The 72,089-nt window shown below is 37.2% G+C and overlaps 1 protein-coding gene across 1 annotated transcript; it reads left to right on the forward strand.

Annotated features, from left to right (window-relative positions):
- The first annotated feature begins 2,549 nt into the window (after nt 1-2,549).
- Nucleotides 2,550-59,600, forward strand: zfpm2b (zinc finger protein, FOG family member 2b). The gene is made up of 8 exons (XM_067412081.1): nt 2,550-2,787; nt 17,246-17,401; nt 21,198-21,299; nt 32,757-32,881; nt 39,979-40,075; nt 55,065-55,271; nt 55,910-56,134; nt 56,619-59,600. The coding sequence occupies exons 1-8, from the start codon at nt 2,748-2,750 to the stop codon at nt 58,940-58,942; spliced, it is 3,276 nt and encodes a 1,091-aa protein (XP_067268182.1). The 5' UTR covers nt 2,550-2,747; the 3' UTR covers nt 58,943-59,600.
- The last annotated feature ends 12,489 nt before the right edge of the window (nt 59,601-72,089 follow it).

The following is a 72,089-nucleotide window of genomic DNA, read 5'->3' on the forward strand; positions in this document are numbered from 1 at the left end:
CTCCAAAGAAACAAAACTTCCTACAGAGTGACAGGAACCTATTCAAAGAACCACTGAAGAAGTTTTATTTTTAGGAATTAAAGGTTAAGTGGTTGTGATTTATTGTAAGAGTGCAGCATGCACTTTCACCCATTCTGTATCTTCTTTTCCATAGAGGTCATTCTGTCCTCTGTGTTTTATAGACTGTCTTTCCCCCGCCATCATTTTACAGCACAGTTATTTACATCGCCCTCTCGGTTGAGCAAGATACGAGCATAATTGCATGTTAGTTTTTAATTATAAAAAAGTAAGGCGATGGGCTGTAAGGTAGCATCACATTGTTCCCGTCTTATCCGTGCTCTGTGATCGTGTGAGGCTGTCTCCTGTGCTAAGTGATGATAAGCCTGCTTTCTATGCTCGCTCATAATTAATCCATCTCTGGCGCGCCCCCGCCCTTATCGCGCTCGTTCCCGCGTCTCAATGGAACTGGAATTCTCCATTGATATCTCTCATAAAAAGAGAGTTGCAAATCCTTTAGTTGAGCCTTAGATTGAAGACATGATTCCCTTTGCACTAAATCTCAGCATCTATACCCTGAAAATACAAGGAGGAATTTCAGGCTGTTGTATATAAGTGCACTTGACATAACTGAATGTAATTTTTTGGACACCTAATTACATGCCAATTGTAATTGAATGAAAATATATGATAGTTAAATTTTAGATTAAACACAATTTGCTGTACTTTAGAGTGTTTTTTTGACCCACTTAGGTAGAACTTTAGTACATCTTTATGTTATTTCATAATTACTTCTATTATCTTTGAAATACTGACTGATTTATGGTAAACTAAAATATACTTTAATGTCATTTCCATTGAAACTTGTATATCAACTATTTAAAAATATTAAACTTTAAAAGTAATATTGAATAACTCACTACCGTTAAAATTATAATCACATACCTTTGATGTTGCATGCTTTAGTATGTTATACAAGACATCAAAATAAGTGTACACATTTAAAGCATGCCAAATGATTATTAAAATATAATGATTTAAAATATACTTTAGAGTAAAACTTTTAATTTGGCATTGTTACAAAGTGTGTACTTAAGTATGTTAAGAAACAGTCATGAAAGTGGAATCTTTAGTACACTTAAGGTGCCTTTTATTTCATTGTTATGTCATCAGTTTTTTTTTTTTTTTTTTGGTTGCACTTTATTTTACAGTGCCGTATTACATTGTTATTACTCAAATAAGTACTGAGTACTATTAAGTAACTACATGTACTTACTATAGAGTTACAGTTAGGGTTAGTTACTTGTAATAATGTATAATTTACTGTTATTACTAGTAAGTACATATAGTAACATGTAACTACGGCACTAAAATAAAGTGTTACCTTTTTTAAAAAAATACATACTTTTAAGATTTGAAGTACACACCATATGTACATTCATTACAATTAAGTGCACTTTTGCACAAGGATTATAAGCAGGTTTATATAGATTATAAGTCATATTCATTGACATTTCAACATTTTTTTGCCCATTTTGAATCAGCTCAGAAATTACGAAAATCAAAAGCATCTAAGTTCAGAAATACTGTCTAGGTAGGCAGCTTACTAGGCATATATTCAGAATGGAATACTTGCACACTGCTTATACTGTGCAGTAAACACTGTAAACAGCCTTCTGCTTTTTTGTGTGTGTGTGAAATGCATAATGCAAATGCAAATGAAACATTTCAAATAGTAGTGTGTATGCATGTTGAATTCAGCAAATGGCATCCAGCAATCATCTCGGAAATAAAAATGTGTCTTTCAAATTTTATGCAAAATAGCCTTATCTCTTTGTAATTCGATCAAGCGGTCAGTTAACAAGGAAAGCTAAAAATGGTGGTATTTCCAGTTCTTTCTCACACTGGGAAGGTAAACTTGAGCACATTGCATTGTGGGATATAGTGTTGCACAAAGTAAGCTTTGGCCCTGTCTCAAATGGTGCACTTGATGTCTATTTTGATGTCTTGCAGGACCAATGTCAGGTGTGGACTTAGAGGAGGACTTCACGGTGCCATTTGGGACGAGGCCTCTGTTGCATGCAGTACATTTTAGCAAAGTGCAGTAAATTATCCAGTCATAACATCCCATAAATTATCAAAATTTGCAAACCACGCAAAGTATGCATACTGTATACTGCAGAAATAGTAGCCTACACGGTTTTAAGACCTGTTCAGTGTAACCTTTTACATTGTGTTTTTCTAAAAAATGTCCAGCTAATTTGATAAACAAAACAATAAATAACCTATTGGCTGTACCACTTTTTTTACAAACAATCAAACAAAAACAAAACTCACAATAACCCAGAAAGTTACATTTACACCGTATTTAATTAAACCTCATACAAAACCATCCAGAGAGCAAAGAAAAAAAGAAAGAAAAAAGAAAAACGAGGATCTATTAAAATACTACAGCGCAGTGAATGTAACTTGGCTGTAGTGTGTGGAGTGTGTGAGTGCTGCTGCAGCTCTACGGCGCACCGCTGCGCTCAAACCTCCTGCAACAAAAGCACAACACGCGCTCATCTGCGCTGTCAGTGTGCGCTCGGATCACAACACAACTTAACCCTCTACACGACGACACCAGCTAACCCTGACTGGAATCAGACAGACACTGAAACACATCCGAGTCTTACAGACAGCGCGTTTATCTGTGTTTGGATGAATCGCGGTATCATTTTTTAATCTCGAGACCAGCGCGCGGAGCAGGAATGTCCCGGAGGAAACAGAGCAACCCAAAGCAATTCAAACGTGAGTTTGCCAACGCGGATATTCCTCATGCTTTTTTTTTCCTCAAAAGATGACAGTTGTTTATAGTAGTTTTAGTTCAGCTAAAGTTGATACACAAACGTTTCTTTAAACACATTTTAAATGCATCGATTTGTGATCGGAGCTATTGTGGATCAGAAATCAAAGGCTTGTTTTGTTTCATTGTATGAAATAACTGATATTCTTCTTTTATATTATATTGTAATAGAAATTATTATTTTTTTTTAATTTTGAGATCTTTGGAAAGTTAGGAACTCTTGATTTGTCTGAATGGCTGCATGCAATGTGCATTATTATTACCTTTAATACAGTTAAAATATACACTTGAAAATTACACTTATAATCTTGTCAGGAAGAAAAAAAGATTATTTTCTATTGTTTGAGAAATTAATGTAATGAAAAAAAAAAGTCTTTGGAGTGAAAATAGCGCAATCTGGAAGTTTTTAAAATTGCAACAACTCTTTTTGAACAAGGCAAACATTGCAAAATATACATCTTGGAACTACATTGGTTGACGCTTGGTGGCAATTCAATTTTTATTGAAGCAAACTTGAAATAACAAGGACAGGTCTCCAAAATATGTTATTTATTTTCAGTCTTGGCATACGGCACTGGAGTTTTTATAGTGCTGAGACTGTTTGCTTAACAGTCCAGGCATATCAGCCTTCATCATGTCTGTTTTCTGCTTTTCAAGGTCTGCATTATACAGAAGGCAGTTGTTGTGATATCTCAATCTGCAGACGTGTCCCACATATTTCTGAAGTGATTTGAAACACTAGCACAGAGCAGAGAGTTCTTGAAATGACTGTAGGCTAGAGAGCGCAGCAGCACCTGTAAGGAGCACAGCTTTACCAGCCACCTGCTCATAGCAAAGGACAAAGAGGTTGTTATGGGTAGAGATGCTCCTCTCTTTTTTTTGTTACATTTTGTTCCCAATTGAACGCACTTTGCCCCGTTATCTGAACCCTGGCGATTCACCCTGGATTTTCATATTTTGCCTATTCCATTCTCTGGTGTGCCCTCTGTGAAGCAGATAAAGCGAGAGCACTGAAAGAGCTCCATTAATTTGCCCTGATGACTGTGACGATAAGGGCAGATAATGGGTTAGATAAGCTGGGGAAGATATACCATCAGAGACCCCATTATTACCATTAGAATTCCAGGCCAGCAGTCTGTTCCAGCCTGATAATCCCTCCCCCATCCTCCACTTCGCATGATAAGACAAGGAATAGTCAGTCCGCACTCTCTTTATTAGCCCGCCTGGATATTCAGATAATATGGTGATAAATTATGTATTTTCTTTTCTCCCACTATTTTAGCCCTATTGAAGGATCTGTCTTTCTCCTTATGGAGAGATAAAAAGGGCATTTTGGGTCATCTTTTTTCTTTTCCCATGCAGCCCTCCCCCTCTGCTGGTGTTTAAGGTTTTATTGTAATAAGAGTTTGATGGTAAAGTGAGATTGGATGGCCAAGGTGTCTTGGTGGGAGAGTAGCCGTCAGTGCTATCAGATCAGCATCTCCAGCACAGGCTGGTACCAGCTGTTCATCTCAACCTCTATCACCTCCACGGCCAAACGCAGTGTAAATTTGTCCAAATTGTTGGTCAGCACATGCCGGGTGCGCCAAATAAATGACAGCGGATTAAAAAGCCTGAATGCGACGAGTCTTGGTTTGGTTTTCGTATACTAGCATATATATATATATATATATATATATTTTTTTTTTTTTTAAACTTGAGGGCATTCTTATTATCTATCAATGCTTATAACAGTAAATAACTGATTCTGCATGTTATCTTTGTATTTTGACAGCTAAACTGTAGATTTACAAATTGACAAAGTGCCTTGTCTCTAATGCAAGAGAAAAACGATTCACTCTTCATCTCTTTCATCTCCCATATTTAAATATTTTTAACTGAAATCCATATAATCAGGTCAGGCCATCATTAATACAAAATAAACTCCTTCAGAAAATGTGGCGGCTCCAAAAGTAAATGATTATGGTCATAATAAGACATACCTGTGGTTGCTTTGTTATGATACCAGTTTGAACATGAGGTGAACCGACTTCATACATCCAATAAAATCACCTTGATAGTAAAAAAGTAATTTCAGAAATGACTCAGATAAGTTAACTGAGAGTTAATAATTGATATTTTGAAATTTAATTCAGTGATATTGACATGGTGCTGGAATCGTAGCTGGAAATTACGTCACACCCGAGTTGATCGCGTTCCAGTAAACGGGTCAAAAAGCTAACATGGATGCATCCAGGCAGACCTTTGTTGTGCTTGCTCTTTTTGAATACAAACACATATTTTGCGCAGATAATGCCGAGTATCATGTACTCAAAAAGAGGTTGGACATTGTGTGCATCACTGAGTTTATTTAGACAAAGAGAAACAGAAGTGCTAATAAACAATAAAGTACTACTGTTTCAGTACGGTTGATGCACTGAGCAGCCATATTGGATTCTGAAGATTCTGGGGTTGTTGTGCTTCCCCTCGAGTTTCCAAGTCACAAATAGGACTTGAGGGGGCGTTCAAGTTAAAAGTTCCTACTGGGCACTAGGACTTTTCCACTTCCGAGGACAAATGGAACCATAAGTGTAACTTAAGTGTCCAAATGGCGCCACTGTACTGAATGTGTAACTCTTTCAATATGGTGTAACCACTAATGAAGTTTTATCACATAAGCTAGTCTCTCAGCTCTTGCAGCAGTGAACTGTCAAAGTATTCCTCTTTCTCTCATTGTTCATAACACTTCAATTATTTATTTGGTGGCTGTCATTGGTAGTTGTCGGCGCTAACTTTGTGCTGTCAAAATATGATAATTTATTTCATTATTATACCCTATCAAGGATGTCAGATTTGTTGCCTCTCCTTTATTCTTTTTTTAATCCGTTTTGATTAACTTCATCTGCCAACTGTCAGCGTGAGGCATCCCTCATTCGTGAGCTATCTCTCACAGATCAGTGCAATATGAAGAGAGGGCTTATTGCGTGCCAACTTTCTCCCCAGCATCTGTTCAGCACTAATGAGCTATGAAGTGCTGTGGCTCACTAGGCTGCAAAAGGAGGAGGGGAGATGGAGAGGACAGGACAGGAACGCCACGCGCCTGTCCCACCCTTCTCTAGGAACGCTGCGAGACATCCGAACAGTTTAGGAATGTAGCCACTGTTTGTCTTTGTTAGTTGCACAGAACAGTTCCACAACTCAGTAGTAATACCTGGATTCTAGTCTAAAGCAACAAGCCACAAGAGGCTTTGCAAAGGGAGCAAAGGAAAGGGTTAAAATCACTGTAATGCTTGGCCTTGAGTAACTTTTTTTTTTTTTTAAATGGTGCAAATGCAATATGATAAAACACCAATAAATTATGTTACTTTTATTAAAACCATACAATATAAATGACTACCAAAATAGTAATAAAAAAGCATAGAATTTGTAATTATATACAGTCAAACCAAAATTTATTCAGACACCTTGAACATTTCATTCATTAATACAGTTTATTCACTATAGTTTAAAAAAAATGATAACAAAATATGACAAGATCTCAGAGTTAAACTGTGTCAGAAAAAAATAATCTTAATTATGTCAGATAACATGATCAGGTCAAAGTGTCTGAATAATTTTTGGTCCCAAATGTTTTACTGGTAGTCCACTGTATGAAGAATTTTCACAGTTTACTTTTTGCTATCCTCACTTACATAAATGAACTATAGTGTCCTGTACCCACTACTTAAAATATATGATATAAAAAATTTAGACATTTTTTATATTTTTGATATAAAAATATTTATTTCTGTATGTTTTATGTACTGAATGGTTCAATAATATATATTATGGATGCCACAATTCTCAATATAATATTGAACCATTCAGTACAGTACATTCCACGGTTCAGTACCCATTTGTGAAGTGCCCTTTTTTTTGGGTTTTGAGTTTAAATTTCTGTATGTTTTATTTCTCTCCGAAAGGACTCTATGCACAGTCACTTTCGCGTTTTTCCTCAAAACCATATTAACATATGTCAAAAGGACAATTTTACCTTTTACGCCAATTTGATCAGCACTTAAACTTAAGAGTTTAACTTTATAAGCCATACACCTCAAGGAAACATAAATTATTTGTTCACCTCTGGAGTCTTGGGGTCCGAATTGTTCGTTCTTTTGTCACGTGACAGACTTTAGTTAATAGGTAGGTTTATTTATTTATTTATTTATTTATGTATGTATTTATTTTTACGTGATGCATTTCTGGTCTCATATTTTTTTTTTTACAATTTATAAAGTTGTGAGCTGCCAGTGTTAATTTTTAAATATATTTATCTAATATTATACAATACACTAAAAGTGGATTTTTTGCTTTAAAGTAAAATAAAGAAAGAGTATTGCAATAAAAAGTATTTTTTCTCCTTAACCTCTTACTGTTCTTTTCGCCTAAAGCATAGAATAACCAAAAAAACTCTGATGTGCCAAGCCATCAGAACTGAACCGAACAGAAAACCGTGGTTAAAAAAAATGAGGTATGTATTGGAGCGTGGGCTAACTGTATTGTTGCATCCCTAATATTTACATGCTAACATTCAAATGTTCGGGATTGGTAAGATTTTTAGAATATTTTAAAAGTCACTTTTATGCTCACATAAGCTGCATTTATTTGATCAAAAATACAGTTAAAACAGTAATATTGTGGAAAATTATATATATATATATATATATATATATATATATATATATATATATATATATATATATATATATATATATAATATAACTTTTTTATGTCAGGAAACATCTCTTATTATTATCAATGATGAAAAAAGTTGTGCAGCTGTGCACTTTTTTTCAGGATTCTTTGATAAATAGAACATTTTTATTTGAAAATATATGAAATAGACACATGAACAAAAAAGGTAGCTGGCCGCACACTGAGTCCAACAAAGAATGAAAAAGTCAAGAAAAACATAATTTATTTTATGAATTGCATCATGCCATTGTGCCAAAATATTTGAAATGGAAATATTTTAATTATTCAGTAGATATTGGCTCCAGTTATTGAAACTTCTGTATCAGTCAACCAATACAAAATACAACCAAAAAAAAAAAAGACAAAAAGACCAATGTACAAAAGGCTGTCCTTAAACGGCATCTGTAGGCAGCCTCTGGGACAGTAGCTCTAAAAGAGGCCGACAGAATCAATGCCAAAAACAAGATAAGCAAGATGTTTATTTGACGAGCCTTAATCATTGATGCCCCTGCTGCGCTAGATGTCCTATCAGTGAGGTCCAGCGGCTCTAAGGGAACACGCCACTTTTATTCTCCTCACCTTCATTGAGCCTTTAGAATTCAATGATGTTAAATCAATAACTGTTGTCAGATGCACAAACTGGTGGTTGGTTTTGAATGGGAACAAAAAGACGGCTCAATTAGGGTGTTTGTACTGAAGATTTGTTAAAGAGCTTGTCCTTCGAGTTACACCAATGTCCCTTTAAGTCATGTCATTTTACTTGGCAGCCATCTTGGTAACTGCTGTCTACTTAGATGGGGAAAGACAGAAATAGCCAAAAGTGTTGATCAAGATTACATTTGAACAATATCTAATCAGCAATAAAACATAAAAAACACAATTTCACTTTTTTAGCTTTAGCATATTTAGCTATTAGTTTTTGTCCTAAAAGTCTTCTCCTCCTAATACTATTTTATATTAAGCAAATTCTCTCCTGGACAGTTGTGGAAATGAAATATATCTTCTCCGAATGCTAAGAGTTCTGTTTACTGTATGTTACTTAGTCTGTTACCTGTAGGGAAGTGCTGAGATTTTGACTGGGTCAGGTGGTTTAAATATTGCTTAAGTTATGGAGAGAGAAATATATAGGCTACAGTAAATATAAGTGCAGCAGAGCTCAGAGCTTTTTGCTTTTTGGATTAGTTTTTTAATGATTAGTGTCTATCCAAACAAAGATGTTAAACATGGGAAATGGTCAAATAATCTGGTATTTGGCAAAAAAAAAAAAGTCTCATAAAATGCTTAATAAATGAGTTATTTGAAAAGCCAAATATGTTTGCTTGTACAGTGGCTTCTGGTGCCACAATATAGAGTGTTTGTTGGGATTAGAGAGCTCTGCGGTCTAATTTTAACTTCAGCACCTCCACAGCAAATGTGATGGCATGCTTTTAAATGCGGAGTGGAAAATCGCTAATGGCACAAATCCGGGGCACTAATAGGTGATAGCTGAAGTTTGTGCAAGCATCTTTTGCGAACTGCGCTTAAAAGTTCATAATTCAAAGTGCTTTTGGGGTTCAGTCTGCAAAGCTGTTGATATCAAATGACAGCCTTTAAGTTCTTTAATTACCTTAGTGATTGCACAGTGTGCTTCCAGGATGCTTGAATTCTGTTAAAGCTTAATTATTAGTTGTGCTTTCTGTTTATATCAAGGATTTGATATGTCAGTTGTTTGGAGTGTTTTATTTGCCATGAAGAATTAACAGAATTAGGATCATGACAGATAAATCACAAAGGAGATCTCCTCAATAACTCAGTTGTTTCTCCCAGACAATAAATGAAAAAATAACAAATGGAGACTTATGTGTAAGGCTGCCTTTTCTAAGATTTTTCTCCTGGGAAAACAACCCAGACTCTCACGTGGATCTCCTGCAGACTTTCACAAGAGATTTTGAAGTCTCTCCATTTAAAAGACAGAGATCTCAGATTATTTTCCAAGACAAATGATCTGAGTTGATACATAAATGAAACATCATGTCCTCAATCTCTGTCTTATAAAATACTTTAATGGAAATTTACCTTTCAGTAGAGTAAATGCCTGTATAATGGAGACTTTAGCTCTAATTAATGTAATTGATTATCTTATGGTGGATTGATTTCTTGTTGGGTTTCAGTGATTGTGAGCAGATAATTCAGATCTTTGAAGTCAGAATCGTTTTTTTTTTTCAGACAAGGGTGCTGTAGGTCATTGTGTTTCCTCTCCAATCACAGTTAACACAGTTTCTCCATCCAGATGTCAGCTCTAATATGAGCCATTGTTCCTACAATTCTCCCTTAAATACTAGTTCAAGGATAAGAGAGTGTATTATAGGATGTGATCTGAACCTTATTTGTGTTTCTAGGCTGTGTACTAATCGTTCATATAATCTCATTTAAAGATCCAGCAACACAAAGGAAGGACTGAGCATGTGTATATTGGGGTATTATGGGAACATGGTGATGGGGCTTCTGTATGCTAAAAGAAAAAAAAAAGTTCTCATTGTAACTTTAATTAGTCATTTTTTTTATTCTTCCCAACAATCACACACTGAAAAAAAATGAAAAGAAAAGGAAAAATTTTTCTTTTGCAAGTCTTTGCATATTACTTTTTTTAGTAAATTTCACATATATGGAATCAGGTGAAATCTACTTAACTAAATCATGTAATATTAAAGCCCTGGGTATATTTCGTTTTTTACGCCTATACGTTAGTGTATGCGCATAGTTGAATCCACAGCATTGGAAAGTATACTTCATTTGACTCGTATGTGTACACAGGCGTTCGACGTATGCGCAGTTCTCTCGCCACGAGTTACAACCCATGTAAACATCTTTGTGTTCTTTAATGCTAGAGTTGTACAAATGAGGGTACTTTCTAACCTCTTCGCACAATCTCTCGTCTATGTAGGTGTCCATTGTCGCTGTAGCTTGCATGTGTTCCAGTCTGTTCTGTTTATTCAGTTTTTATTCAACTATCTTGTGAATCGACGGCCCCTGGGCATTGATACCACCTTGTGGATAAACTAATTACTGCAAAAAAATTAAATGCGCACATGCGATTTACGCGTACAAAGTACTTCTGATGACGAATTTCGTTTCACGTGCACTGTGCACAGACCCTCGCTTACACAAATATACTTTAGGCTTAACAAAGAGAATAAGTAAATTTTACCTGGTCTATCAGAGTTTGTTGAGTAATTTCTACTTACTCATTTGAAGTTTACTTTGCACCAGTGTCATAAAGTTGAGTTGGTTTTACTTAATTTTGAAACTTTAGTACATAGCAAACAATATAAGATTTTCAAATAGTTTTTCTCCAAGATGCCTTGCACTATTTATTAATGGCACTCTCTGTGGACTGTGCAATAACTTTTGCACCTTTAACTGCACTTTCTTTGTCTTATCTGCATCATTCAGGTTTATACATGGACTGTGATTATGTTATTGTGGTTTATGTGAGGGTAGTATTGTAGCACCTCTGTGTAGTCTCTGAAATTTCATTGCATCCCGATGCAATGACAATAAAAGCTTGATAGTGAAATTCTTCAAGCTTGGTCGAAGTTTACTATTTTTACTACAGTAAGTACATGTAACATATTTTGATGACACTGCAAATAAAGTGTTACATAATATGATATTCTTAGCTTTAGGTTCTTGGGTAAAAATGAAAAACACATTAACTACACTACCATACCCTTGTGAATAAGAAGTACATTTTGGTATACTTTTAAAAAAAGAGTACTTATTATGGAAAAATATATGTTAAAAGAATATATTTATGCGTGAACTGAATGTACACTTATTTGTATTTTTTTAAACAATTAAATGAAAGTGTTTTATTGTATAAAATTATATAAAATGCAACTTTAAAAGTTTAAAAAGCTTTTTGACACTTAATTAGGACATTGAAACATGTAATTTAAAAATATTTCTAATTACAATTAATCAAAATAAGTGTACTTCTTTAAAAGATGACATAAGTTTATTAAAACAATGATTTAAAATGTATTTTAAAGTAAAACTTAATTTGACATTATTACAAAGTGTTCTTAAGTGTGTTAAGAAACATAGTCATGAATGTGGACTCTCTTTAAGTACACTTAAGTGGTATTTTATTTCATTAATATCTTATCATCTACAAGTTCAGTTTTTTAAAAAATATATATTCTTTTAGATTTAAAGTACAACACAAGTGCACTTCTTTTGCACAATGGTACAACGTGAACACACGGCCAGATACGCAATAGTGCACCATAGTGAAAATACTGTACTCCAATCCATCTCAGCCTGATTTTATTTGATTGCATCCAATTAAATGTGACATCTACTCCCGGAGGTTCAAGTTGATCTTTAAAGGACATTCTTGGTTCACAACTTTTCCGAATCCACTCTTTCTTTGTCTCTTTCTTCTTCTTTTCTTTCCATTCTCTACATCTCTCTGGCCCATCTACTCCTGGGAAGAACCCAGCAGAATGACTGAGATGTTATGCCACTGAAGTGATCAGGCATGCAGTACAGTGCCAGGCTGCCACAGATGTTTGTTTGATGTTGTGCCGATGTTTAGGAATCCAAATCTGACATTCACACAGAGAAATGCATGGAAAATTTGATTCTATTTGGAAATGTAATCAAGGATGTATATGATGCATCTTAATTTTTGTGGTATGTTAAAAATTGCAGATATTAAATTAGGCAGGTCAGTTTTTGGAAGATGGACATGTTTGCAATACAAAGCACCGTATAAGTGGTGTGTTCGGAATGCAATACTGGCGTACTACTGTGCTGTATACTGAGCTTTACGAATCTTTTGTTTCGAATCAGTGGTTCGGAGTATGTATCAAACTGCCAAAGTCACATGAACCATTGGAATTTCGAAACGTTTTTGAAACATTTATGATGTAACGAAGCCTCCTTTACTGAAATAACGTGACTTTGGCAGTTGGATAATCACTCCGAACCACTGATTCAAAACAAAAGATTTGTAAAGCTTTGAAGCTTCATGAAGCAGTGTTTTGAAATCGCCCATTATTAGATATTGTTGAATAAAGTCGTTATTTTGTGTTTTTGGCACTCAAAAAGTATTCTCGTTGCTTCATAACATTAAGGTTGAACAACTGCAGTCACATGAACTGTTTTAAATATGTCTTTAGTAGCTTTCTGGGCATTGAAAGTGCTAATTATCTTGCTATCAATGGAGGCCTCATTGAACCATCAGATTTTATCAAAATTATCTTAATTTGTTTTCCGAAGATGAACGAAGATCTTACAGGTGTGGAACAACATGAGGGTGAGTAATTAATGACATAATTTTCATTTTTGGGTGAACTAACCCTTTAATTTTTGGCACTCCAATAAAACAAAAGTCAAAAAACAAATGTTAAAAGTCGATATTGCTGTCATTAATTTTGACAAATCTAGTTGGTTATATTCTTTGCACACAGACAATTTGCATCGTGTGCACTGTATGCGTTCTGTATACAACTTCTTTCAAAAATAATAGATAGAATGCCTTTCAACTCATCAATCTTTGGTCAGATGTAAAAAACTATACTGTAGAATACCAGGATAGAAGGAACAGGCCGGAATGGCAAGGAAAAGAAGGCTGATTTCCATGCGGCTCGGTGCTGTCAGATTGAATTAGCTCAGGTGTAATTAGAGCGCTGGAGAGCGTCCTGCTTTGGCTGCGGTGTGCGACGGGGCAGCATGGCTCTACACTGAAGCCAGCTGATACCGAGCCGGGCCGCTATCACCATGCAAACACACGCCTCCAACATCGCAGGCGAGCAGCAAATCCAAGCATGAAATTAGCAGTCACTCAGATCATGCCCGCATACTTGCATATTTCACTTAGTGTGTTTTCAGATTTGTGTGTATGTGTGTGTTTGGGAGGAAGTGTTTTAGTGGCTAGCTGGGTTTTAAGTGCAATGTTTTCTGGTGGATTGTTAGGAGTTTGCAAACAGCGTGGGTGCTTATAGTGACCTTTTTGTTAAATTTAAAGTCAACGTAAAAAATGGAACTTATTTACTAAACTTCATATTTCTTTATAGTCTTAATTTTTGCACAATTTGTCAGTGCATTCCAAAAAATTATCTCCATTTAAACTTTAATAAAAATGTCATAACTTACTATTCATCAAATTGCCCTTTCTTTCTTAAAAAAATAAGCAATTTAGAAAAAGAATCTATAGATTTGTATAGAAATCAAATCTGAAAATCTGTAAAAAGCGTTTCATAGAGGGAAAAATCACAAATTAAATATCTCTAGTTTCTGATAATATCTATATCTTGATCTACAGTCAAACAGAAAATTATTCAGACATTTTTGATATTTTTTTTACTACTGGGTGCAGGACAAGTGAGGGTAGCAAAATAAAGTAAACTGTGACATATTATACCCAACAATTCTTCTTACAGTGGACTATCAGTAAAATTGATAAAAATTTGGAACCAACATTTTTTCAGACACTTTGACCTGACCTGATTGTTTTTTTCTGACACAGTTTAACTCTGAGATCTTGTCATATTTTATCACCATTTTTTTTAAACTATAATGAATAAACTGTATTAATGAATGAAATGTTCAAGGTGTCTGAATAAATTTTGGTTTGACTGTATATAGATGTTATGAGCTTCACAGTTTTATTTACAATTACGGTAACTTACTTACTGTGATGTCACAAACTATCCATGAAGATGCAATGCTTGTTAAAGTTAAGTACTGTATGATAATATTACAGTAATTTTCTGGTCATTTTGCAGTTATTTACCTCAAAAACCTTATAACCTCATATACTATAACGATGTATTTAATATCTATAGTGTCTCCTAAAGCTCTGTTAAAAATTGCCAATAAATTATTTTAAGATTAAATCGACTGCTATGTACATATATTTATACTCCAAACTAATTTTCAAAGGAATCTTTTTATACTAAAGTTTATGCCTAAGTGAGAGCTACACTGAGTCTCCTGAGCTGTGGAGGAGTAACCTCTCAGCAGTAACATTGTTCTCTGGGGAAGTCTGAACATTTATGGTCAAATATGGTAAAACTGTGACCTTGTTCAGCACATCTCCTCTCATTATGTCCGTCTCGATTCCTTTCATGCACACAGTCATTGCTTCCCTCCTACAAAAGGGCCATTCATAAAGCTAATGAAAAGAAAGAGTTTACTAACCCAGATCACAACATCACAGCTCTCTCTCTCTCACACACACACACACACACACGGACACACACTTTACTAATAATATATACACAAAACGAAACATAACCCAAAATGTAACCCTAAGTGGAAACATGTTCTGGAATAAAAAACAACACATACTTTATTCATGCCTTGTTTTTCTAACTGAGGACATCTCTAAGGGGAGCTTTTGTCAGGTTTAGTTCACTTCCCAAGACAAATTTGCACACAGACTCTCTCAATGAATGTATATTCACCCTTACAGTTTTCATCCCTGTAAACATGGAAGCGTTGAAGCCAGAATATTTTTTAATATCAAAGGTGAAATACACGCCTGTTTAATTTTGTTCAGGTGGGTGCTACTCCTCCATGCCCCTTGATTGAAGAAAAAAAAAAAAAATTAATATGCAAATATCAAAGTACATGTACAGCTGGAAGGGAAAAGGACTCTCTTGATAGAATGTAGCCAATGTCTTTTTTTGACAGAGGAATGAAATTAATCAAACAGAGAAAAATGAACTTTGTGATTGCACGGGTGTACCACCCAAAGGCATGGCAAGCAAATGAAAAATCAACATTGTACCCACTGATAAGGCAAATTAATAAGAAAGTGTGCTATGTCTACCTTCAATGCTGCTGCTTGCGTGAACATGTTATCTTGGAGCAGACGTAACCTTAGGCTTTGGATCTGTTCCTGTGTTGGCTTTGCTTGAACACTTTGCAGTTGCCTTCATTTATACTTATGAAAGGTAGAAAAACATTACAAAACAGACGTACTGTCATATTTTGCAAGGTGCATATGGTTTATGACTCGTTAATGGCATTTGCATCCCGTGGTGTTTGATGGATATGATGTCATGTTGCTTGTTGGAGAGAGGTGTATTGTTGCCTTTCTAAACATCAGACTTACTTTGATTTGGGCCAGTAAGCAAGTTTTCCACTATCAAAATGTAGTCAATTTTAATATTTCATATAGAAGAGTTAAACAATTTGCAGTAGTTCATATACTTTTGTCTTTAGCTATATTTAATAAGCTACCCAATTATCTTGTGTGCTTCAAATTTTAAAGTATTTAAAAAATATTATCTATTGCACATAATATAATATTAATGAAATAAAAGGCCACTTAAGAGTACTTAAAGTACACTTTCATATGGCTGCATCCGATAGTGCATACTCTCTTGAGTAGGTACTAATTCTGAATAAGTAAGTATGTAATTGATTCACGACTGCTAAAAAGGTTAGTTCTATGTAGTAAAAATGCGTGTAGTGTCTTTTTAATCTGGGTGTACTACATTGGCCATGTTGTCATTATCATGTGACCTACCAGTCTCAGTTATGTCGTTTCACCACCATATACAAATCCTCTCCCGTGGCCTCATGGGATAGTAAAGTGTCCATTGTATGCACACCTCAGAATCTCACCGGAAGTAGTAGATCATGTGGGTACTTTTTGCCTTCTCTTTGGACACACTTCTTTTGTCATGAGCTGTTTTTGTCTACTATATAGTAGGGAAGTATGTGATTTCTGATGCAGCCTATACGCATAAGTACACTTTTAAAAAGTAGACTTTGTAAAAATGTAATAAAGTACATTTGAAATCATTGTTTTAATAATATTTTGTCATGCTTTAAAGAAGTACACTTATTTTGATATGTTGGCTAACATACTAAAGCACATTTAAAGCACTTGATTAGAATTTTATCTGTAGTGTGTTATTTGATATTACATTTAAAGTTAATATATTTTAAAGTCCCACTGTAGTCAATAATTGTATCCCTTAAAACTCATCTTTGATCATCAAAGATACATATTTAAACATTTTTTCATTGAAAAAAAAATTCTTCATGCCTAAAAATAGCTTGAATGTAACTCTACACCCTTGCCTCATTTAGTATACGCAGTTCTATGAATATGTAAGTTAGCCCCGCCTCTACTCACTCACACCAGCTCAGAGGTCCACTCGTTGACATTCACATTTTTTCATGATTGGTTAAAAGGTAGTTTGGTAGTTGAACTGCATTTTTGTCTTTTTTTCACTGCAGTTTTAAGGAGAAAATACTCAGCGATTGTGTTGACTTATTAAAAACATATTAAAAGCATATTAAAAGCATATTAAAAACACCACATAGACATATAAAAGCTTGATTTTCACCACGGGGGTGATTTTCATCACGTTGATTCGCAAAATCAACATTACAAATGTGTAATTAAATATATTTAAATATACAACATACATATTTCAATAGAAATTACATTAAAATTATTTAATTTAGCTTACCATAAATGCTTGTTAGTAATGATGTATTTAAGTCCTACTTAACTGGGTCAAAAAATAACTCTAAAGTTCAGCTAATTGCATTTAATATAAATCTAATCTACAATGGAGTTTCATTTAATGCAATTAACATGCAATTATGTACAAATGTCAATTCACTTCAGTGTCTTCTGAAGTGTTAAAGGTGTGCATTTGTTTGTCCTTTATTTGACAGGAATGTTTGAAAATGGGCTTGAGACAGACTCTGAGGAGATGGTCTGTGAGAAGAAGGAAATATTGAAAGAAGAAGACAGGTCTGTGGAGGACGACCCACTTTACTTCTCTGACCCAGAGAACATCATCTCTAAAGACGGAGATCACTTGAAGAATGGTGAGCTCATTTCCATTACAAAGATAACCAGAGGAAACTTTTATTGCTCAGAGCTTGCTCTTCATAGCTCAAAAGGCATTTAAACTAAAATACAAATACACATTAGCATGTTTGTGTTTTGTGGTGATAGGTAGTATGCAGGGCTGCACAATATATTGGTTTAGCATCGATATCATGATGTGCGCATCTGTGATAATCACATTGCAGCATTTGCAATGTCAAGTAGGGATTGTTGTTGATACCTGATCCGTATGGACCATTCACCATGGTTCAAACGCATGTTATTATCAAACTAATTGCAAAATTTAACTGTCACAGAGTGAAAGTTTAGCATTTGCACGTGTTTTAGATCCTGTAAGTGTAAACATTCAAGTGATTTTAAACCATTTGAGCACACAAAAACATAAAAGAACTTAAAGGAACACTCCACTTTTTTTGAAAATAGGCTAATTTTCCAACTCCCCTAGAGTTAAACAGTTGTGTTTTACCGTTTTCAAATCCATTCAACCGATCTCCGAGTCTGGCGGTACCACTTTTAGCATAGCTTAGCATAGTTCATTGAGTCTGATTAGACCGTTAGCATCTCACTCAAAAATGACCAAAGAGTTTCAATACTCTTCTGTAGTTACATTGTGTACTAAGACCGACGGAAAATGAAAAGTTGCGATTTTCTAGGCCGATATGGCAAGGAACCATGGTACGGCAGCAAAGTTCCTTGATTATTACGCCTGAATGAGAGTACAGTTCCTAGCCATATCAGCCTAGAAAATTGCAACTTTTCATTTTCCGTCAGTCTTAGTACACGATTTAACTACAGAAGAGTCAAGTTTTAAATAGGAAAAACATTGAAACTCATTGGTCATTTTTGAGCGAGATGTTAATGGTCTAATCAGATTCCATGAACTATGCTAAGCTATGCTAAAAGTGGTACCGCCAGACCCGGAGATCAGCTGAATGGATTCGAAAATGGTAAAACTCAACTGTTTAACTCTAGAGGAGTTGGAAAATGAGCCTGTTTTCAAAAAAGTGGAGTGTTCCTTTATTTCGAAACTCGTGTTTTCTGTGTTTTTTGCAAACACACAGAGCCACGAACACCTAATTCTGTTCTCTCTTCGACTATTTGCACTTGAAAGGACACATATATGCAAAATTATGTCAAATTGCTTGTCTAAACACAGTCGCTTATGGCTAATGTGAATGTAAAAATAATCAAAAATCGGCACACTGCCACTGTTGCTCCCAAAGATAAATGTATTAAAATGGACACAAGGTCTTTGTCAGGCCATGAACATAATGTGAACGTCAAAAAAGAAAATGGTTATTTATCGTTATCTAATATACTCACTGCTGTTTGAGTCATTAATGTTAATCAAACTACAAAATACAAAGAGAAAATCAGTTTTGTAGCTTTAAAAAGGGTTTATTGTATTTAATTTATACAGTAAAGACTACGCAGTGTTATTTTACATTTGATTATTCAATTTCTGTACCTGAATACTGTTAGACTTACCTGAAAAACATAGGCTAAAGCACTGTTTATTTCATTTGTATCTTTGTTCTGTTGTATTTATCTATGCTTGTAATTTGTTTATTGTTTTCTATGCAGTTTCACTCCCCTACATAATCACCCCAGTCATTCTAGAATGATTAATTATTTCCAAATAGGGGTATTCATCTGGTGAAACAGTTTTCATATCACAATCCACATTATATTGCAGGAAAAAAAAATAAATAAATAAAATAAAAAAATAAAAAAATAAATATATATATATATATATATATATATATATATATATATATATATATATGTGTGTGTGTGTGTGTGTGTGTATATGTATATGTATATTATATTCCACAATCCTCTGTAAATGTTAGAAGTATCAGACCTTTTCTAGAACACACAATCTTTTCGCACCTTCCCACCGCAGCCCCTTTAGCTCAAAGCAATGTTTGGTTTTGTGCTGAAATTGAATTTGAATATGAAAGAGAAGATTGAAGAAATATGGCATTTTGAGACCTACTGTATATGTTACTAACAGGGTTATTGGTCATAGTAAATAACAACAGAGTTGCTGGTATTTGCTGCAGGCTTCCACCATCAAACTCGAGCTAATAGCATCAGCTCTTTGAACTGAAATTCAATTACAGGCGTTTCTGCCGGCCACACCTTACCGTCACAACGGGATAATTCAGAGCCCCCCCAGCCATTTGAAATTCACTCAGCGTCCTAACGTTATGCTTTTCTATTTGTAAACGATGAATCTTCTCTTTGAAATGCCTGTCTCGCTATCCCCAATGTCCAAAAGTTTGCGACGGCAAAGTCAACTGCGTAAACTACCTGTTTTGCCTTCGAGCATGCAATCTTCAAAAGAACAATCACTTTTTCTTTTTTGTTCAAAATTGGTTGAACGATGTGTGCCGGTTTTCTTTTGTTCTTGTTGAAAAGGAAGAGGGGCAATTCTTTTTCATTTCCTCTTATGTTTTGACCTATTAAGTTTTGAAGGGCAATGGCAAAGAAACATTTTTGAATATTTATTGTTTTTCTTGATACCCCCCCCCCACCCCCCACCCCACCCTGGGCCGCCAAACTTGATCGCATAATTGCTTTTTGAATCTGTGAACCGTATAATGGAAATGTCAAAAATAAAAGTATAGATCATGACACCTATACCTGATGAAAATGAGTTATGATTTACCGTGTATGATTTCTTCTGTGGGGTCATTTCAAGCCGCTCTCAGGACTGCAGAAATGCTTATTAATTACTTGAGCATGAATAAATAAATATGTGAAACCGTCAGTTTTCCGGTCGAGGTTCATTACCAATGTGTTAAGTTATATAATAGAATATTTCATCTGTGAACCGTATAATGAAAATGTCAAAAATAACAGAATAGATCATGACACCTTGATAAGTTATGCTTTAATATTTATAATGAATTAATTACTCCAGAACAAATAGATGGATCTGTAAAATGTTCACGTTTCCTGTTAAGATGTGTTGAGAATATATCCTATCGGGAAAAAATCCTATTGAATCTTATTTTGCCATATGTTTTGTTATTATATTGCTCTTTTTTACTCTTAATTTGTCCAAATACATTAAAACCCCCTTGTTTGAACACACACTAGCTTTAAGGTGCTATTTTCTTGTCCCTTCAAGAAGGTTTAATGTTTGGCTCTGTCCCTGTATTTATTCAGCTTGAGTTTTAAGATCATAAGGTTTTATCCATTCCTGTCGCTAGAAAGGAATTTCCTGTCCGCAGAGGACACGGACTGATTCCCTCTGTTTGTGTGTGTGTGAGAAGTTGTATGAGGATCTGAGGTAAATAGGCCTGTTCTTGGAGTTAACTTCTCTTGCCTGTGACGGTGTTAAATAGTACTTTGCCCGTGGTGTCAGAGCCAAAGGCAGAAAATCCTTAATCACAGCTTAATTAAGGAATCATCTTGTAGCTTAATTTCTTTCCCAACACTGTAATTAAACATTTCCAATAAGTTTCGTCACAGGGCTTAACACAGGCAGCGAGTCTGTGATCAAGGTGGGTCCAGGGACTTGCTCTCTGTCTCTTTTCCATTCTCTCTAAAGAAATGAGCATAAAATCCCACAGTAGACACTTGAAAGAATCCAAAATGAGAAACTGCACATTGGAATTACAAGGAATAAGGGTTTTAAATGAAAGAAAATGAACAGCTGCTGCCGGTGTGAGAGCCTGATCGGCCGTCGCTGTCAGGTTTACTGATTGTGCTACGTTTTAGCCGCTTGTTCACGTACAGCTAAGCTTTGATGTCTTTTTACAGGTGAATTGTGCGCAAGTTTAAAGGTGGAACAACAAGACAGTGATGGACAAGAGGAGAGGGTCCAGCCCAGCCCACTGACAGCAGAGGAATGGGACGGTCCAAGTAAGACAGCTGTCCAATCACATCTCAACCGTCTTACCACATCTTACACTTATACAATGCAACATACCCTTGTGAAAAAGAAGTATACTTTAGGATACTTATAAAAAGAGTGCGTATGGAAATAATATACTTTAAAAGAATATGTGACCCTGGACCACAAGACCAGTCATAAGTCGCACGGGTATATTTGTAGCAATAGCCAACAATACATTGGGTCAAAATTTTCGATTTTTCTTTTGTGCCAAAAATCATTAGGATATTAAGTAAAGATCATGTTCCATGAAGATATTTTGTAAATTTCCTACCGCAAATATACCAAAAATTTATTTTTGTGAGTGGATATGCATTGCTAAGGACTTCATTTGGACAACTTTAAAGGCGATTTCTCAATATTTAGATTTTTTGCACCCTCAGATTCCAGATTTCAAATAGTTGTATCTTGGCCAAATATTGTCCTATCCTAACAAATTATTCAGCATTCAATTTAAAAAATTTACCCTCATTACTGATTTTGTGGTCCAGGGTCACATATACTTAAGTGCACACTAAAGGTAATGTTTTCGGACACTTAATTTACAATTAAATTAATTGTAATTTCGCATAGACATGAAAATGCACTATCCAAACATAAATGTAATGTAATTCAACAATGCTTTGGAATATAGACCTAAGGTTGGTCTTGTTTTAAAAAAGACACTAGTCAGATTATTGCAGAAGTGAAATAAATTATGAAAGTGAAATAAAAAAAAGTTATAGAAGTTTAATTTTATGAAAATGTAAAAATATAATTGTTTATATTTTATAATAATATATTATAAAGCATGTTTTACTCTTAAACTGCAAGAAAATAAAAGCCAAAAATGTCAACATTCCAAATTTCAAAAATGAGCTTTCAGTAAGATTTTATTTGGGCGCAGTTCACTAGATGACACCCAAGCTCTATATCTGACCATTTAAGGGAGTCTCCATTTATTTGAGTGATCTGAACCATATATTTCCATATTTTCATACATTTTTGAAGTAGACATGCTATTCAGAAGTAGTACGGGCAGTTTGGCAATTTGATTTGAATTCAACCTCTAATAAACACATAATTAGAACATGTGTGTTCATTATAGCTCTGTTGTTCTCTTCTGCTCTGCCTTCTCACAATAACGTTGTATTAGAAAAAAAATTATAAATTCTTTGTGTGCCGTAGTTTATACAGGACTGGCAGGAAATTTGCATTAATACACCTTCATTCTACATGTTATGTGGTTTATTTTGATAGGTGGGCTGTCTTTGTAGTGTTAAGAGAGGGAAAGCTATGGCCCTTTTTTTTTAACCTCCGCTGGGTGTGTTCTTAAACAGTAAAGTTAGAGAAAGACAGCTTTACCACTATAAATCGCTATTTTTCTGCACTTAACAGGCAAATTTTGCCAAGATATTTTCAGAGATGATAGACAAGATGTTATAGAATGATAATTTAATGAAAACCCAATTTTGACAAAAAAAATGACATTCAACCTATTTTTTGACTTTACTGAAAACGTTCCATCGCGACATCCGACGGGTTTTCCCAGATCGCATCACATATTTGTAATTACACATTTGTAATAATATAGATACAATTTAGTTCTTTTAAAGCATATTAACTTTAAATGTAATATTGAATAACACACTACAGTTACAATTTAAATCAAATACTTTACATGTGCTTTATTAGGCTGTCAACACACAAAAAATTAGTGCATTTCTTTTTCACAATGGTGAGCAAGGACCTCAGAATATGAACAAAACAGAATAAATAGGTTTATAAGTAGGTTTATACAGATTATACATCGTATTCATTGACATTTAAACATTTTCCCATACTGAGTCAGCTCACAAAGTACCAAAATCAGAAGCATCTAAGCTCATAAATGCTAGGTAGGCAACTCAAAATACATTCTAAATGGAATACTTGTGCACTACTTATACTGTGCGGTAAACACTGTAAACAGCCTTCTTTTTTGTGGAAGAGAATGCTTAGTGAAACATTTTTTTTTTTTTTACAAACACCTTTTATATGCCACAATTGTACAGAAACCGCAGCATAGGACAGATACAGATACAATGAGTCTGAAAGGTGCAGCCAAATGATGTAATGTAATAAGCCTTGTTCTCTTTAAAAGCATGAAATCTGATAATGTAATAATGCCATTTTGGGAGGTGCTTTATCTTGCGTGTTCACACTAGATTTACACAATACAGTCACTAGTGCCAGAGCCAAACTGAGCTGACTTCTCTCCTATCTTTATATCTGATCACGGGTCTTTGTAATCAGTTCTTGATGGTGAGATATCACCGCATACTGATATTCACGCTCTTTGTTGCGGTCTCTATCTCTGGATTCTCTTTCTCTCCCTCCAGTCCTCTGAATAAACATGATTAGTTAGGTTACAGACTCATTCTAACAATAATGAGTGTTTTCTTATCTGATCAGGAAAGAGTGTTTTTGTCTCCTCTGAACAGTTTGAGCCTCGGTATGCCAAGCCAATAGACACGGCATATCTAGAATTGATGCTTAATTTGTGAGCCTGGATCACAAAACCAGTCACATGTCAAACGGGTATATTTGTAGCAATAGCCTACATTGTATGGGTCAAAATGATCGATTTTTCTTTTATGCCAAAAATCATTAGGATATTAAGATCATGTTCCATGAAGATATTTTGTAAATTTCCTACCGTAAATATATCAAAAATTTTTGTAAGTAATATGAGTTGCTAAGGACTTCATTTGGACAACTTTAAAGGCGATTTTTTGCACCCTCATATTCTAGATTTTTAAATAGTTGTATCTTGGCCAAATATTGTTCTATCCTAACAGACAATACATCAATGGGAAGCTTATTTATCCAGCTTTCAGAAATCTCAATTTCAAAAAAATTGACCCTTATGGCTGGTTTTGTGGCCCAGGGTCACATTTGTGTCATTTCTTGCACCTTTTTGGTTTTGGATCACCTCATAAGCTTCTAAAACAATTTTACAGTACAACCAGAAATGTTGTGAAATATTATTATTATTTTTACTTATATAATGTAATTTATTTCTCTGATGGCAAAGCTGAATTGTTAGCATGCAGTCATCAATTCAGTCTTCAGTGTCACATGATCCTTCAGAAATCATTGTAATATGCTGATTTGCTGCTCAAGAAACATTTACATTTCTTATTATTATCATTTTTTTCTTCATCATTTATTTGAAGTGAAAATCTTATTTAACATTATATATGTTTTTATAATGCCTTTATAATTGACTTTTGATTAATTTAATGCATCCTTGCTGAATAAAAGTATTAATTTATTTAAAAAAAAATGTACTTACCCCAAACTTTTGAATGGTTGTGTACGTTTAATGAGAAATATAAATATTATAATGTTGTCATGTGATATCACCGTAAAAATGTAAAACAAAAAGTAACAATACAGTGTTTGGTTAATCAGAGGCGGCACACACTGTTTCTTGTGTTTCACTATTTTTTATTCATAGAGGAGAGAATCTTCTTTGCTACAGTAGCACAATAAACTTATTTGCATATTCATTTACCCCAATGCATCTTAATAGGAAACCATTACTGTAGTAACACTTTTTCAATGCACATCACACTCAATCTGTACTGAAAGCAAATGTCATGACACAACAAAACAAAGGGTACTTGCACACTAGAGAAAACAGAGCGTTTCATGAATAGGAATATGTTAGATCCATTTAGAGGATGTGGATGTAGTTAATACAGCAATTTGGATTTCCACAAGCACAACTAGACCTGTCTGTCTGAAGCTGAATTGCAACTACTATTTTATAGTTTTGTTGATGGGAGTGATGAAGTTTTAGTGTGTCAGACCACACTTTTTTTCTTTTGTTTCATGACCCTGCCAGCTGGATCCATCACTAGACCTTGTTCCTGGACCTCATAATTTACAAATTAAAGCATTACATGTAATGACTTCCAACATCTTAAATTGAATTAGCATCTACAGTTCTAACTTCCCAATGAATATTGCAGTGGAAGAAGGAATGATTGTCAAAAAAAAGAGTGAGAGATGAACGAAAGGAGCCCGATTCTGTCCGACTCCTCTCAGAAGAAGGCAGGATGGAGTGAGGGATTTTAATGAAAGTGTAGTGGATTAGAGAAATCCCTGGAACAATATGAAATCATTACAGCTGCAGTCGACATCAAAGTCCCACTGATTGAGCCCCCTAAAGCCTTTTCACACAGGGAGCAGGAACACGGCAGAGAACATGTAAACCAGAACTGAGAGCAGCTGACCACTGAGCTCACAGCTAACTGGAAGAGAGAGAGAGAGAGAGAGAGAGAGAGAGAGAGAGAGAGAGAGATACATGTACGGATTTCAGACTTCTGACATTTAGACAGAGCATCATGGGACATGAACTGAATCAAACTGAGGGTATTCATTATCTTATATGGCCTCCTTGATTTCAGATTGTTTAAGCAGATATTCTCAACTCTTTTAAAGGAATTTTCTGAGTTCGGTACAAGCTTAAACTCATGGACAGCATCTGTGGTAAACTGTTGATCACCAATTATACAACTTACATTAAAAAAACAATAAAAGATACAATGCACATATTTCTGATTTTAAAGTAGGTTGCACTGGATCTTAAAGGATTAGTTCACTTCAGAATTAAACATTTCCTGATAATTTACTTACCCCCATGTCATCCAAGATGTTTATGTCTTTCTTTCTTCAGCTGAAAAGAAATGATGGTTTTTGAGGAAAACATTCCAGGATTTTTCTCCATATAGTGGACTTTAACGGCTACCAACGGGTTGAAGGTCCAAATTGCAGTTTCAATGCAGCTTCAAACGGTTCTACTTGATCCCAGACAAGAAATAAGGGTTTTATGTAGCAGTCATTTTCTAAAAAATTTAATACTTTTTAACCACAAATGCTCATCTTGCACTAGCTCTGCAATGCGCCACATATAGAGTGCCTCAGGGATGACGCATTTTTGTAGGCAAAACCCGGAAGAAAGTTAGCATTTTTGGACTTCTGGTTCCAACGCCATAAAGTCTATGGGTTTTTTGAATGGGTTTTTGCTAAATCGCCTGAAATAAGGTCTGTTGTTAACAAAGCCTCTAAATACTTTCACGTGTTGATCTATGACATAAAACACACCAGTTATAACCCACTTGTGATTTTTTTAAACTTTTACTGTGTCTTAAAATCGGCGGTTGCTAACAAATTGCTAAAAGGGACTATTTCCTTTGGTAGGGACTTTAGACGTCATCATTAAAAAGGGGACATTTGGACAGCATTTCTCATGAAAAAGTTGATAAGTATTCATAACAGCACAGATCATAATCAGCGAGCATGTTTTTAAATAAAGTTGTTTTTTAAATAAAGTTTGAGGAAGCTTGGTGGTAATGACGTTGATCCGCGACCATGGTGTGCTGTAGTTCGTTTATAGCCTACTGTTAGCCTTTTATATCTGACGACTTTATTTAGGCTTCAAATTCTATAAATGTTGTGTTCACTTGTAAAGATTATCTTGATAGACAAAACGTGTAAGTGTCATAACCCTTTGTTAAACACAGAGCTTATTTTCTGCGATTTTCCAAAAGTCTATGGGAAATAGAATATTTCAATGTGATTACATAATGCATGGCGCGTCGCAGAGCTAGTTCAAGATAAGCATTTATGGTTAAATAGTATATATATATATTTTTTTTTTTAGAAAATGACCGATCGTTTCGCTAGATAAAACCCTTATTACTCGGCTGGGATCGTGTAGAGCCCTTTGAAGCTGCATTTAAACTACAATTTGGACCTTCAACCTGTTGGTAGCCATTAAAGTCCACTATACAGAGAAAAATACCTGGAATGTTTTCCTCAAAAACCTTAAATTCATTTTGACTGAAGAAAGAAAGACATAAACATCTTGGATGACATGGAGATGAGTAAATTATTAGGAAATTTGAATTCTGAAGTGAACTAATCCTTTGTTATCTTTGTTACAATGTAATTATAATACTACTCAATGTAAGTACTGAGTATTATTAATTAACAACATGTAATAATCTTACAGTGACAGACTTTGGTTTAGGGTTAGTTGCTTGTAATTATGCACAGTTTACTGTCATTACTATAGATGTAACATGTATAACAAAGACTAAAGTATTACCAAATGTCATAACTCAACCTTAAACCCCGCCTCTTTCAGGGGGCAGTCGTGGCCTGTTGTTTTGGAGAGTCAGACTGGTAACCTGAAGGTTGCGGGTTCGATTCCCAATACCGACAGGAAATGGGTGTCCTTGAACGAGGCACTTAACCCCAATCACTCCCTGGGCGCCACAGCAAAATGGCTGCCCACTGCTCCAGGTGTGTGTGTCTACAGTTTGCAGTGTATGTGTGTGTGTGTGTGTTCGCTACTCCTAATGCATGTGCACTAACTTGGAAGGGTTAAATTCCGAGAAATTTCACTTTCTTACAATCGACTGCAAGATCGCATTCAGATCTGCCTTCATCTAAACAGTAGACAGAACCAGCATGAATATTTTTCTTTTTTATTAATTGTATTCCACAATATGGAAGAAAAGATTTGCCATCTGTTACATTGTGATTTAAACCCTTCCTTCCCAATAAACAAAAAATGCTTGTTTTTTTCCCAACAGACGGGAGTTAAAATTATTTTCTGAGGTAGTCTAAAATAGGAATAGAAATCACTAAACATGCATGTGACCTTTCTGTATAGAACAGCATTAGGAAAGCATTCACTTCAAAAATCATCCTGAGCCGGGAGATCTTTGACTGTCTGACAAAAGTTTGTGGCTCCTCTTGACCCCTCCTCAAACGGACACAATGTGGCTCATTCATTGTCTGTACGATACGCCTGTCCCTCTTTATGCCTGGAGGAGGGGTGTGGGGGGATGGGGCTGTCAGTTGAATTAAAATACCACGTAATAATAATAATAATATAAATAATGACATTGATAAAAGGGCTAATCTACACAAAACAAAACAGCGTGTTCCTCCCTGATTGTGTGGGTTGTTGCGGTATTCAATTAGGCCATTTTCACTGGCATATTAATCATCTTTTCAACAAACAAGCCGGCGTTAATTAAAGCGGAGCGCGAGGATAAAGACGTGTTGCTGGATCATCACTCCGTTTATCAGCCGCGCGCACACACACCCCGCCGTTTAGCAAATCCCGCGCAGCGCTGCGAGGGGAATTTCAATGCTCTCTGGTTTGGAGCTGGTTTTTGGGAGGGGAGGAGGTGGATTTTGCGAGTTTCAAATACGGAGACTGTCAGTGTGAAGCCCTCTGCCCTTCACCGCTGGGAGATGAATATATTCGTCAATTTTATTTCAGCTGAAAAAAAAGAGCCCGGAGAGTAAATCGCTTTAGCCCGAAACACACGCAAGAGGAAGTCGAAACTCTGTGCTTCCCTTTTAAGGGCCTCGACGGGGAAGGTAGTCAGATAGACACCTTTGAATGGGGTTTAATGTGATGAATGAGTGGATGTTTGACTGATATTAACGTACATATTAGTGAGCTCCCAAATGCAAATGTTGTTCCTTACAAAAAAATGTACATAATTTTCATCTTAACGCCCATATTTATTGTTAAATTTACAGTTATATTTAAAAGTATCCATTTATCTGTTGGCCAAATAATATGGATTATACATACAGTACCCAGTGCAATTTATTGATTGCAAAAAAGCCATATACAAAATCATGGAGATTAAATTTTAAAAACTATTTTATAAATTAAAAAAAGAAAAATGTGCTGATTATTTTTTATATCTTCTTAATTATGTTTTATACTTATTGAGCCACGTTCATGAAACACAAGCAGAACAAATTTATGCCTAAACCATTTATAAAACTATTCTTATGTATATTGTCGCATTCGGTTCATCGTGGCAATCTACACAACAATAAATTCGATTTTGATTTTCATAAATGAGAGCCATTGTGTTTAATCTTAAACAGAGTACAGTTATATTCCTAAATAAACTGAGTACAACATTGTGTGCCCAGGGCAGACGGTCTGTTTGGACCCTACTCATCCACGTAGTGCACTTTGCCTCTGACATCTCTGCCTGCGAAGGACTACATCGCACAATCATGCTACACTCCCACAATCCTTTTCTTCTCTGGCTGCTTGACTCAAAGCACACTCAAACAGCCTGCTACACCACACTGAGATCTTTCTCATTCTCTCGCACATTCTCTCTTGCCCTTTTCCCGTCTCTCTCTCCAGGAACTCGTGGCAGAGAGAGAGGAGAGAAGTCAAAAACCCGCGACAATGTGCCAGAGAAATATCAGAGTGGCTTTTTTTTTTTCACTCGTCACCCAAGCCAAAGATGGGCCGTCTCCAAATCCTGCTGCCCTATCAGACAAATTAAAGTAAATCAAGCATGAAATGAAGCAGGAGAGCCCGGAGATAAGGTCCCTTTAAGTCCCTCACAGATTAGACCACTGAGAGAGAGAGAGAGATGGAAGAGAGGGACAGTATGGAAGGAGAGAGGTGCAGAAAAGGGCGGTTTGCTGGTTTCTCTGTGGCAGACAGTGCTTTTGATTAGTTCACTTTGGCTCTAACGTAGAAGAACAGTGGATCAATTCCCTCAGTCATTTTTTTTTGATAATGACTTTTGTTTATTTTAGTACTCCAACGTTCCCGAAGTGCTTTGGAGTGTGACTACATTTTTGAGTGACTATATTGCGAGTGGCCTAATGTTCATTTGATGTATTGAAGTGGAACGGTACAAAATATTTTGAAAGAAAAAAATCTTTTTCCTTTAACATTGATTTTCTCCACCATTGGATTAAATTATAAGTCTGTTCTTAGTTTTAAAGTTAACATGAAATCAAATTTGACCCTTTTTATTTTCTCAATACATGCTGCTGTTGTTATTGTGGATGATCTGAGAACATGATTGCAGAGAGAGAAAAAAAATTTAATCTTTTGTCAAAATGTAATAACTTGCTCCACCTCTAAGATAACTTTCCTTTTTGGGTTATGTCAAAAATCTCTTATACTTCACCCCACCAACCATCTGACTTCCTAAAGAAGTATTTTGAAAATTGTTGGTAGCCAATAATTTTTAGTTCCCACAGACTTCCATTGTGTGTGTGTGTGTGTGTGTGTGTGTGTGTGTGTGTGTGTGTGTGTGTGTATAGTGAACCAGACGTGTGTGTGTGTGTGTCTGTACAATAGAAGTCAATGGGAACAGAGACTATTTTGGCTACCAATATTATCCAAAATATCTTCTTTAACCTTTACAAATCTACTTAGTTCTGTAATGTGGTTTCATGTTAACTTGAAATTTACAGTCTAGATCTACTCACCCTCATTTTGCTCGTAACTCATTTGGCTTTCTTTCTTCCATAAAGAACACACAAGAAGATGTTCTGCAGAATGTTCATTATGCTCTTCTCCATACAGTAAAGTGAATGGGGGAAAATTACTATAAAAGTAGACTATAAAATGTTGTAATTTCTGACGTTATTTGCTGAAAATCTTTTATTATTTAATTATTTTTATTATTTATTATTTTTTGATTATTGAAATGGCTGAAAAAAAATTAAAATTCTGTCATCACCCTCATGTTGTTTCACACCTTTCACACACAAATTAAGATATTTTTGATAAAATCCGATAGATAAGTGAGGCCTCCATTGACAGCAAGATACTTTCAATGCCCAGAAAGCTACTAAAGACATATTTAATACAGTTCATGTGACTACAGTGGTTCAACCTTAATGTTATGAAGGGACAAAAATACTTTTTGTGTGCCAAAAAAAACAAAATAATGACTTTATTCAACAATATCCAGTGATGAGCGATTTCAAAACACTGCTTCATGAAGCTTCAAAGCCTTAAGAATCTGTTGTTTCGAATCAGTGGTTCGGAAGCGTGTATCAAACTTTTCAACTTTTTTGATTTCGAAATTTCAATGGTTCACCATTGGGGGGCGTGACTTTGGCAGTTTGATACACACTTCCGAAACACTGATTCGAAACAAAAGATTCGGAAAGCTTCGAAGCTTCATGAAGCAGTGTTTTGAAATTGGCCATCTCTAGATATTGTTGAATAAAGTCGATATTTTGTTTTTTGGCGAACGAATAGTATTCTTGTCACTTCATAAAATTAAGGTTGAACCACTGTAGTCACATGAACTGTTTTAAATGTCTTTACTAGCTTTCTGGGCATCTGAAAGTGTTAATTATCTTGCTGTCAATGGAGGCCTCACTGAGCCATTGGATTTTATCAAAAATATCTTAATTTGTGTTCTGAAGATGAACGAAGGACTTATGGGTGAGAAACGACATGAGGGTGAGTAATTAATGACAGAATTTTCATTTTTGGGTGAACTATCCCTTTATTATTTACATTTTAATTGAATTAATTTATTTTTAATTTCATTAAAAAAAAAATTCTCACTTATGCATAAATTTAGTTCTAGTCAGTTATAAGACGTATTTGACATGTTTTCCCCTTAAATTGTTCTGGAGTACAAACATAGGTCATCATATGTAAAGTATTGTTATGTATAATTCATAAAAAAATATATGTATATTAAGCATTTTTGAGTCATGCCCCCCACTTGTGCCCTTCTGTAGTTAAATACATCCATTAATCCAGAGAGGGGATGGGTGTAAAGGCTTAACCCTGATCTCCTGAAAGCACTGCCTAAAGATTTTCTTTATTTATCAATCCATCTGCCTTTTGCATTTCGCATCTCCTCCTGAAACTGGATAATTTAACACGCTTCTGCACTGTTCACATCAAAACTTTCAGCAGAAAGAGGCTTAATCCACCTTATCTGAAGCCCTGTCAAAGCAGTGAGCGAAAGCCTAATCAAAGAGACAGGCAGGGTCACCCAGGAGAGGGTCCAATGGATGGGTGTATGATTTCTAATTGAGCTCCTATGTGCTCAAACTGAGGCTTAGTCTGCTCATGGAGTTGTGTGATGTTTTGGTTAATGATCTGGGCTGGTAACTGTGAAAAAAAAATGTAGGTTTGAACCTGATGAACTTTCAGCATTGTGCCCTTGAGCAAGACTCTAAACTACAGGTTTCCCCAGATGGATTTACCCCAGATGGAAATGCACATAATATACAATACAATACATCATATTATATAACTACTACCTGCTGCCCTGTACACATACCGTGCACATTCTATTTTTTTTATAGAAATAAATACTTTTATTCATTAAAGATGCACTTAAAGGAATAGTTCACCCCAAAATGAAAATGATGTTATCATTTACAAGTTGCTCCAAAGCTGTATAAATGTCTTTCTTAATTTCTGAAGGATCATGTGACACTGAAGACTGGCATAAATCTTACTTACCCCAAACTTTTGAACTGTGGTGTACTTGGAAGAGATATTTTTGGTGCAACATCAACAAGAAGTTAGAATCAGGCTGAACTAGTTTTTGTTTTTTCTTCTACAGGGGAGCTGAAAATGGTTGGTGAAGGAGGGGAGAGAAGGATATTTTCTTGTCAGGCACTTCTTCTGGGAACCACGTGGGGTCCTTTCCCTGGGAAGATTGAGGTAGCCACAGGAGGAAGTGACAAGGTGGGTTTTTTTGTTTTGCTTATTTGCAAAATATGGACATGATAACCTGATTTTCTTAGGAGAGTTCTTTCTAATTAGTTCATAATTCAGAGCCATGTGTAAATCAAAGCACAGTTGGGTTTTACTTTTTCACTTACCAGCTAAGAAGCTTTTTTTGATGCCTTTTTTATGCTTGAAACAAAATAAAACACGTTAGGTGTACAGAGAGATGCAGTTGTGTGATTATACTTTTAGCAAAAGGGCTAACGAAGCTAACTTCATATACAAATGATACAATCAACCTTCACAATAAATGTGTTATTGTGACTTAAACCAGTTTGCTTCCATCGTGATTCTTTAATTGACAACCTAAAATTGTACACCCATAGTTTTGATAATTATGACATTGTTGTGGTGTTTGTTCTGGTACACTCATCTAATAAATACCATCAATATCACATGACTTAACATTAATTGGTACTATTGTGATTTTGCTTTGTCCACCAAATTTTTAAAGGCATACATACAGTCTTAGTGAATCGTGGGTAATTACAGTAAGACTATAGACATAGAGACCAAATTGAAAAGAGAGCAAGAGAGAGAAGTTAAATCATTTAAAAGGTTTTTGTGTCCATTTTGTATTTTGAGGCCTTGGAGAAGGTGGTGTTGTGTTTTGGAGTGTATGAGAGAGAGAGTGAGTGTGTGTGTCACGGGTAATCTGTGCCCGTGGCAGGTTTACCCTGTGAAGCGGACTGGTATCGCAGGCCCATTGTTGTTGCTCCTGTCAGAGTGGGGAGAGGCCGATGGAGGCCTGTGCTGGCCTGATAAGGGGAAAGAGGATTCAGCGGAGAGAGAGACAGGCAGAAAGAGAAAGAAATGACTCAAGGAGAGTGGAGTGCTGTGTAGACTCTGTCTTTTTCATGAAGTATTCCCACACAGTCAGATCTGCACAAACCTCTCTCTCTTTCTGCGGCTCCATTCTGAGGGTGAGGCTTTAAAAGGAGACTCTATACGTACTGTAAGTGAGTACACAGGTCGCACGTGGAAGGTAAACAAACTACGCAAAATGTTTGTTTGGTTCTCACATGTTTTTATTGTTGTTTAGTAAGACAAGTCAAACGTCACTGTTACTATCACACATATTTTATGTTAGTGATCTTAACAAACCTCTAAGCATAAGAATTAAAGTTCTGTGCATAACTCAACTTGCACTGAAAGGGGCACCTGGGACATCTAGAGACCAGAATGTCATAGATACATGAGGGTGAGCTAAGTAACCATATAGCAACCAACTAGCAAAAGCTTAGCAAGTGTATGAAAAATGCCCTTTCAATCACTCACAACACCCTACAGCAGTGATTCTCAACCATGGGACCGGGGCCCACTATGGGGCATCAGCAAACTTCCAATAGTGCTGCAGGAAGACTGTCCAAACTAGGTCCTGTACAGTAGCCCCTCACTGCAGAACATGAGATCCAGGGGGCGGAGATGGATAGGTTTAGGGATATGTAAAGCGGGAATAGTTGGATCCAGATCCAGGGGGTGGAGATGGGTAGATTTAGATCCAGGGGGTGGAGACGGGTATGTTTAGGGATATGTAAAGTGGGAATAGTTGGATCCAGATCCAGGGGGTGGAGATTAGATCCAGGAGGCGGAGATGGGTAGGTTTAGGGATATGTAAAGTGGGAGGAGTTGGATCCAGATCCAGGGGGTGGAGATGGGTAGGTTTAGATTCAGGGGGTGGAGACGGGTAGGTTTAGGGATATGTAGGGTGCTTCTCAATTCTTATTTGTGCATCCTCGTTTCCTTTCCTCGCATCTTAGCTCCACCCTTTCAGGATGCGAGGGAAGGACACAAGGAAAAGATGCGAGGACGGAGGAATTGAATCAAGTGAAATGATATATCCTCGCACCTTTTAGCGTCACTTCAAAGCGTCATTAGCTGCACTCAAGGGATCTACCCATATGTTGTTAAAGTTGATTATTTAAAAAAAATATATAATAAATATTAATAAAGCAAGATGCTCCGATGAAATATGTAAGATGTAAACTTTATTTAAACTGCATACATTAAAGCATACATTTAAATTTAAAGCATACATTTAACAGATATATAGGGGGAGGAGAATTTATGCGTGCGTCAGGTTTCTCGACGAGAAAGACTTCCGCAAAGGATGCACCTGTGTATCCTCGCTCATGACTCCTCAGGAAGCTTCCTCGCTCCTCGATCCTCGCCTCCTTGTGGTGCAGTTAAAGAATTGAGATGTCCTTCAAGATGGCTGAGTTCGATCGGTATCCGGGTCATAGGATGGAGGATGGAGGAGCGAGGAAACGAGGAGGGATATTGAGAAGCGCCCGTAAAGTGGGAATAGTTGTATCCAGATCCAGGGGGTGGAGATTAGGTCCAGGGGGCAGAGATGGGTAGGTTTAGGGATATGTAAAGTGGGAGGATTTGGATCCAGATCCAGGGGGTGGAAATGAGTAGGTTTAGATCCAGGGGGTGGAAATGGGTTGGTTTAAGGATATGTAAAGTGGTAGGAGTTGGATCTGGATCCAACCTCGCCCTCTGGATCTCGTGTTCTGTAGTGAAGACCATCTCACCCTGGAGGGCAATTGTCCTGTGGAGTTTAGCGCAAACTTGCCTCAACACACCTGCCTGGAAGTTTCTAGTATGCCCAATGAGACCTTGATGAGCTGGATCTGGTGTGTTTAATTGCAAACTTTGCAGTACAGAAGGACCTCCAGGAGCAGGATTGGACACCTCTGACTTGGGTATTTAAAATGAATACATTATTAATAATATATTAAAATACTCCAACTCTAATCTAAATTCAAATGCTAAAAAGTGAATCATGAAATATGATTGAAAAGCTTTTATCTTTAAAATTATGTGCACTGATGAATTATTCACAATAAGACCAAAAACATTTATGAAGTACTTCAGTTTTCATTTCACTTTCACTACTGCTTTTATTTTTCTAGAAAACAATGATCACATGCATCTACCCTGGAGGAGATCTCAAAAATGTCTCAAACTGTGCTTGGATTTGTCAAGACACCAAAATCGGCAATCAAAAGAGATTTCAATATGAATTTTCTCATCAAATTCCTCTAAAGGTTGGAATATAAACAATCTGGAGGTGTCAAAGCTAGTTGCCAAAAGTCAGAGCTAGTCTGCAGATTTGGGGCAGTCAGAGATGACCGATTTCACAGAAAATTGCATAGTGTATGATGGACACAGACTCAAATATGTTTGTTCAAACATGTTTGTAATTTTGAGACTATTTTAGAACACATATTGTTGTCACACGCCTCATTTGTAGCTGTGCCCGTATTCAGAGGCTGCAACTTTCGAAGGCCATGCCTTCGAAGTCTGCAAAGTTTCGTCTATGCCTATGTAGGGTTGCTCTTCCTAGCAACTGTGTCAACTGCCTCTGACAAGCAGCTAAATATGTTCACCTTAGTCCATTTATGTACATGATGAAGAGTATAAACTATCTATAAAATTGCATCTTAATAAAATATAATTCAACATTTGAATGGCTTTAAAAAAAAAATATTTAATTTTTTTTTACATTTGTATCATTATATATACGAGTAAGTTGAAACCCAATACTTACATTTAATCCAGTCATCACAGGTGCACTATGATTCCTGGGATATGCTAGGCTGCAAATGATCCACTCGTTCTATCCTTCGCTGCACAAGGAAATAAGGATGCATTTGTATGCCGCATTCGAAGCAGCCATCGAATTGGGACAGCCTTCATTGATGCTGTCGGCCTTTAAATGCAGCCTTTGAAGGATGCAGTCTCTGAATTGGGACACAGCTTATGTGTGACTTTTGTGTTCGGAATGACATGAAAGCTCAGTCCTTTAGTTTACGATACACATTTTCTCTCTTTAAACCTTTACAAATTAATCAAAAGATTCTGAAAGTTGTGTAGTGTATTCCAGCCTTAAGTTGATTTATGGGACCCTGTATTTTTAGTTTGGCATAAATGTCTACATTTATATGGAGGGACCCCAAGCAGAGCCCCATGTCATCAATTTGCACTAATTTCAGATTAAGTCATCACAGCCCTTTGAGGTGAAGTGGATATGATCTCTGCTACCTGTAGGGATCAGGAAACATCCAGCTCTAAAATAGCATCATCCCCTTATATCCCTATGGGGGAGGAAAGGAAACCAAATGCTTTCCAGACTCTCAGACTGTTATCACTGTGCTTATCTCTCCAGGAGCACACGCTCCCTCTCTCTTGGGCCATATCTGCATTTTTGCTGAATCGTATCATCTTCCTGCCGACTGGTCAATCCCAGACAGCGCTGACGGGGCTTTGTCTTATGGCCTATTAGAAATAGAAAGACAGACACAAAGAGGAAAAAAACACTTGTGAAAAAAAAAGTACACTTTAGCATACTTTTACAGTTTTTTTACGATTGCTTAAAGGGTTAGTTCATCCAAAAATGAAAATAATGTAATTTATTACTCACCCTCATGTCGTTCCTGCTTCGGAGCTTTACGAATCGAATCAGTGACTCGGATCTCCTATCAAACAGCTAAACTGCTGAAATCGCATAACTTTGGCGCTCCGAGTCACTGATTCGATTCACAAAGCTCCGAAGCATTGTTTTGAAATCGGCCCATCGCTATATTGTTGAAAAGTCATTATTTTGTTTTTTTTGGCACACAAAAATTATTACGGGTGTAGAACGACATGACTGAGTAATAAATGACATTATTTTCATTTTTGTGGGTGAACTAACCCTTTAAGCACAATTTTAAAAGCACACAATTCACATATTCACACACACACAAGTAGCAGAAACTTGTGAAAAAAAAATGAAACTTCATTTGAATCTTTACAATAATTTAACAAAACCCAATTTTGATACCATATGGCACAAATATGGTTCATACAATCTGATTCTGTTTGAACCACTTACAAAGTGCTGTGCTCAATCTTAGACGTTAGTAACATTTCTACTTTTCTAATTATATAGACTGGTTTTGATTTTTGTTTAAAGTAAAGTAAATGAATATATTGCTCAAACACAGCACACAAGACCAGTACTGCACATTTATTACTTAAATATTTATACATCTCCACATTGTAAAACCAGCCAACACATACGTGCATTTCCAAAGGTTGCATTTTGCACTGGAAATCGGAACATGTTCTAAATACAATATAGTGCATGAACAAAAACATTTGTGGAGATAAAATGGAAGCATGATTTTAAAAAAGAACCTAAGAATCATCTCTTCGCCTAGCTGCATCTGGCCATAGCACCACATCACAGGCGATGTCCTCTATGAAGAATCTTTTAGAATGGCGAATCCATCCTTACACAACTCCGGCATCAATTAGGTCACAGACCTCCTCCATGGCTTAAATGAGAGGTATCCTGACATAGGGCTGGAGATCGTAAACCTTCCACCTCCATTCCAAAAAAACCTCCTCAGTGGGGTTAAGGAAGGGAGAGTAGGGTGTGAGGTATTGAAGTGAAAATTGTGGATGTTCATGAAACCAGTTTTGTACCAGAGCAGATCAGTGGAAAGATGCATTTTCCCAGATGACACTGCTCTGTATCCATTTGGTCTTCTGCTGTGACGATGTTGTGTAGTCTGTCTAAAAAAATGTCAATATAAGCCTACTATAAATGTACATGTAAAAAGGCTCTGTGTGCAGTGCACAGTTCTGAGGTCTACATTACTTGCCTACACATATTCATGCTGCAGGCTTTTACTCTTTCAGGATTTCTTTTAAATGGCACTCGGTAGAGTTGTTTCATCTGTATGTGATAGTTTTTTAAGGATTCGAGTGTTGCTAGAGAGACCTGATGGACATAATTGAAAAATATGGGGTCGTTCAGGAAGTTTGTTTGAATTTCCCTGAGACGTATCACATTGCTGACCAAAACCATGTTTATGATAGCTCTCTCTTGTTCTTCTGTGAATATGGGGCCCCTTCCTCCTTTACATTCTCGACATTCAATCCTATGTAGACCAATCAAAATACATGTTAAAGGGTTAGTTCACTTTCAAATGAAAATTACCCCAAGCTTTACTCACCCTCAAGCCATCCTAGGTGTATATGACTTTCTTCTTTCTGATGAACAAAATCACCTGCTGGTACGGAAAGGCATTTCATCTTACGCAGGCGCAGAACGGACGTGCTACTTGGCTGTCGAGCGTTGGTTTGGTGTGTCAGGGCAACTTTGGACCCAGACGCTGCCGATGTGAGCCAACCCCACTGTCTGCTTTCGTCGCCACTAGTTCTTGGTGTCGGCTTGGTGTGTTTATCCCTTAAACCTAACCACTTCTGAACAACGGAAAACATGTAATGGCAAAAACTGACTAAATAGTAAGTAGTTTATAAAAAATATATATACTTTTATGATATATGTAAGTACACTACAAGTGGACATTCAATAATTAAGGGCAATACAATTAAGCGCAATTAGTTTTCACAAGGGAGTACCCCAACATCACAGATAACACACAGTTGTGAGCACAGTTTTATTTTTATATTAACAGAAAAATCCATTAATTTCAGTCATTCTGCTTCCAGTTATGAAATCAAATCTCTTTGAAACCCATGCCGGTTCTTTAAAATCCCAGTGTGGCGTCTCAGGAAGCTGTGATGCTGGTGATAGAGGGGCGCAATGTGTCTAAAGATCAGTGCTCAGCATTCCGATTCTTCAGTCTCCAAGTCCATGCCGCTCCATTCTGGATTCCAAACCTCCCAAAGGATGAGATCTAATCAGGTGGAACATTCAGAGGGTCTTTAACAATACAGCCATTCAGAGGGTGAGCGGGACAGGGTGTGGCTTCCTGCTCGCCTCTCTCTTCACGCTCATACATGGAGATAAAACTTTGGAAGGGCTTTTAGGAATGATGCATTTATGGTTGAAGTTGTTTAAACAAGCTCACTAAGACATAGTCTCAGCATCGGATGGCATGTCCACAGTCCATCACTGACCGTCTGATGTATTTGTATTTGCACACAAAAATGGCAAGTTTTGGGTGAAACCAGTTCTAGGCTGTGGTTGGTCAGATGGTTTGTTCGAGTTGGCAGTTCTTAGAAACAGCTGGTGTGTATGTTTTGTGTTGCAGGTTTCGCTGATGCTGAGTGGAGGTCCTCGCTGGCTGATGGACATGATGTGGGTCAGTGCAGAGGATGGAAAGAGCAACTGTGCTGTTTACAGTAGAGGTGAGAATTTATTCTTTGGGTCTATAAATGTATTTGTAATTTTTTTCAGGCATCTGTGCCTGAGAGAGTATACTTGAACGGGGTGTTGAAGACCCCATGAAATGGCAGGACAACACAACTGACAACAATTGATAGCAAAAGGATATCCATTAGCAGAAATGTTTTGATAAATACTAACTATTTGTAATGGATGACTTTGTAATTGTGTTGTGGGTAATGTAGAGTTATCAGTGTTTATTGGATCAAGTCTTGTTTATGATATACTGATTCACATCAGTGAACAAGGGAGTGGAGTGAGACACAACCAATGATGTGTTGCTTGATATTGCAAGAGAGTTGCAGGTGGTATTAGAGCACATTCCAATTCTAGAGAGCATTGAAATCTTTTTTTTTTGAAAGTTCAGAAAGATATGGTGTAAAAAATTTTTTTGGGGGATTCATATTTTATGTTAAATGGTAATGTAAAAACTGTTAAATTGATTAAAAACAGTAACAGTAAATATTTCAGCATTGTTACAAAAAAGAGAATCAATTTCAAATAAAAGCTGTTATTTGGAACTTTATATTCATAAAATAATCCTGAATAAAAATGTATTGTGGTTTCCACAAAATATATTAATATAAAAATACATTAAAAACATATTATATATAAAGTATAAGAAGAATAAAAGTTAAAAAGTTAAAAAAAAGTTATTTTTGATTGCAATAATTATTTCACAATATTACTGTTTTTATTGTATTTTTGATCAAATAAATGTAGCCTTGGTGATGAGGACTTCTTTGAAAAACATTAAAAGTCTTACCAACCCCAAAATTTGGAACGGTAGTGTATTTATCTGCATTTGTATTTTTAGAAGGGGTCCCTAACAATGAGATCATCAAATTTAGGGGTCTGTGGTATTAAAAAGTTTTAAACCCCAGCACTACTATATACTGTTGATGACCTCAAAGCTAGCACACATGAGCTAAAAGCCACAGAACTCATAATTTCAATTTCATGGGGTCTTAAAACCCCCATGTCTTGACTTCATATGTACAGTTGATCTAAAAAACCATGGGCCATTTTCCAAGATAAGACCATGGCCCCATTTTTACCAAAAGAAGAAAAAGTGAGCAGTAATAACTTGCCATTCCATGAACAAATACTCAATGTTTAAAGAGCAGAAAGATAACTCTTTGTTGCTGGTGCTCTCTCTCCTTGACTAAAAGTGATATTTCCGCTAAAGTGCTTCACTTTTTTTATTATCTGCAGGGGCTTAATTGATTAATCTACTTACAGTACATGTGTAAGTTCAACAGAGAACAATCCCTTCTCCATTTTGAAAAAAGACTTGAGGATATGAAAGACTTAAAGGCCTTTATCGCACTTATCTGAGAACACAGAGAAATAGAATAATGGTTGAACATCTCCAGCAATGTCAAATTTCATTATCAGTATATTCAAACAGCACCGCCCCCCTGGAGGAGTCGACTTTCCAGCAGCGAGCAGCACAGTGATTGTGTTTAATTAAAAGACAACGCTGATGAACTGAAGGGCTTTCAGCAGACAAGTTATTAAGGAACTGAAAGAGGGCCGGGATCGATTAGGCCAGGCTGCTGAATATCTCTCGAACTCTCAGGCTTTCTATACTCAACCAGATTGCGGCGTTAGCTCTCCCATTGCTGGTCGCATCAGAGGTTTTTGGGGGTGAGAATTATATACTGTATGCATATTACAAGGTTATATTAACATATTCTGGTTTGGGGGATGAAATATTAGAGTTTCAAAGCGGTTTTCACATTTGATTAACTTACTTAGTCCAAGTCTGAGTATTGTACTGGTCCGTTTTCACATTATTTGGCTCTGAACTATGTTTGCATCATCAGTACCGGCCACTTAAGTTCAGTGGGCTTATATACAAACATTATGTGACATTTTCCAAATCGATTCGGTCTGATTCACAAGCTTTTGATTTCCAAATATTTAAATTGCAACTTTTTAAATTAAACTTTTTAAATAATATAATTATATTTCTAATCAAATTCGTTGTTGTAAGTTAAACATTTGCCCAGTGGCTGTAAAAATTTGTTTTCATGACAGAATGATGAAAATTATGTCTACACTCTTAAAAATAAAGGTTCCAAAAGGAGTTTTCTCAGCAATGCCATAGAAAACCATTTATGGGTTTTTAAAGAACCAGTAAGCAGTTCCTAAAAGAACCTTTTTTTCACAGTGTGTAAAACATTTTAATAATCTAAAGAACCCTTTTCCACTATAAAGAACCTTTTATACAATGGAAAGTTTCCATGTAAGTTGGACCATCAATGCCAATAAAGAACCTTTATTTTTAAGAGTGTAATATATTGCATATATTAGACAAATGCTCCCCACTTTTCCTTTTTTTAATTTTTATTTATTTTTTTTATTTTTTTTAAAGCTAACTAACAAGTTTATGAACATTGAATAGCTTTCCTGAGGTAAATGTGATGTTATGTGACATATTGTTAACAAGCAGTTTTATTGACGTCTTTCCAAGGTTAAAACAATGATTCAGCAATTACATGATACATTTTTGTAAGTTGTACTGTATCTTTCAACCTTCTAATGTTCACTTGACCCAGTAATATTAGCACTTACTTTTTTCTATTTATATTCTATCTCTGAATTTATTTTTTTTTTTTTTCCTTGCTACGAGCACTTTGGTAAAATAACTGGGACTTGACATGGAACTTGCATACTGTTGCAGTTGATTTGATTGCTTCTATTATTCTTATTTTGTAAGTCGCTTTGGAGAAAAGTGTCTGCTAAATGATTAACCCTTAAATGCATACCTTAGATCTTTATCGACCTGGGACGTCATTCACTACCCTCCTCCTCATTCCTTTTTTTAAAGTAAGACATTAACCTTCGTATTCCTCAATCAATTCATTATACAAAATAACAATATTAGCAATATAACAAGGGGGAAAAAATCATACAATTTTAAAAGAATGCCTGTTTTCCTAATCAAATTGCAATCAAATATGACTGTCACTTGATGGATCTGGTGAAGGATTTTGAAGATGTTGAAAATAATATTGGTTTTTTGAGTTCACGAATGGGCTCATATTTGCGATCTCAAACATATTCTCAAAATTGTCATTTGCTGAATTTACTGGGAAATGAGCTCTGATGAGGACAGTGATGATGGCATAAAACATCTGCTCAAACTGAGCCCTTCCAAAAGGTAACAAAATATGCTTTATTTTACTCTGTAATTGTTACTCTAATATCAGAGGAGTTTTAAATGATAGCAACAGGTGGAGATCCATCCGTGTTAGATATAGATCCGGGTCGCTAAAGACCCGAATATGTAAGAATGATTGGCAAAACATTCATGCATTTAACACTAGAACCGCCAACGGGGTAAATTTTACCCGTGGCTGTTTTTCAAATGTTCATAACAGGTTTTCAATAAAGTATTCAAGTCTCCCAGTCATTGACTTTTATTAAAATTGTGTAATTTACAATCCCTTGGTGTTAAAAATTGTTTAGATAAAACCAGATCATAAAACAGGGCATTTATACCTATAAGCGCAGCGCGGGTCAAATTTACCCGCTATATAATGCCTGTATTTTCGCGCTGTCATTTTCGCGTCCCCTTATGTTTAAAAATTGTACATTGCTAAGCAATGCCTTTCACTTACTGAATTAGTGGTCATCAGTTTCATAAATAAAGTCACAATGAGTAAAAGCCAGCGATTTATGGATGTCGAAGAGGTAGAAGCCCTAAATGCCGTGAGTGAAGGAGAGTCTGATGGTGGTGAGATCAGTGACGCATCCTGGGTTGGCTCAGCATCTGACGGCTCATCTGACAGCGATCCAGAACCTCTGAGAAAAATTTGATTGAGTCTGTTCTTCAGGACAGGATTGCTACAATAGTTACAGATCAGCATCAATAAACTTTGGATATAAATAATTAAGGTGAAGCTGCGCGCTTGAATTTGTCATCGCATCATACATCCTATGCAGTGTGTGGAATTATTATTGTTCATTATTGTCTATATAGTAATTTAAATAACATGGGTTATCTTAATATATGATTAATTATAATATTACACCACCCAAATATGTATTTACTTCCTTCTAATTCTTGTTGTCAGTGCAGACTTGTTTAGCTTGACCGTTATGAAAAGTGATTAGTGTGGCCTGCATAAAAAAAAGCCTTAAACATAAAACAACAGGACAAAAATATAGTTGATGACAAGACATAGTCATTTCATGACTCTAGACACTTCTTTGTGAAGACAGTGACATAATACAGTGAAATAATATGTTCTTTAGCCATATAAAAACAGGTGTAATGTGCGTGGGTACAATTTACCTGCATGCCGGTTTTAGGTATACAGCCACCCCCGGCGGTTCTAGTGTTAAGGGTTAAATGTAAATGTTTATTTTGTGCCATAACATCTCAGATGGCGAGATGTTAGGAAGTGTGCTACAAATAATGTGAAGTTTTGTTTTGTTCACACATCTACTCAAAACTGCATAGACTGAAAGATTGATCTTTAGATTTATGAATCGATATCAGTTCATCAAAATGAAGATTATTTGATATTGTCGACCCAGTCCCAGTTGGCGGAACCTAACAAGTACAGTTATTCCCTTGTGCATAGTCTGTCAGACTGGGCCACTATTTTCAAGTTGACTTGTCTGATAAACATTTTAGTTCAATGACAAACGAAACTTTTTGATGTCAAACTCTCTCCTAAAGAGTCTCAATTTAAAAAACCATACTGGTTGACCAACTCACTGGAATATTGTTGGGAATGTGTCCCCATGAGGGTCTGTAGTGGTTCCAGACCAGTGTTCTCTATAACAGAATATGGGTTGTTGAGTTATCTGATATGAAATGTTGTGCCAGTTGCTTTCGGCACATGGCTCACCGCGTCTCATGAACTGATGAGTTCTTGTGAAGGGGGCAGTAAAATTCTTAAGCGTGTGTTTTATATGTGCTCTCTATCCTGTCAGAGGGCTTTTGGCTTATCTTGAGTGAATGTCGAGGCTGGAAATGTCAGGCACGGGCAGAAAAAATATGAGATTATGAAGCTGCTGGATGTTGTCATGGGGTTGTGATGCGTCATAAATCCTGGTTTGATGGTAGTGGATGTCTGGATCAGGAGGGACACGGCTTAAGGACTGCAGAGACTCTGAGCTCTGTCACTGAACAGGAAAGAGGTTTATTCTGGTCATTAGACGATGTAGACCTCATCTTTTGATTTATCATCCCAACCCCCCCTGACTTTCGCTCTCTTCCCTTCATATTTCATGCTTACTGTCTCTCTCTCCCCCTCTGTCTCATTTCTTGATGGACTGATATCTGACAGGCTTATGGCTGTCTGTGATGGGAAGGAGCAGCTCTATTAAGGTGAATCTGGGGTCAACAGAAAGAAAAAAAAAATACTGGCACATCACAGCAAGAGGAAACGATGGTCGTTGGCTTATCACTTGTAGTTTCCTGTGATAGTACTAGTGGATAGCAGCCAGAAAGCCATGTGGAACATTTATAATGTTGGTTAAATGTGTAGTTTATCTTGAGAATTTGAAGTTCCTCCACATAGAAAATTTGTCTACCTAAAAAGGATGATTCAGTCAACCTTACAGATAAACTTTTAATAATGAACTTCACATTTACATTTTTAAACTCTTTTAAAATGTCCAGCTGCATAAACTGCTTAGAAAACTGGTCCTATCTTTTTAAAAGATTAGTTCACTTCAGAATTAAAATTTCCTGATAATTTACTCACCCCCATGTCATCCAAGATGTTCATGTCTTTCTTTCTTCAGTCGAAAATAAATAAAGGTTTTTGAGGAAAGCATTCCAGGATTTTTCTCAAATAGTAGGCTTCAACAGGGATCAACGGGTCGAAGGTCCAAATTGCAGTTTCAGTGAAGCTTCAAACACGATCCCAGCTGAGGAATAAGTGTTTTATCTAGCGAAATGATTGGTCATTTTCTAAAAAAAAATAAAAATGTATTTACTTTTTAACCATAAATGCTCAAGTACAGGGTGTACTTGCCTTGAACCGAGCCCGAGCGCGATTTTCAAAAGCAAGTATCGGACGATTATTACAAAGGCAGCTGACGTTAATGAAGAAATTTGCAGCTTTACTCATGAACTACAATTCCTGTTCATCAATAAGGTGAGAATCAGACCCATTATAAACCCAAATACACTTGAGTGTACTATCAGAGTAGTAATAAAGATGTTTGCCGTCATAATGATGACAGTAGCGCACACAAAAGTAGTAACTGTTCCGTGCTCTGGCACTGTTAGCGCTCGCACTGCATGTGAACCGCGCTCAAGCCCAACTGAACCGCGCTCTGGCCCACCTCTTCCAAGCAGGCCAGGGACGGCTAAATGAACCGCGCCCGGGCACGGAACAGAGCGATCACACTTGTCAAACGAACCAGGCTTTGGGGGTCAAACACTCTCGGGCACGGTTCAGAGCACCTAGTGTGAGTACACCCTTAGTCTTTGCACGTTTGCTTTGTATACACTGGATTGATACTTCCGCCTACGTCACGCATAACCTTTCCAACGTGATTACGTAATGCATGCGGATTGCAGAGCTAGTGCAAGATGAGCATTTATGGGTAAAAGGTATATCATTTTAATTTTTTTAGAAAATGACCGATTGTTTCACTAGATCCTTATTCCTTGGCTGGGGTCGTGCAGAGCCCCTTGAAGCTGCATTCAAACTGCAATTTGGACCTTCAACCTGTTGGTCCCTATTGAAGTCCACTATATGGAGAAAAATCCTGGAATGTTTTCCTCAAAAACCTTAATTTCTTTTCGACTGAAGAAAGAAAGACATAAACATCTTGGATGACATGGGGGTGAGTAAATTATCAAGAAATTTCAAAGTGATTTCAAGTGAAATAATCCTTTAAAGCCAGTTACATAAAATGGGAGATTGGTCTACTTTGAATTGGAGCAATAAGACTGATTACTTTTTGTCTTACTGCTAGATGGTCAAACTAGTTAGTTTTTAAGACACAGTGTCAACATGGTGGCTATGTTTATGTGACTGGCCCTGGTCTTCTAGTCAGGCTTTATATGAAGAACAGACTGAAATTTAAGTCATTAAGTCATTCACATTCCTTTTTGACAGATCTAGTCACTCTGAATTACGTTCAATATATGGAAAATAGCTGCATGAAGATTTTTCAGATTTTCTCCTTTTATTTTCCATAGAAAAGAAAAAAATGACAGCTTACGGGTTTTGAACAACATGATTTTTAGGTCAACTACTCCCTTAAAGGGATAGTTCACCCCAAAATGAAAATTTTGTCATCATTTACTCCACTTCAAGTTGTTCCAAACCTGTATGAGTTTCTTTCTTCTGCTGAACACAAAAGAAGATATTTTAAAGAATGTTGATGTTGAAGTTGATGGACCCCTTTGACTTCCATAGTATTTTTTTTTCCTACTATGAAAGTCAATGAGGTCCATCAACTGTTTGGATACCGACATTCTTCAAGATATCTTTTTGTGTGTGTGTGTGTGTGTGTGTGTTCAGCAGAAGAAAGAAATTCAAACATATTTGGAACAACTTGAGGGTGAGTAAATGATGACAGAATTTTCATTTTGGGGTGAACTATTCCTTTAAATACAGTTTTTGGTTTGTTTGATTTTTGGTTAATTCTTCTATCATGCTGTTGTTTTTGAGGGTCTACAACGGCAATCTGGTGTCTATTTTGTGTCTCCTTGTTCAGGGTTACAGCATTATGTCAGAGGAATTTCAGTTTGATTCTCACTGAAGACGAAGTCGACAGAGACAAAGTTTAATTGAGTTTTCCTGAAACCAATCGGGAGTTTTGCTAGAAGGTAGAAAAGCAGAAGCACATAATCCTCTTCCCACTGAGGCGCTCGCTTGAGGGGTATCTCTCCTCCCTTTCTCCCAATCTCTCCCTCCTTCCGTCCCTCCCACCCTCTCTCCTACTCTATCCCATTACCTGGAAAAAAGAAGAGGGTCCCAAGCTACAATACTGAATACCCCAAGATAAAAGTAAAAATTTTCTTCTAAGACTTTTTTTTATAGAATCTGCAGTTGTTTTTCAGTCACAGATCAAAGTGTCTCACTGGTATGACTCTATAGGGTCATAAACGTCAGAGGACACTCGACTGAGTGGCATAAATCTTCCCAGTGTGAGCGAAGTGATGATCTACTGAGAGAAATAACAAAGTGATTTGCATATATCAGCGACCATAATCCCTAGTGAGGCCCCGGCAGTGTCCTGTTGTGTATGTAACAATCCCTAAGAAAGATAAGGTGATGGATAAGAGTAAGAGTGCAGCTGTTTATTTAACAGAATTCCACAGATTTGGTAAAAAATCTAGAAATTTGTTGTAACTTTCAGCATTGCCAGACATTTACCATTATGTTAACCTTTTATTTTGTTTACATTTATTTATTTTTTTAACACATTATGTTAACATTTACTTTTATATTTAACTAATTTGTTCATGTTTACCTTTACATATAGCAATTTTGTTAATGATTACTTTACCTTATATTTGCCTTTGTTAAACTATTTTGTTAATGTTTATATTTACATTTACTTATTTTGTTAATGTTTCCCTTTATATTTGCCTTTGTTTACTAATTATACTATTTTTTGCCTTTGTTTACCTATTTTGGTTGCATTTACTAATTTTGTTTGTTTACCACACCTTTATATTTTCTTTTATGTTTGTCTTTGTTGTTAATGTTTACCTATTTTATTATCATTTACCATGGTAACATTTACATTTATGTTTACATATTTGTTTAAAGTTTACATGTATGTTTACAATTACATTTGTGTTTATCTATTTTATTGTTTATTTTCTGTTTTGTAAGCCAAATGTTTACCTTTGAAGTGTCAAGCATATATATGCTGTATGTGCATCTCAATTCAACAACACGTCAACTGGGCAACGTATAGCACTGACGGGCAAGCGCGCAGCTATTAAGGAGCTGTCACAAAGCTTAATTACATATTCGGGTATGGAAATGAGTTGCTGCCTGTCAGCGAGTCTGTGATTTGAATGCTTCACATGTAACACAGAGACTGTCAAGAAAGACTTCAATCAAAAATGCTAAAATAACCGAGTTGAACGGCTAGCTACACTTTCCTGCTTTATTAAGATCACCACAGTATGAAAAACAGTAAGTGAGGGGGAGGGATGAAGGGGGAGGAATAGTAGGGAATGGGGGTCTATCTCAGGCAGAATTGATGTGGTTCTATCCATATTCATATTCAGCAGCAGCTGTTATCGCTTAAAAGGCTTTCTAATTACAACAACAAGACAAAAACTGCTTGGATACGGTCCAGACCCGCTAAATGATAAAATAAGCGCTCATTCACTCTCTCGCTCACTTTCTCTCTCTCTTCCTCTCTTAATCTCCACAAAGCACCTTGGAGTCTACTCACCCAAATACATGCCAATGAACAGGGAAAGTGCCATTCGGAGATGCAGGTGTCACGTTTGATAAGAAACTTCTGGATTAAATATGCTGTGGCTAATGAGCAGCCGGGCGAGCCAGTGAGGGTGCGACCATGGGCACGATTGTTCTCCAGCTGATAACATTCTGCGGAAGAAACAGCCAAATTCCATCATTTAATAAACAGCCCCGGCCTCTATCAGAGAGAGCGCCTGGATCCCGGTGTTAAGTGGGAGACATTGCTTTTCATTATGGCAATCTCAGGGGGCTTCCACAGGGGTGTGGAGGTGCAGCGACAAACAAATTGTCCCATATTTAGACACGTTTATTTGTGTGCATCTGTGTTTGTGTTTCTCAGAGGTGCAGCTGGAGTTAGAATCTTCAGCAAGTTCTTGTTTTTATTATGATGTTTGCTATGGCATGCATCACTAGTACTGTTGCCCATACGCTGATTTACTTTGAAATGTTGACTCGGAAATTGCTTGTAAATGTTACAATAATCACAAAGAAACTGCAAGTAACACTTCGAATTCAAGTTTTGGGGGAGAAATGGGAACGCAGGGGCACCGCGATGCGACCGCAAAGGGCACTTTCACTTTCTTGATCAAATGGGCAGGGGCTCAAGCTTACTGAATTTACAAAATTAAAGTTCATTGAAAGTACTTTTTTTTTTTTTTTTTTTTTTTAAGCACACATCTTTGACGAAACTCCCCTCTGCTAGCGTGAAGTGACAGCCTTGTCACCTGACTTGAATACTGCACGCTGAAAAACATAGCTGCTTCTCGGGTTGTGTACACAAACAAAAAGTGTGCTTGTCGGTTTCTGCAGTAAAATGTGAACTCCCGATGCCTTAACAGTGGACAATGCTGCTTTTGTGACAAAATGGATTTAGGTTTCAGAACGTGCTGTATGTGGAGAATAACGCACAGCACTCAGTTAAAAAATTTTTTTTTTTTAAAACTTGCCGTTTACTGGTTTTTGCAAATGAACACTTCAATTCTAATTAAAAGTGACAATGACACTTTTTCATATTTAATACTGTAAAGCTGCTTGCTTTAAAGCAATTGAATACAGGAATATATGATGTGACTTGATTTGAATTGCAGAGCTTGTAAAAACACTTCGCATCCACATCGCTATAATCAGATGCTTGCTTAACTGCTATTTTCTCACCGCTGTCATTATATTATTGAGTCCTTGTTAAACGAACAGCACATTTTTTACATATTCATTTGAATATGCAGCATGGGCAGAGCTGGGATGTTTGCTGCTGTATACCGCTATTATACTACTGTATACTACTGCAAACATATTTCAAATTTATTTTTACCCTACTTCACTGTGAGTATATCAGGCCTTAAGTGATGTGATGAAATCCCATCCATATAATTTCCTCTATCAGTAAACAGCTGTGGAGATCAAAAGTTGACCTCTTCAAGGTCATTTAGATGCCATATTGAATCTGTTGGACTGATGGAAAGAAAGCAAAAAAAAGAAAGCAAGACAGATGCAGGTCTTGACCTGTCACTCATAAGGAGCTTAGTTCACCCAGCCAGTAAAATCTCACTTTCTGCCAGCATTCGCTTTAGCCGGACCAGTAGGCTAGCTGTCAGGAAGACGATTCATTTCTCAAAGCTCATATTTAGAAATTGGAAAAAGGCGGGATAATTTTTTTGGCAGACCTGTCAAGCTACCGCTGCTCTTCAGTGTAAACCTGAAAGCCGGGGGTGTGGTGTGCTGCGAGAAAATAAACACTGACTGCACTGCCTCATGAATATACCAAAAAAGGCACATAACTTCACACCCTACTACCCCAGCCAGATGACTGGCCGTGCCTCACAGGAAGCCGCACAATGCCCCTCTGGTGTGTGTTTGATGTAGCGTGTGGGCCAGTAGATCAATGAGGGTGCAGGTGTGCGGGGCAGATGGTGGAGAGGTGATACCCGGGGCGCTGAAACTCAGCCGGGCCAGAAACACAGAAGCTCCAAGAGGGCGGCCCCCAGGGGAACTGAGCCATATGACTGATGCACTCTTGGATGCAGTGAGGCAGAGATGTGATTTATGGAATAGAGCAGTGAAAGTGAGCTCCCTGCTGTCTCACTCGCACTGCTGCTGCACTTGCAAGATCTCAGGCTCTTATGTGTTTTTTGAGACACTTTTTCTTTTGTGTATTGCATTTTCTTGGGACTTTCTCATTAAACACAATTGCTGGGTGAAATGAAGATGGTGGAGGTAAAGTCATAGTTGATTGTTTTTTTATTTATTTATTTATTTAGTTTTTTTAATCACACTTATTCTGAAAGAGGTTTAAATGTCTTTAATCCCAAATTCTTAAGCCTTTGGTGTGTCTATGGTAGACAACAGTGTGAAACAATGCAGTGGTAGACTGTTACAGCTTCATTAAATATTTATTTGTCCAGTAACAGGAACTTTCACACTCTAATTTGATGTGAACAATATGAGGGAAACAGAGCTACAAATCACCTGTAGAAACTTTTTTTATTTTTTTTTTAAAATGCTATTCAAAGGTTGTTACAGTTTTTTTTTTTTTTTTTTTTTTTTTATAATGTTGGTGCTCAAGAAACATTTATTATTGAAAACGGTTGTGCTGCGTAATATTTTTGTGGAAACTTTTTTCAGGATTCTTTGTTAAATAATAGAAATAATAAAAAGTTCAAAAGAACTGCATTCGTTTTAAACAGAATCATTTGTAGCATTATAAATGTCTACAGTTATAATGCTACAAATGTCTTGTGTCTTTTTTTGTTTTTCTTTTTAGCTCAACACATGTTCAGGCATTCATTATACAACAACAGATGTAAAGTGTCAGGAAATGAGGTGTAAAATGAAAATCACTACTCTAAAATGGAAACTGTTTTTGATGTGTGGGTTTTAAATGCCAAAACAATTTTTAAAGGATTAGTTCACTTTAAAATGAAAATTACCCCAAGCTTTACTCCACCTCAAGCCATCCAAGGTGTATGTGACTTTCTTCTTTCTGATGAACACACTATTAATAAATATCCTGATGCAATGTCAGTCAACGGGACCAATGAGTATGAAGCTCAAGAAAGTGCTTCTATCCATCATAAACGTATACATGGCTCTGGGGGGTTAAAAAAGACCTTCTGAAGTGAAGTGATGCATTTGTGTAAGAAAAATATCCATATTTAACTAGTTAAAAAGTAAAGTATCCAGCTTCTGCCAGACCGCCTTCCATATTTTGCTTTTGATGGATGCATTTTCTTTAGCTTCATACTCATTGGTCCCGTTCACTGCCGTTATAAAGCTTGGATGCATCAGGATATTTATTAATATAACTCATTCTGTTCATCAGAAAGAAAACTTCAAAGTGAACTAACCCTTTAAAAAAAAATGCCAAAATGACAAATCAAAACTATTAATTAATAATTAACAGCACTGAGAAAAATGAATGGTATTTAACAGAGAAGCAATCAAACTGTTTATGAATGATCCTGGAAGATCTTGAATTCAAAGGTGAGGATGTCGCCACCTTGTGGCAAAGGCTAGTTATGCCATATTCCTCAAGCTCGCACAGATTTCTCAGAAAGCTCTCACACCATTTAAATGAAGCCTGACCAGTCTTCAGTCCATTCAGCACTTTAAAGCCCATTCTCCAAAAAATGTTATTAGCCTACTATCAAGTTTCCCTTTAGCCTGTAACTTTCATTTTTTAGTCATGTTTGAAGCTCAAACACTACGAAGCACTACTTCTTTTCAGCTCTGATGAGCAAGAAACTCATTGACAGATCCAAATATTTGCTTGGATTCATAGGTTATAGAGGCCAGGAGGAAAAACGCACATGTATTTCATTTATACCTCTCATTGTCTTTACTACAGTGTGTCATGCCAAAATAAACATTGGATTGCTCTGTTTCACTGCCAGAACTAAAATAGCAAAAACACAAGAATAGGCTGAACAGAGGTTAAACACTTTTTACTTTGCTTTATATTTGATTCATGGGATTGGTTTGCAAATGCTACAATACATTGTGCAGTATTTAGATAATTCAATTTTTATATTATTTGTTTACAAAAATGCACCCTGTTAACTATGTAGTGTCTACAAAATACCAGAAACATGCATTGTTACTACATTAAAATTGGTAACTTGGTTTAATCATTGTCATCACCAAACGTTAAAAAAACAAAACAAAAAAATAATTACTTAAAATTTACTATTGTTTCAGTTGGTTAAAATATTAATTATTATTATTGATTTTGTTTACTTCACATATGATAAAAAAATGTTGGTACTCTGTTGGGTTGCCATTTGATTTCCATAGTAAAATCTGAATGGACATTGAAATCATGGCTGCAATACCAAAAGTCCCATTCAAGCACATGCAATTAGCATTTCTCTGCAGGAGGTACGACCACATCACAGGTCACTTTTTTTCTCCTTCGACATGTTGTCAGAGAGTGCTTACAAATCTTTGAAAGGTAGCATAGAGTGTACTTCATTGTCATTGTCCAACTCTCCAATTAGTCCACGTCCTAATTCTAGCATTTAGTGTTGACATATCATGTCTCTTCTTGTTATCTTGCGTTCCAGACTTTTGTAAATAGTCATATTTAAAACTTTAATCCCCTCAATGGAAGATGACGCGCAGACAGAAAGTCCGTCATTTAGACAGATAAATGTTATCTCAGTCACAAAGCACTCTTCTCCTTTTTAACTGGCTAATGAGTTTGTTCTGCGGACTCCAGTGGAATGTTTCATCCACAGCCCTTCAATTTGATAATGCTGTACTTTTATCCGAGATGTCCATTCTCTTTAGCAGCAGGGAAAATATACAGCGTCTTCGGCAAAATACTTGTCCCTCACTTGTTTGTTGTGGCTTCAAAGCAATGCACGCATTTGTGTGTAGCAGGACAGCGTGCTGTATGTGGGTTCAAAAAGTATTACATTTGTATTTACCATTATGCTGATTTCTATGTATGTAGTATAAAATAGATAAAAGAAGAAGCTTACCAATTCTGGTTCTGAAAAAAAAAAAAAAAAAAAAAGTTTGAGGTTTTGCACTGATACCACACTGTCAGAAAAGTAATTAGTAGGCTAACATTTTATATATTGTATTATATATTATAGTATATTATATTATTATATATTATATAATATCATTGCGCCTGCTGCAGCCATGATACGGCAGCAAAGTTCCTTGATTATTACGCCGGAATGAGAGTATAGTTCCTAGCCATATCAGCCTAGAAAATCACATCTTTTCATTTTCTGTCGGTCTTAGTACACGATTTAACTACAGAAGAGTCAAGTTTTAAATAGGAAAAATATCAAAACTCTTTGGTCATTTTTAAGCGCGATGCAAACGGTCTAATCAGATTCAATGAACAATGCTAAGCTATGCTAAAAGTGGTACCGCCTGACCCGGAGATCGGCTGAATGGATTCGAAAACGGTAAAACTCAACTGTTTAACTCTAGGGGAGTTGGAAAATGAGCTTATTTTCAAAAAAAGTGGAGTGTTCCTTCAAAACCAAATCTTTCCTTTTACTCACAGGAGGACATGTATGGTGTTCCACAACAAAAAACATAATGGAAGGAGACGAACTTGCAGCCTGTGTGGTGGATTTGCACGCGCATCTTCAAACACCAGCTCAAACTCCCTACGGTCAAGGGATGTATCCGGCCCGACAGCTGGACAGCATCCAACTCCTTCCTCAGCAAGCCGCCATGGCATCCATACTGCCCGGCGCTATCATAAACAGTGAGTGCTGCATTATCAGACCTCTGCCACAGTGGATAGACTGATTAATGTGCTTGGTTAAAAATGGAAATCCATGTCAAAGAGTCATCACAGTTCTGATGTGCATGTTTGCCATGGATAAGAGAATTACCAAGAGTCGAGGTTGACCTTCAGTTTGCAGAATTAGATATTTACCCTCTTCCATTCTCTAATCACAGTTAATAAGAATTTGATGAAAACAACAGCACATTTGCTTTGATGGGTCTATGGGTTATGTGGTTCATCTAATTACAGTTATATTGTATCCCAGCTTCCATCTGGGACTGATGTGGTCTTCAGCCTAACTGTATTACCTTTACTTTTTCATGATCTTTTTCTGTTTTAAATTACAAAAAAGCATTTACACCTGGACATGAACAAAGCAATTTTTCAAACAAAGAAATCTGTGTTATAAAATTAATAAAACATATATTTAAGATTTTGCATTATTTCAAAGTCACTATTTTGTATTAGATTACAAAAATGTGAAATAGAAGCATTTCTCTGGTGGTCTCAGACTTCTTCCCACTATATTTAACTTTGCAGTTTTAGATGTTGGGTTTTCACAAGCTTTAGATAATTCAATATGAATATGCTTGTGTCCATTTCTGTCTTTGTAGAAGACATCTTCCCCTGTAAGGCATGTGGCATCTGGTTTCGGAGTGAAAGAAACCTCCAGGCCCACCTTATGTATTACTGCAGTGGGCGACAAAGGGACCCTGAGATCGTGGCAGAGAAAAACGCCAATATCAGCCATCAAATGCTCCGCAATTGCACATACCCACAATGCAATATGAGCTTTGCAGGCTCACATGCCCTGGAAATGCACTTATCAACACATAACTGTGAGTAGACCAGTAAGACATTCTATTTTAAACAACCAGCAACAAATAAAAAAGAGAACATTTGTAGATATTCAAGAGCCACTGTTCCTTTGCTGAAAAAAAGTCTTAACTAGTCACCTAGCTTGCTCAGGTTGGTCTAGTTTAATGGTTTTAGACAAATTTTGGCAATTGCCAGCTGGTCAAGCTGGGAAACCAGCTTGGCGACCAGCTACACAAGTTGAACACAATCTTGGCAAGGCTGGGACTTAGGCTGGTTTGAGATGTTTTTGCCCCCCCCACTTTTTATTCATAGTTTAGTAGAGAGAGGACGGAAAATTATGGGTATAGTGGATCAGGAAATGTTCTAAACTTGCTTCAAACTAATGTTATCCGCACAATCACGTGTTGGAGCCTGTGCACAAACTGCCTTGGTTAGACTAAACTGTGTATGATAGCATTGGTCATTAACATCAATCCTGTTTTTTGTTTGTGTTTGTTTTTCAAGCTCTCAAGTCAGAAGAGATATCAACTGGAAGCAACTTGAAATGCACAATTTGTGACTACACTGCTGAAACTCTTATGGTACTCCAACACCACATCCTCTCCCATCTGTCCCAAACTGGCCTGAGATGTGGTCACTGCCACTTCACTTTCCAAACCCCCAGAGAACTGGCTAAACATCAGGAACTACATGGACATAGCTGTACGGTCAACAAACTCATCAAGGAAGACAAAGCTGATAACTCTCCTAGCAGCACTGCAGGCAGCCCTCATCAAGTCAGAGCTAACGCAAACATAAAAGACCTTCAGGAAAGAACAGTAAAGCATGATATAAGTCAAATTTCAGAGCTGGAAAGCACAGAAAGTAGCCAGACATCCACTAAGGGTGAGGGGAACTCCGGAAACAAGGGTAGTGTTTCATACTCCAGAGTAAAGTCAGAACCTTCTAGTCCACGATTAGCCTCCTCACCCATTCAGCACCACCTCCCTCCTGCCTTTCCCATACCCCCTTTCATACCACATGTCCCATTCTCACAGGATATTACAGTGGGCCCACAGGCATCTGAGATACTGGCCAAAATGTCTGAGTTGGTCCATCGAAGGTTACGTCATGGGGGAAACTCTTACCCTCCAGTCATGTACAGCACACTTGTGCCAAAAGGAGCAACATGCTTCGAATGCAATATCACCTTCAACAACCTTGATAATTATTTGGTGCACAAGAAGCACTACTGCAACACTCGCTGGGAAAACACACACAAGCCACATGACTTCCCTGGACTTTTGGATAAACCAGCAGGCACTGTAAGCCCTAAAATCGGAGCCAGTTTGGCTGTTATGTTAAATGCCGGCCATCCCTCTGAAGTAAAAGGGCCTGAGTCTAACCCTTGCAATCCCATTGCAGGTGGAAAAGTGACAGATGAACTGTCTGTGCAAGTTAAAAAAGCGTCAACTCCATCGGGTGCACAGGAGAGACCAAACGGTACACAGCTGGATTTACAAAGCCAGAAATTGCCGCCAACTGAAACTGACCCCAACCACACAACATGTGAAGCCTGCAAAATCACCTTTAGTCGACATGAGACATACATGGTGCACAAGCAGTATTACTGTGCCACTCGCCATGATCCTCAAGTGAAACGTGCAAACAATAAAGGAGTAGCCAATCAGAAGTCAGTACGTCCACGTAAAAGAAGAAAGGCATATGAGCTGGCCGCTCCTGAACAAGAACAAATGCCACCCATGGGTATACCATCATTTCTTGGAATGCCCACTATTGGAGGTCCATACTTATCAAAAGACACATTGGATAGCTTTAGGGACCATCAGAGATACAACATGATCCAGGGGTTAGTACCCAAATATCCAGAGGCTTCATTGACAGTTACAAAATCAGCTATTGTGTCAAAATGTAATGCAATCTCTAAGGAAGAAGGTGATGCACCAATAGATCTCAGTAAAAAATGCATGCCACAGTTTGGCAACACTTCGCTTTCCCCTAAAGGGCTTATGGATTACCATGAGTGTGTTGTGTGCAAGATAAGCTTTAACAAAGTTGAGGACTATCTTAAGCACAAACAGAACTTCTGCCCAGGTACTATTTTGCAAAACGCTTCCACTGAGAACAAAAGCATCAAAAAAGAAGGTCCAAGAAATACCAACAATCTCTTAGAGAACACCCTCTTTGAGCTCCCAGCTCTGCATGGGAAGGCTGAGCATCCAAATGCAGCAACAAGTTCTGACATCCAAGCTTCCAGCGAGGAACAACTAATGCCAGTAAAAGGTGACCTGAGGAGTGTGTTTCAACCCACTGGGGGTTACCCAAGTCCTGTTAAGAAAATGAGACCTGATGAGCAAATTTGGCCTTACTATGAAATCAAACCCACTGATTATGCTACAGGGATGCTGGTCTCACAAAGTGAACGGAGGCAGAGTCCAAATGAGGGCAGTGAAGGAGAGAAAGACCAGCCGATGCCTGATGGTAGCCATCTTAGCACAGATGACCTTGAGAGCCAGAACAAGTCCTCATCCTTAGAGGACAGTCTTAAATTTGAGGACAAGATGGAAGATGCTGGAACTAAACAACATGGTTCTGCTACACCAGACAGCCTTGTAGACAGTTCAAACAGCTATAAGGAAAGCACAATGCTGATGCCATCTCCAAAGACTGAGGAAGTCTCGACAAGTTTCAAGAGAATTGTGAGTGGGTCAACTGCCAGTAATGTAAAGTACTGCCGCCCATGTGACATCCAGTTCAACAACCTCTCAAACTTTATAACACACAAGAAGTTTTACTGCTCGTCACACACAGCGGAGCATGTTAAATAGGGAACCTGTCCCTTGTCTTAAATCTAGTTCACAGTAGTAAAAAAGTAGTGCTGTTACTGAGCGCTGCCTCTTGAATTCACATGGGCCCCAACCCCCAGGCACTTAACAGTGTAAAGACACGTTTAGTCCATCCAGGGCCCAGGACAACATTCCCAGTTGTAGCCATTTGACATCGGCCCTGCTGTTTTGAATCTGACACCATTTGCTTGCAGTTGACACTTGCTTGGCTATCATTTGTGAAGACTAAAAGTGACAATATGCCCCCTCCTTTTTAAAGTGGACACAAGCCTTCAATCAGTCATATTAGATTTTTCACAAGCACTGTTTTTTTCTCCTTGTAGTCAACAACATGAGACATTTTTACAATTCCATGCTGGTGTACTCATCAGCAGGAGGACAATCAAATAAGGAGATTTATCCTACCAGTCATTTATTAGAAACTTTTAAAATATTTGTTGGGAATATTCTGTGTTGATAGTTTTGTGTGTGTGTTTTTTATGTATTTATTTATTTAATAATAGTTGCAGCTCTAAAAAGATGCAGATCTGAAATGAAAACAAGTTTATGAAAGTTTTAGAATTACAAAAGGCCACATGAATTGTAGAAATTGATTAAAAAGAAAAATATACAGATGGTGGAGCAACCTCTGAATGACTGTCAGCATATCCTTAAATACTTGCAATCAAGTTTTCTGAATGAATAATTGTCAATACATGTAGAGTCTAGTTTGTCCTCGATGTTTCTTTATGCTTCAAAATGTTTTTCTTGTCAATGCAGAACTCTTCTTAAAAAGGTGACCTGTATGTGTGTTTGGTTCATTATCTTTTTTAAACATTTGGCTTCTAATGCAATACTTTTTAAAAGATGAAACATTATTTAAAGCAGTATTATGAAAGGGTAACTTTTTTACTTTGACCCCAGAAATTGTCTGTGTGAAGTGTTTACTGAAGTCTACCTGGAGAAGGGTTTACACTTGGTATGGATGACTCACTGTAATCTTTCCTACAGAAAAACTAAATAATCATGAAAAAAAAAAAAAAAAAAGTGTCAAAAATGTGTTGCTATGCATGTACCTGTATGGAATGAAATTCCAGAAATGTGGGAAATGTTATTTTATGTGACATAAAAATTAAAATTTTTATCTCAGGACAGCAGTGTCAATGAATTTGCTATAGATCATTTATTATTATTATTGTTGTTATTATTATTATTATTATTAAATTTATTAAAGGACACAAATTTATTTCAGGATATACTGAATATCCATAGAAATCTATAGTCGCATCATTCAGGGCCGTAGGAGTTTGTATCTCCAAATGTGCAGGCACTAGCACAACCTAGTGTTAGTTACGATTCAAGACATGATATCATTACCTTTTCTTAATGACATGCATCACACTGAAGGCCCATATCATAGCATAATCCTTATGGTCTACTGTCTTGTATAGATCTATCTAGTATTTATTAGGTTACTCGTGTACAGTCAGGTCACTTGGTCAGAGATATCCAATCCTGCTCCTGGAGGATCACTTTCCTGCGGAGTTTAACTCCAACACACCTGCTTGGATATGTATAGTAATTCTGAAGACCTTGATTAGCTGGTTCAGGGCATTTTAATTAGGGCTGGTATGGGCAACTTCGGTCCCACTGTTGGAGTAAAACTCTGCAGGACAATGGCCTTCCAGGACCGAAGTTGCCCATCCCTGAATTAGGGCTAAAGTCTGCTGGAAGGTGGCCACTCCAGGAGCAGCAGGATTGGACACCTCTGATTCAAAGGGTTAGTTCACCCAAAATTGTGTGTGATGCTGGCACAGGTGCCGGCGTTTTGACATAAACACAGAAGCACTGCACTGTCAGCTGCGTATGAGATTGACAGGGTAGAGAAGAAATTGTTGAATAAAAGCATTATTTTTGTTTTGTTTTTGCACTCAAAAAGTATTCTTGTCACTTCATAACATCAAAGTTGAACCACTGTAGTCAAGTTGACTTTTAACAATGTCTTTACTACTTTTCTGGACCTTGAATGATGATAATTACGTTGCTTTCTATGGGGAGAGAAAAACAAAAAAATCTCAATTTGTGTTCCAAAGATTCTTAAGAAGAAAGTTCTTACGGGTTTGTAATGACATGAGGGCAAGTACTTAATGACAGAAATTTCATTTTAGGGTGAACTAACCCTTTAATGATGTGCAGCTATTCTGTGGTTTGTGCATTAGTGGAACACTTTTTGAAAATAATTAATCATGAACAATCAGATCAAGACAATAGCACATGAATTAGTCAGGAATCCAGGCAGTTTATTTTCTGAGAGGATACCAGACAAAGACCCAAGCTTTCCAGATGCATCACCAGAGCATCTGTGTTTTGCTCGATGATTAGACTGGATGCACCGGCGCTTCTCAGGGCCTCTTTCACATGAACACCTGAGGGGCAAGTGATGGAACACATCGTTCATCTCATAGGGAGCTGAACAGACGTCCTCATCCCCATCTCTGCAACATCCAGGACAAGGTGCCTGTTAAGCTTCTAAGCAGGAAATGCACAGAGGTGCAGTTATCATGGAACCACATTTATGGTGGATTAGCAGAAGCCACGATAGTGTAGCCTATATCCTTTGCAAGGTCGCCACATGTTTGCTAGTCGACATGGAAAGTTCAAAACAAACTCTCACTTATATATTGTTTTTATGGGAAAAATGATCTGCCACATCTGACTATAACTTATCACTTTCAAATAATATTGTTAGTGCCTTACAAAACCCTAGCAAGTAAGCCCCACCACCACCCCTCCTCAGGAACTTATTATTTAAAGGTCCCGTTTTTCTTGGTTTTTTTAAGCTTTGATTGTGTTTATAGTGTGCAATATAAAATGTGTTCATGTATCGCGTGTAAAAAAACAGTATTTTTCACATAATTTACTTATCTGTATACCGCTGTTTCCACTGTCATAAAAACGGGCTGATGACTTCCTTGTTCTATGAAGTCCCTCCTTCAGAAATACGTAACGAGTTCTGATTGTGTCAGTGGTGATTCGACAGCAGCTTAGCGCTCCTTGCCCAGAAAGGGAATGGCCTCTTACCATAACGTGTGCTGCACATAGTTTTACATGTGGATTATTGTGGTGTTGTGCCGAAAGAACACAAAAGACAATAATTCCCGAGAGACTGAACTCTTTAATCTCCACAAGCAGCGACAGAAAATGTACAACATTAGCACTCACTTAGAAGAGTACCTCATATGGAAAACAGCCATATACATAAACATAGTCCCCTCTTGTGGCCATTATGTGCACTGCAGTCCAACATTAACTGTTGCAGTAGGATACCACAATTATAATTTTCGGGAACGAGTTAAACATAAATTGTAACCATTGATCTCTAAGTACAGCGTCCCTGGGAAGGCCAAACAAAGGTGATTGGACTGCGGGATGAAAATAACACCGTTTCGACGACATGGCGACAAACACACTCTACAAACGCATACGCAACTGTGTATTCCTGTGGGCGGAGGTTAGTCAAAAAACGGTTTTAGTGACGTAATTAAAGAAGGAAGTAGAGGGATGTAGTCCAAACTGGCCATTCGATGTAGGCGACTTCTGTTAAATAAAATATCTCGATTGGCATTGAACTTTGAGCTTTAAAATTTTACAGATTTTATTTATACTCTAACAACAACATTACACACTAACTAAAGTTTGAAACATGGGATCACGAAGAACGGGACCTTTAAAATAAATAAATATTCAACAAACTTTTTCCTTCTTTTGCAAAATTAATCACATTAAAACCACAATTACATGAGAGAGACAGAGATGATTATGCTGAGACGGCTATAGTAATGGAAAGTTTACCGACGTTACCTGTTCTCGACTGCAAAATGTTGAACAACGCTAAACTCTTTAGGGCTCTGGTGAGACGCAACAGCATGCAGTGTTTTATATCAGGGAGGCGGGGCTCCCTCCCTGGAGACATGTGAGGAGCTCAACATATGCCCATTTCTGCTGGTATATAGATTATCAAGTGAGCGAAGGATTCACAGTAAATCTTCACTATACGGTGAGTAGTATCTCTGCCCAATTGTGGAGAATGGAGAGACACTTTGAGCTTGTGAGAGTTCCATGCGACTTCTTTATATTGTAATAGAATTTTACTAAAGTTGTACTAAAGATAAATTATTAAAAAGACAAGATTATCAATATAATCATTTTAATAATGATATTCTGTTTAAGCTTATTATTAGTAGTGCCTACTAGCCTATAGCAAAGCATTACTATTATCTCTTACACTTCTACTTCTTTTACAGTTTTTTCCAATTGTTAACACACTAAAATGACATGCACAGCACAATTATTTAAACTGACACACAGAGAGCAAAACTTCTTAAGTCTCCAAAAGTCTAAACACCTTTTCTGTTTTACACACATTTTGCATTTCAAAATAGCACTTTTTAAATTCACTAAATACAGTTCTCTGCATAAGACACAACAATCTGACATAAAGTCACATGTTTGCCATTTCAAAACACTGCCATTCAAAATGACACTACATGAGCTAATTGGCCAATTACATGTGCCACCTGGCCAAACACCTCAGTGGTTAATTGTTAACACTTCAATCAGGATGTAAGCACTATGAAAAGACCACAGGTGAGAACCTTTTTTTTTACAACAACAATGGAAGACATTGCAGAGAGAGGAAGAGGAAGAGGGAGGTTGAGAATAAGAGGGGGAGGAAGAGTGAGAGGTAGGGGTAGAGCAGGTAGAGGAGTTCATGGCCAAAGAAGACAAACACTTTCAAATGAAATCAGAGCAACCTTAGTAGATCATGTCATCAACCATGGGTTGACAATGCGTGAGGCTGGACAGAGAGTGCAGCCAAACTTGAGCCGTTTTACTGTCACCTCTGTCATCCGGACCTTTAGACTGGAGAACAGGTATGTAACCAAAATTTCATGTAGTACACATGTAGTATACCCCATGTCATAGTGTATCAGTTGGGTGACACCTGTTTACTTAGTGTATGACATCAGCCATTCATGAACTGTACAAGTTTCCTGTACAATGTACTCTACTGTGGGGGAAAATATTTAGGCTGCATTGTCCAAGCCCTATATATATTTTTATTTTATTTTTTCTAAAGGACTGAGAGACGACACCATGGTGGAGGAAGGGGCCAAATGTTCACCGGGGTACAGGAAGCTGCCATTGTAAACTTGGTTTTGGAAAATAATGAAATCAGATTACGAGAAATTCAAAGCCACATCATCCAAGACAACACCTTATTCAACAACATTCAACGAGTTAGTCTGTCCACATTGGCTCGCATTCTCAAGCGAAACCAAATCAGAAATATAGCTGCAAGCAGCAATTACGGGGCCAAGCACAAAAACGGCAGAAGAAGCCAGCCAACATGGCTGGGAGCATCAGACCAACAGCAGCAGTGAGCAATTAGAAAAAAAAGTTATTAGCATTTTTGTCAATTTTGTTATAACTTTTGACCACAAGGTGGCGCTGGTCCGAAACTTCTCAGGCTCCTTCAGGGCATTGTCCTGATGACCCATACCAAATTTATGAATTTTGGTCAAACCCATCAGAAGTTATAAGCAAAAATAGCCATTATTCATATCTCCACTCCAGTAGGTGGCGCTGCGCCGAAACACTGTATGATGCCTCAGGTCATGCTTGTGATGACACGTACCAAGTTTGGTCTGAATATGATAAAGCATTGCAGAGATACAGCTTCAAGAGTCATTTTTGCATCATATCTCAAATGTTTTGCTCTGGTATACGAAAACGGTTTGACTTATCAACTTGAAATCCATAACTTTTTGTCGGCATGGTCTGAAGATGATACGGTTCAATTTTGGTGAAAATCGGAGCAACGGTCTAGGAGGAGTTCGAAAAAGTAGGTTTTTAAAGTAAAACAATATGGCGGACAGGAATTTCAGCTGACTATGGCAAATTTGATATCTTTGTTCTCAGCATGACCCAAGGAATCTACTGAGACCAGTTTCATTACAATTGGTTAATATAGACAAAAGTTATTAGCATTTTTGTAAATTTTGTTATAACTTTTGACCACAAGGTGGTGCTGGTCCGAAACTTCTCAGGCTCCTTCAGGGCATTGTCCTGATGAACCATACCAAATTTATGAATTTTGGTCAAACCCATCAGAAGTTATAAGCAAAAACAGCCATTTTTCATATCTCCACTCCAGTAGGTGGCGCTGTGCTGAAACATTGTATGATGCCTCAGGTCATGCTTGTGATGACACATACCAAGTTTGGTCTGAATATGATAAAGCATAGCAGAGATACAGCTTCAAGAGTCATTTTTGCATCATGCCTCAAATTCGTTGCTCTGGTATGCGAAAAACGGTTTGACTTATCGACTTGAAATCCATAACTTTTTGTCAGCATGGTCTGAAGATGATACGGTTCGATTTTGGTGAAAATCGGAGCAACGGTCTAGGAGGAGTTCGAAAAAGTAGGTTTTTAAAGAAAAACAATACGGCGGACAGGAAGTTCAGCTGACTATGGAAAGTTTGATATCTATGTTCTCAGCATGACCCAAGGAATCTACTGAAAACAGTTTCATTACAATCGGTTAATATACTCAAAAGTTATTAGCATTTCTGTAAATTTTGTTATAACTTTTGACCACAAGGTGGCGCAGTGCTGAAACTTCTCAGGCTCCTTCAGGGTATTGTGCTGGGGACCCATACCGAGTTTCGTAACGATACGCTAATGCGTTCGTAAAATACAGCATTTTAGCACGAAATTCAAAATAGCCGACGGCCAAAATGTCCGATATGGGAAAATTGGATATCATTTGACTCGGCATGATACCCCGAATCCAACAAGACCAAATTTATGATTTTTGGACAAACCCATCAGAAGTTATAAGCAAAAATATCCATTTTTCATATCTCCGCACCAGTAGGTGGCGCTGAGCCGAAACACTGCATGGTGCCTCAGGTCATGCTTGTGAAGACATGTATCAAGTTTGGTCTGAATATGATAAAGTGTTGCAGAGATACAGCCTTACTTCTATTTTCGCAAGTGCTACGTACAATTCGTTCGTGTGTTTTTCGAAAACGGTTTGAGCAATCGACTTGAATTCCATAACTTTTTGTCACCATGGTCTGAAGATGATCTGGTTTAATTTTCATGAAAATCGGACTAACGGCCTAGGAGGAGTTCGAAAAAGTAGGTTTTTCAGAAAATTCAAAATGGCGGAAAAATTTTCATGACGGAAAATGACGTCATATGATGCAATCGATTCGTATTGACCCAAGGAATCATAGGAAAAAAGAATTTTGTTTCTAGCCCTTATGGTTCAAAAGTTATTAGCATAAACATAAGTGCAACTTTGGACAGCTGGTGGCGCTAGAGGGATTGAGTTAGAGACTCCAAATTTGCTATGGACAAAGGTCATTCTGTCCTCTAACTGTGTGCCAAATTTCACAACTTTCCCGCAAGCGGTTCTATGGGCTGCCATAGACTTCAAGAGCGGAAGAAGAAGAAGAATAATAAATATAGCTGCAAGCAGCAATTACGGGGCCAAGCACAAAAACAGCACAAGAAGCCAGCCAACATGGCTGGGAGCATCAGACCAACAGCAGCAGTGAGCAATTAGAAAAAAAAGTTATTAGCATTTTTGTCAATTTTGTTATAACTTTTGACCACAAGGTGGCGCTGGTCCGAAACTTCTCAGGCTCCTTCAGGGCATTGTCCTGATGACCCATACCAAATTTGTGAATTTTGGTCAAACCCATCAGAAGTTATAAGCAAAAATAACCATTTTTCATATCTCCACTCCAGTAGGTGGCACTGCGCCGAAACACTGTATCTTGCCTCAGGTCATGCTTGTGATGACACGTACCAAGTTTGGTCTGAATATGTTAAAGCATTGTAGAGATACAGCTTCAAGAGTAATTTTTGCAGCATATCTCAAATTCTTTGCTCCGGTATACGAAAACAGTTTGACTTATCGACTTGAAATCCATAACTTTTTGTCGGCATGGTCTGAAGATGAGACGGTTCAATTTTGGTGAAAATCGGAGCAGAGGTCTAGGAGGAGTTCGAAAAAGTAGGTTTTTAAAGAAAAACAATATGGCAGACAGGAAGTTCAGTTGACTATGGCAAATTTGATATCTATGTTCTCAGCATGAACCAAGGAATCTACTGAGACAAGTTCCCTTACAATCGGTCAATATAGTCAAAAGTTATTAGCATTTCTGTAAATTTTGTTATAACTTTTGACCACAAGGTGGCGCAGTGCTGAAACTTCTCAGGCTCCTTCAGGGTATTGTGCTGGGGACCCATACCGGAAGTTTCGTAACGATACGCTAATGCGTTCGTAAAATACAGCATTTTAGCACGAAATTCAAAATAGCCGACGGCCAAAATGTCCGATATGGGAAAATTGGATATCATTTGACTCGGCATGATACCCCGAATCCAACAAGACCAAATTTATGATTTTTGGACAAACCCATCAGAAGTTATAAGCAAAAATATCCATTTTTCATATCTCCGCACCAGTAGGTGGCGCTGAGCCGAAACACTGCATGGTGCCTAAGGTCATGCTTGTGAAGACATGTACCAAGTTTGGTCTGAATATGATAAAGTGTTGCAGAGATACAGCCTTACTTCTATTTTCGCAAGCGCTACGTACAATTCGTTCGTGTGTTTTTCGAAAACGGTTTGAGCAATCGACTTGAATTCCATAACTTTTTTTCAGCATGGTCTGAAGATGATCTGGTTCAATTTTCATGAAAATCGGACTAACGGCCTAGGAGGAGTTCGAAAAAGTAGGTTTTTCAGAAAATTCAAAATGGCGGAAAAATTTTCATGACGGAAAATGACGTCATATGATGCAATCGATTCGTCTTGACCCAAGGAATCATAGGAAAAAAGAATTTTGTTTCTAGCCCTTATGGTTCAAAAGTTATTAGCATAAACATAAGTGCAACTTTGGACAGCTGGTGGCGCTAGAGGGATTGAGTTAGAGACTCCAAATTTGCTATGGACAAAGGTCATTCTGTCCTCTAACTGTGTGCCAAATTTCACAACTTTCCCGCAAGCAGTTCTATGGGCTGCCATAGACTTCAAGAGCGGAAGAAGAAGAAGAATAATAATAAGCGTACGGAACGCCAACAATAACAATAGGTGCCTAAGCACCTTCGGTGCTTGGCCCCTAATAAGCGTACGGAACGCCAACAATAACAATAGGTGCCTAAGCACCTTCGGTGCTTGGCCCCTAATGAAACAACTTTATAAGGTGCCGTTTGAGAGAAACTCTCAAAGAAACAAAGAGTTCAGACGAGCATATGTGGATGTAAGTACTATATTGACTGCAGTACACTACACACAACATTGTTTCCCAGTGTACTGGATAACACCATATTGAGTGATTTTTGTTCTTTGTTTTCAGGGAGTACTGGAAATGGATGCTCATGCAATCCCACATGAGTTCATCTTTATAGTAGAGGCTGGGTTCAACCTAGCAAAGACCAGAAGAAGAGGGAGAAACCTCATTGGCCACAGAGCCATTATAGATGTTCCTGGCCAACGTGGTGGGAACATCACAATGTGCGCTGCCATCTCCAATATGCATAGTGTCCTCCACCGTCATGCCAAACTTGGACCATACAACACAGCCCATATTCTCACATTTCTGGACAGACTTCACAACATTCTCATACCACCAGAGCGTATGAATGATGCAGACCATCAAAGAAACCGGTACGTTGTAGTATGGGACAACGTGAGCTTTCATCGTGCAGCCCCAGTCCAAAACTGGTTTGCTGACCACCCAACATTTCTCGTGCAATACCTCCCACCATACTCACCATTTCTGAACCCCATAGAAGAATTCTTTTCGGCATGGCGGTGGAAGGTATACGACCGGCAGCCCTTTGTGCGCATGCCTCTTGTGCAGGCCATGGAAGAGGCATGTGATGAGATTGATGTGGGTGCAATTCAGGGATGGATAAGGCACTCAAGGCGCTTCTTCCCTCGATGTCTGGCAAGGGAAGATATTGCCTGTGATGTTGACGAGGCGTTGTGGCCAGACCCGGCTGTGCGGCAAGATGCTGCCTAATTATTTTTCTTGCCTTTTTTTTTGTTTTGTTTTTTTTACTGTAATATATTTTTTTTTTCAGAAATTTTCTTTTTCGGTTTACTTTTTTTGTAAGAATATTTTTGTTCAGTCCCATGTAAATATATCTGCTGTGCTTATGTTGTACTGACTTGTTTACTGTAGTGAAGGAAAAAAAATAAAAATGTTGCAACAGCATGTGTGTGTATCTGCAAATATTTCTGTGCATGTGAACAATCTGATACATATTTTAGTATTATGGCAAAGCATACTAAAGATGGGGGTGCTTTTCATTATGCCCAACAGTGTGTAGGTGGTTAGGCAAAAATCTGGTAATATGAATGAAGTGTGTGCCATTTCATGCAAAAGTTTGATTTTGATAATGCTCTGTGTAGTTTTGGTTGCAGTGCTTCATTTTGCAGGATATATGAAGTATTTTGCAGTTTGGGTGTGTGGTTTTGTGAATTGTGTTAAGTGTTTTGATAAAACCAGACTAGTTTGAAAAATTGTGTGTTAGCAATTGGAAAAAACTGTAAGTCTTTAAAGGTGCAGTATGTAATAATTTTGTCTGCTAGAGGTCGCTAGAGGCCTATTCAAAACAAAGGCGTAGCTTGATGACGGCAAGTTTGAGTGTGGAATCTTGGGACATGTGGTCTCCACCTCAACCGACTTGGGAAGAAAACATGATAATGGATGCGATTATTAAAGTTACTGTAGTATGAAGCAGAGCAGGACCGAGTGTTGTGCGAGCTGAACGAGGGCACTGGAGCGATTGCACATCACACGTCTCACGAGCAGCGGAACTTTTATTATGCCACAATGGCCGGCGCTGCTTCCGCTTTACCATATATATTGACAGCACAATTATTATTGTGAGGATATGATGTAAAATTATGATAAGCTGCTACAGTAACTAACAAAATCTATCCAATACTGGCTTTCGTAAGTGTCTGAAAAAGACAATTTTCACATGCCACCATTACATATTGCGTCATGCTATATTGCAATACAATACAGCAAATATAGTTTGACAGTAAATTATCAAATTAATTGATTACTGTTTAGTCAGATGATATTAAAATGATTACCACATGAAAACTATTACTTGTTCAGCAAATATATACACTCGTGTACATTCAAACACAATAATTGGGCATACATAGCAAACGCGAGTTTAGCGATTTGCGTGAGTAGATTACATACAAAGTCAATACAAAGACGCGATCAGACTATGGATCAGACGCGTCCTCATGCAGATCTAGAGACGCGATGCCCCGTGTTTGGCGTGTATGTCCCATAATACTAATCATGTTGATCGTTATAATGGCATACGTTTTCTGTAAAGATACGAATCAAAACAACTCTCCTGTCGAGTAAAACAAGCGAGATCAGCATCTCTTTCTAGGTGAAGTTTGTCGCGAAGCTCTCTACATCTAGAAAATGCAACGCCGATATTGATCCTCGCTCTTTCTCTCCTCTTGTCCCAAACTCTTCTTGGGTTGTTTGGTTGGCCCGTACGCTTACGTTTACGTGAGCTGTCCTTGTCGACAGAACCAGCGGCAGATGGTAAGCAGTAACTATGTTCCATAAGTAACAATCAATCCACCATAAAACGTGCAAGAAGTAAATAAGGAACTGCTTGAAGCAAGCTAGTGGTTTGCTGGACGCTAGACACTACTTCCGCATTTGTCCACGACACTTTTGTCATGTGGTTTCTACGTCAGTAAAGGTGGTAACAAAGGGTAACTGACGTCATTGACAGGCGACTGCACTGCCCCATGTCACTGTTTAGAATGGGAATTTTAGTTGAAAAGTAGTTGAAAACATTAGAGATATTTTTAGTAATCAGCTGGACAAAATATATAGCACTAGCCTAGTGGTTTTTGGATATTTTACTGCGAATATCTTACAAATTGTACCTTTAAGTATCATCCTGTCTAGCCAAGCCTTAGCAATCATCCACATCACATTAACAACTGCTGATACAAGTCACATGCCATACTGAGTTATCATTACTTAAAAAAATACATTTTCTGTTATAATCCTGTTTATAGTAACCACAAACACTATAACTTCACAGATATCAGTTTTTCTACATGAGTTGATGACAATAGGGGTCAGTTTAAAAAAAAAATGAAAAAAATTCTTCAGTTTTTCGTCTCTACCTGTTTCACCTGTGGCTTTTTCAGCCCTCAGTCATTTAAATCAAATAGTTGGATGGCTGAGGGCTGAAATAAAATCTAATAGAAGTTGTCAAAGATGTGTTGCTATGCATAGGCTACCTTTATGAAATTAAATTCCAGAATTATGGCAAATGTTAAATTGTGTGATGTAAAAATAAAAATTCTTATCTCAGGGCAGCAGTGTGTCAGTAAATTTTCATATATCATCATCATTTTCTATCATTAATGCACACGTTTAGGACCTACTGAATATCCATAGAACTCTATCATTGCGTCATTCAGGAACAGTGTGTATCACCAAATGTGCAAACACTAGCACCACCTAGCGTTAGTTATGATTCAAGACACGAAATCGTTGCCTTTTCTTTAAATTTTAAAACAAACAGCTTTAGTACATAATGCCATTCAGACGCGTGATTTTGGGCGGTTGAGTTGTTGTCCTAGAACTAATCTTAACCATTTCATTTAAAATCCACAGCTATCATAGCATGTAAACTAGTGAACAAGTAAGATATTGCTTGTCTCTGGCATTAGTGCAGTAATTTCTTATGGTGTCTGTTGTGTATTAGCGACATTCTCCACGAGGGTGTAGCAAATTAGCTCAAAATAAATATGATAATTAATCATAACTAGTTATAATTAATTATAAATATTTGGATCAGTTAATAGAATTAACTTAATGCAATAAAATTAATATTACATATTAATTATTAGCATAAATATATTTATATATAATGTGTCACAGAGGTAGCAACATGTAACATTAATTAACAAATAGAAAACGGAAATTGGAGTTCATCGATACCAAACATGCTACCCATGTGATTTTAGTTAACCATACATTGTCTGAAAGGTGTTATGCA

This window comes from Chanodichthys erythropterus, chromosome 15 (genome assembly GCF_024489055.1).
Source record: "Chanodichthys erythropterus isolate Z2021 chromosome 15, ASM2448905v1, whole genome shotgun sequence".
Classification (NCBI taxonomy): Eukaryota; Metazoa; Chordata; class Actinopteri; order Cypriniformes; family Xenocyprididae; genus Chanodichthys; species Chanodichthys erythropterus.

Bases quoted from the DNA above. Each gene is read 5' to 3' on its own strand.
- zfpm2b (XM_067412081.1), top strand. From the start codon at position 2,748: ATGTCCCGGAGGAAACAGAGCAACCCAAAGCAATTCAAAC. The intron at 40,076-55,064 runs GTGAGAATTTAT...TTTTACTCACAG, and splicing joins CTGTGCTGTTTACAGTAGAG to GAGGACATGTATGGTGTTCC. The intron at 55,272-55,909 runs GTGAGTGCTGCA...CTGTCTTTGTAG, and splicing joins GCCCGGCGCTATCATAAACA to AAGACATCTTCCCCTGTAAG.